The sequence below is a fragment of the Magnolia sinica genome, chromosome 5 (genome assembly GCF_029962835.1).
Source record: "Magnolia sinica isolate HGM2019 chromosome 5, MsV1, whole genome shotgun sequence".
Taxonomy (NCBI): Eukaryota; Viridiplantae; Streptophyta; class Magnoliopsida; order Magnoliales; family Magnoliaceae; genus Magnolia; species Magnolia sinica.
In genome coordinates this window covers 87,887,175-87,959,263 of record NC_080577.1, presented here as the reverse complement: position 1 = coordinate 87,959,263, position 72,089 = coordinate 87,887,175, and the positions used below count along the sequence as shown (strand labels likewise).

General features: G+C 39.5%; 1 protein-coding gene and 1 non-coding gene across 3 annotated transcripts; both read right to left on the bottom strand.

Annotated features, from left to right (window-relative positions):
• Positions 1 to 22,980: 22,980 nt before the first annotated feature.
• LOC131247656 (small nucleolar RNA R71) lies at positions 22,981 to 23,087 on the bottom strand. The gene has a single exon (XR_009171931.1). It is a non-coding gene; the product is annotated as a small nucleolar RNA R71 (small nucleolar RNA).
• A 30,074-nt stretch (positions 23,088 to 53,161) lies between these two features.
• On the bottom strand, positions 53,162 to 71,830 carry LOC131246251 (cytochrome P450 71A1-like). Of its 2 annotated transcripts, none has more exons than XM_058246181.1 (2): positions 70,887 to 71,830; positions 53,162 to 53,947 (listed from the first exon to the last, which is right to left on the bottom strand). In XM_058246181.1, exons 1-2 carry the CDS (start codon positions 71,766 to 71,768, stop codon positions 53,315 to 53,317), a joined length of 1,515 nt encoding a protein of 504 aa, XP_058102164.1. In that variant the 5' UTR covers positions 71,769 to 71,830; the 3' UTR covers positions 53,162 to 53,314. The 2 variants fall into 2 exon arrangements, with proteins under 2 accessions (XP_058102164.1, XP_058102163.1); XM_058246180.1 differs by lacking the exon at positions 53,162 to 53,947 and adding an exon at positions 67,712 to 68,495 and having other exon boundaries at positions 70,887 to 71,817.
• Between the last annotated feature and the right edge of the window lie 259 nt (positions 71,831 to 72,089).

Below are 72,089 nucleotides of genomic sequence, written 5' to 3'. Positions count from 1 at the left end.
GAATGGCCGACCTAATATGATCGGAATTTGAGCGCCCATATTTGAAGCTGAGTGTGTCGAAGACGATGAAATCTACTGGGTAGTAGAATCTATTGACCTGGACCAACACATCTTCTATCTTACCTCTCGATATTCTGGTTGTGTGATTGGCTAGTTGTAATGTTGTTTTGGTAGGTTTCAACTCACCGAGGCCTAATAGTTCATATACTGAGTATGGTATCAGATTAATACTTGCCCCAAGGTTTAAAAGTGCATTATCGACCTTGAAGTTTCCGATCACACATAAGATCGTAGGATTCCAGGATCCTTATATTTTGGGGGAGTGTTTCGATTGATTGTGACGCTCACCTGCTCAGTTAAAAACGCTTCTTTGTGTACGTTTAGCTTCCGCTTTACCACGTACAGATCTTTCAGGAATTTGGTGTAAGATGGAAACTGCTTAATTTTATCCAATAAGGGGGTGTTGACCTTGACTTGTTAAAAAACCTCTAAAATATTTTGATTCTCACTTAGACTTTTTTATGTGAGGAGATGTTGGGGAAATGGGGCCACGAGTTTGTATCCCTGCATTGGTTTTTTGTCATATGGAGCATTGCTAGATTCACCACCATCCTTTGAATTTTTGGATTCCTTGGGTTCTGCAACCTTCCTTGGAATCTCTGTCTATTTCATTTCCATTTTTCAAAGTGGTGATGGTCTTAACATGTTCCAAATGCTGAGTTGAAGAGTTGAGATCACATATCTCACATTGTCTTGTTGGGTTAGGTTGCGGTTGGGCCAAAAAGATCCTAGTCTCCCTAACATTTAGTTGTGCCTCAACTCTTGCAACCGAAGTTCTAAGCTCATTCATAGCCTGTAGTTGCTCTTGCCTAAATGCATCTAATGTATCTTCAAGGGTTCTCCTTAGTGGAAGTCCACTAAATGGCCCTTGTGGATAATTAGTTATATTTGTAGTTCATTTCCCTAATTAATGTTCCACTCATCGGGAGTGTGAGTGTCAGAATTTGGTGCATTAAGTGGTCGTTGATATACGTTTGTAGCTTTTGCTTGAACGTGAAACACCTCTTGAAAAGCTAGGATTGTAAAACAATCTTTGATTGAGTGTACCTCGCTCTCCCAAATTCCATATACGGATTCGACGACCGCTTTGAGCTGAGTTGATTCCTTCCTAGATTTCAAGTTCTCAATTTTTCGTGCGAGAATTGCCAACTGTACATTAATATCATCCTCATTCTTGAGTACATGTATTCCTCTCTCTCTTGGCATTTCCTTAGGAGTACTAGCTTGGTTTGATGTATCCCATAGTTGAGCGTTTTCAGTTAGCATGTCAAAGTAATCCCATGCATCTTCTGGTTTCTTATCTATGAACTCGCCATTACACATCATCTGTATGAATTGGTGCATGTTTGGACTGAGTTCGTCATAAAAAAGATCAATTATCCGCCAAGTTTCGTAACCACAGTGTGGACAGGCGAGCAGTAAGTCCTTGAACCATTCCCAACATTCAAAGAAAGTCTCATTATTTTTCTGGGAGAAGTTCATTCTTTCTCGTCTAAGAGCGTTGGTTTTATGAGCACGAAAGAACTTTTTAAGGAACTCCTGGCTCATCTTTACCCATGTGCCAATGGATCTAGGCATTAATGAATGAAACCATGATTCGACCTTTTCTTTTAGAGAGAATGGAAATAATTTAAGGCTAATTGTATCAAAAGGAATATCATTAAAATGTATGGTTGTAACAATTTCTTCGAATTCTTTAATGTGCGTATATGGTTTTTCTTAATCAAGTCCATGGAACTTAGGAAGTAATTGGATTATCTCAAGTTTGAAGTTCACGTTTCCTGTATTGATTGAGAGAATTACGTAAGGAGGTAAACTTGTTCTCACCGGTTGTAAATAATCTTGTATTTGTCGAACCGGGAGAACTTGATGTACTTCATTCTCATTGCGCACCGTCCTAATAGGTGGTGTGTGATGCATAAGGCCGTCATCAATTCGATGTTCTTGAGCCATGCTGCCAGATGATATTTCAAAAATATTTGAGGATTTTCTAACTTGTCAATCAATTTGAGGCGGTTTCTAGATTTTTCCAACTTACGGCGAAAATTGGAGTTCCACAATTATAAATAGGACTCCCTAAGATGCTCTAAAGCATCTTTTAAGGTTTGAAAAGGTCTTAAGGAATATACATAAGGGTGGAGCAGCCGCCAAAGAGTTTTTCTTCTGTTCACAACCCCAAGTATAGTGTAACACTTTGGTTTTTGGAACCCGAGTATATGACTCGTTCTCTAAAAAACCTGAGTGTTAGCCTATAAAATTCAGTGTAAATTTGAACTGCTTATCATTAATCAGAGATAGCAGCAACATAGTTAGTAAACCATGCATTGTATAAAAACATTCTAACCATATTAAAAATTCAAATGTAACGCCCATACATGACTTATATACTCCGGTTTTTTGGAACCCAAGTATATGACTCGTTCTCTAAAAAACCTGAGTGTTAGCCTATAAAATTCAGTGTAAATTTGAACTGCTTATCATTAATCAGAGATAGCAGCAACGTAGTTAGTAAACCATGCATTGTATAAAACATTCTAATCATATTAAAAATCCAAATGTAACGCCCATACATGATTTATACAATCCTCAAATGGCAAAGTTCATTAATTAAAAACAGAATCTATTATCTAATGGTGGAGCTCAATATGGGCCATAGGGACCCCGTCTAGCTCCTTAGCTACCCGATCTGCTCTAACAACCCAGTGAACAGCATCGGCTTGCTCTACACCTGCATCAACTGATATGGTTTGATAGCGTCAATGGCTATTGCATGAGGAGCACCCTCTAAGATTACGCACTCATCATTCATAATCCAACATAAATCGCAATATATGAGAAGACACAAATTAAACAACACAATTCAAAATCATAATTGTATATTCAGAAATAAGCTAGTAAACATAATCTCAACATTAAGGAAATGTAATAGAAATCGCAATGAAAGGGGACATCCATATAGTCAAATAATCAATCTTACAAACTCCATAAAATGTCTAGAAAGTCTAACTTTAAACCTCTACTTCACTCGGAAATTAGATCGTACGTGAACACCGCAAGATGAGTAGGAAATCGCTAAGTGAACACCCACTCCATCCGAAAATCACAATATGACTGAACACCATAAGATGAAGAGAGAACAACATACAAATATCTACTTTACCCGAAAATTATATTGTACGTGAACACCGCAAGATGGTTAGGAAATCGTTAAGTGAATACCCGCTCCACCCGAAAATCACCGCACCACTGAACACCGTAAGATGAAGAGAGAACAACATACAAACATCTACTTTACTCAAAAATCATATCGTACGTGAACACCTCAAGATGGCTAGAAAATTGCTAAGCGAATACCCGCTCCACCCGAAAATCACCGCACGACTGAACATCACAAGATGAAGAAAGAACAATATACAAATATCTACTTCACTTGGAAATCATATCATACGTGAACACCGTAAGATAGCTAGAAAACCAATATATAAAACTCTACTCCACCCAGAAATCATATCGTACGTGAATATGGCAAGATGGATAGGAAATCGCTAAGCGAACACCCACTCCACTCGTAAATCACCATATGATTGAACACCGCAAGATAAAGAGAGAATCCAGTAGCCACAAAAAGGGCACCAATGTTCCATCAAAGGCCACATAGGGCAAATATGCAGTCCAAGCCATGTAAGGCAGATGTGCTATTCAAGTTGCGTAAGTCAAATATGGACCGCAAGATGGTAACTTCATGACAGGTTTTATTCATTACATCACTCAACGCAAATGACAAACATATAGTCAATTATCAATGTACAACTAAAGATAGTATGTTATCATCAATCATTTATGCTTGCTATAATTGAAGAGATATGTTCATTATCTAACACAGGAATCAGGTGCGCAACAGATTAACATATTCATATGGTAAGATAAATAATTAAATGAGAGAAATCAAGGTATCATATTTGTCTAGATTAATGAATTTAAGTGGGAAGCTCAAAGGGTAAGTCCTCACCTTATGATTTAGTTTGCATTGTCAGATAGTGTGTGCGCTTCTTAGGATTGAATCCTACTCAATTGAAATTGCAAGGGTTCGACTCGATCTTACATTGACTATCTTGATTTTTGCCTAAAGCTCAAACATGACGAATTCAAGAGATGTGTAAGGTTCCTACATATTCAAATAAAATTTAAAATTAAATACTTTCAACTATCATGACTTTAGAACTTAGAATATGGAGGCGCTACTTACCTATTCCACTGAGTCAACCCAACTCAGATTTGAGTCCAAGCACCACTCGACTCCAACTGAGTCAACTCAAATAGGCCCTGCGTGTTAACCAACGGGTCGAGGTAGCCGCATACTCCCTCTCTTCTTCCTTTCTCCTTTCCCTCTTCTTCTCTTTTTCTTTCTTTTCTTCTTTCTTTCACTCCCAGCTAGGTCTGGACTAGGCCCACGCCTGACTCAACCTAGTCAGACTCGATTTAAACCGAGTCGACTCAGTTTTGACCGGACAGCAGCCCCAATCCTCCTTCTTTCTCTTCTCCTTCTTCTTTCTCACTCCTCTTCTTCTGCTAGAACACCCAACAACAATCGCACCTCTTTCTTCTCTTCTTCTCCCCCTTTTCTCTTTGTTTTTATTTATTTATTTATTTTTCTTCTCTTCACGGTCCAACAAACCTGGACTAGCTTGACTTGAGCACGACTCAACCGAGTCAAGTGATGCACCGTCCAGCAATCTTGGACTAGACCAAGAGCGGACCTGACCCAGGCTTGTCCCGAGCTCAAGCTGGTGCGACAATGGCAACGACAGCAGCAGCAGTGGCCACTTTCTATTTCTCTTTTCTTTCCTTTCTTCTCCTTCTCCTCACTTTCTTTTCTTCCTCTCTTCTTCTCTGATTTCTCCTCCTCTTCCTCTGCTGCTTCTAGCAGCGCCCGGGCTCCATGTGAGACTCGACCCGAGTCGAGCTAGTGCGGCATGGAAAGAGAAACTGACGCCTCCTCTCTCACTTTTCTTTTCTTTCTATTTGGGTGGGCTGCCCTAACCGAATGAGAGCTTAAATAGAGTTCTTTTAATCAATTTCCTAATTCTCCTGGCCCCACTAATCCTAGTTAGTTACTCGATTGGCTCTAATCCGAGTAACCCGATCATATGAATGGGTTAATGCCCCTTGTCTGCATGGCCCTTGACCCTATGAGATCCTGGTCCACCTAATGGATGGTTCAGATCCACGAACATGGTCCATTGAAAGCTGGTGGGTATATCAGCCAACGGAGAAGATGACCTGGCCATTAATGACAGGTCATCATCGGAGGGCTGATCCGACGATCAGCGCCGAATGGATGGTATGGATGGATTCCATGATCACTGTGGGACCCACCAGATGGAAGGTTTTCATCATTTATGTAATAGGCATTGGTATCAAGTTGTGGCAGTGGTGGAAGTAAGGTTCTCAAGCTACAGCTAGGGAACGCCCTATTTCGGAGGGTTGGGATGGGTTTTCAATGAATGGCTGAGATCCCAGGAGAGGGTTTCACGCGGATTGCCATCGTGGAAAGGCGAAGGAACAGATTTCTTTCCATTTTTGGAAATGTGGTTGTGCACAGCTCTCTTGCACCTGCATTTGTGGGCGCACGTGTGTGATCCAACGAGTGGGTTGAGCATGGACCTGGTAGGTTTTAAATCCCCTACAAGATGGACGAATCAAATCGTCGAGGTGTTCTTTGATGGTGGGCCACCAACGGTGAGAACGGATGGTGCTACTCCGGCTTCTGGCAGGTTTTGAGGATCAAATATTGCATATTGGACCCCACTTATTGCTTGGTTTTATGAACATGATAATGCTTAATGTTCCATTTTAATCATGTTTGTGTTGCAGGGCGAATTCAAGAGCTTGGATTGCAAAAGATGCTAAAAGCATGGATTTAACACTCAAGAATCGCCAACGCCAGGGGACAGATCAACCATCAAATTTGGGCCACTAGATCTCTCGATATGCTTCAAATTTTGGACTCAACCACTTAAATTAGATGGGAAAGCGGATGGATGGAGTAGATCTCTCAAAACATCAAGGTGGGATCCACTTCACGTTGCCGGTGTACACAGCAGGTGTACGCCCGCTATGCATCGGACTAGGCAAGACGGTCAACGGGCGCTGACTCGCAGAATCCCGCGAGGATTCAAAATCCTCCATTCTCGCTACTGCAGATGCCTGAACAAACCCACTCGGCTCAGACGTCCGATCTGGACCCTCCAGTAGATTCCAATGGTCCGACTGATCTAGACCTAGATGACAGAATTCTAGAAGACAACGGAGATTGGTTTTCAATCATTCAAATGTAGGACGGATGTCAGCAAGAAAAGTCCCGTGGGCCACACCGAATCCGATCCAAAACTGTCCATCTTCGACTGGTTTTTCGAGAAGAATTCAATGGACGGAGTGGATTTCCCTGCTAGCACTGATCAGGGGCCCACCGATCATCACAGTGCAGGTTCTTGCGCAGGGCGTGCGTCCGAGAAAGCTGGACGTTCCGGCACCAAGAACGCTCAAACACGGGATCAAGATGATGATCCAGACCGTCTAAAAGCTGGAGATGTGGATTTTGACTGTCCATATTAGTCGGTTGCTTGACTGGACACACCCTCCTTCCAAATTTGGATCAAACGCAACCCATCTCTGTAATATCATATAGTCTTCTATTTTAACAAGGGACAAGTCTATGATGGCCTACTACGCTTTCACTGAGCACTCTGATTGTCTAAGCGATATGCAAAAAATCTAGGGGCGTAACATTTCTACATGAGGGTTTGGATTTAAAATATGTTAAACTTACCTAAAATTTCAAAGCTAGTCTCGACAAGCCTAGTCTAGGGTTGAAATTTCACCTAAAATTCTAAATTTTCACTATTAATTATTTCTAGTTATTGGAACATACGAGAGATGTTGTTTCTGATTAAAGAGATGTATTAGGGGATTCAAATTACAAAATCCTAGTTTGATTCCTTAAGTTTATAGAGTAATGCACAACATGGTGGGTACTTGTTTCCCTACGATACCTGATTTTAGTTCCCAATTTCAAACAACTATAATTTACAAGGGAACCTAAGTTTTTGTTTCTAAGTTCCAATGGCAAAGCCTAAAAATTTCAAGGAATCTTAAAGTTTATGTTTCAAGATTCACAAAACACCCTAATGCTAAGGGAATCAAACTTAGCTTCAAGTCTCTAATTTCATCAATGGAACATTGGAGTATTTGAAGTTATACAAGTCCTGTTTTCCCCAAGGCCCGATTTATTTAGACTCGCTCTGATACCACTTTGTAATGCCTCGGTTTTTGGAACTCGAGTTTATGACTCGTTCTCCAAAAAACCCAAGTGTTAGCCTGTAAAATTCAATGTAAATTTGAACCGCTTATCATTAATCAGAGATAACAGCAACGTAGCTAGAGTAAACCATGCATTGTATAAAAATATTCCAACCATATTAAAAATCCAAATGTAGCGCCCATACAGGACTTATACAATCATCAAAACAAAGTTCATTAATTAAAAAGAGAGATCTATCATCTAATGGTGGAGCTTAATATGGGCCGCAGGGACCCCGTCTAGCTCCTCAGCTACCCAATTTGCTCTAGCAACCCAGTGAACAGCATCAGCTCGCTCTACACTTGCATCAACTGATATGGTTTGATAGCGTCAATGGCTATCACAGTGAGGAGCACCTTCTAAGATTACGCACTCATCATTCATAATCCAACATAAATTGCAATATATGAGAAGATACATATTAAATAATGTAATTCAAAATCATAATCGTATATCCAGAAATAAGCTAGTCAACATAAAGAAAATGTAATAGAAATCGTAATAAAATGGGACGTATCCAGATAGTCAAATAATCAATCTTACAAACTTCATAAAATGTATTGAAAATCTAACTTTAAACCTTTACTTCACCTGAAAATTAGATCGTACGTGAATATCGCAAGATGACTAGGAAATCACGAAGCGAACACTTACTCCACCTGGAAATCACAATACGACTGAACACCGCAAGATGAAGAGAGAACAACATACAAACATCTATTTCACTCGGAAATCATATCGTATGTGAACACTGTAAGATGGCTAGGAAATCGCTCGATCACTTGCTCCACCTGAACATCACCGCACGACTAAACACCGCAAGATGAAGAGAGAATAACATACAAACATCTACTTCACACGGAAATCATATCGTACGTGAACACTACAAGATGGCTAAAAAATCAACATACAAAACTCTACTCCACCCGAAAATCATATCGTACGTGAACACCACAAGATGACTAGGAAATTGCTAAGCAAACACCCGCTCCACCTAGAAATCACCATAGGATTGAATACTGTAAGATGAAGAGAGAATCAACTAGCCACAAAAAGGGCACCAATGTTCCATCAAGGTACCAATTTTCCATCAAGGCTACAAAGGGCAAATAAATAATCCAAGCCACGTAGGGCAAATATGCAGTCCAAGTCATGTAAGGCAAAGTGTGATCCAAGCCATGTAAGGCAGATGTGCGATCCAAGTCGCATAAGTCAAATATGGACCGCAAGATGGTGACTTCATGACAGGTTTTTTAACACATGCACCTGCCACACACCCACGCATGCCATAATAGGATTTCACCACTTATGGGTTTCGAACTCTAAGACCTCGTGTTGAAACTCCTCAAAGTCTACCACTCATCACTCAATTGCAAACGACAAACATATAGTTAATCATTAATGTACAACTAAAGATAGCATGTTATCATCAATCATCTATGCTTGCTATAATTAAAGAGATATGTTCATTATCTAACATAGGAATCAGGTGTGCAACAGATTAACATATTCATATAGTAAGATAAATAATTCAATGAGAGAAATCAAGGCATCATATTTGTCTAGATTAATGAATTTAAGTGGGAAGCTCAAAGGGTGAGTCCTCACCTTATGATTTAGTTTGCGTTGTCAGATAGTGTGTGCGCTTCTTAGGATTGAATCGTACTCAATTGAAATTGCAAGGGGTCGGCTCGATCTTACATTGACTGTCTTGATTTTTGCCTAGAGCTCAAACATGACGAATTTAAGAGACGTGTAAGGTTCCTACATATTCAAATAAAATTTAAAATTACATACTTTCAACTATCATGACTTTAGAACTTAGAATATGGAGGCGCTACTTACCTATTCCATTGAGTCAACCCAACTTAGATTTGGGTCCAAGCACCACTCGAGTCCAACTGAGTCAACTCAAATAGGCCCTGCGTGTTAGCCAACAGGTCGAGGTAGCCGCATACTCCCTCTCTTCTTCCTTTCTCCTTTCCCTCTTCTTCTCTTTTTCTTTATTTTCTTCTTTCTTTCACTCCCAGCTAGGTCTGGACCAGGCCTACGCCTGACTTAACCCAGTCAGACTCGATTTAAACCGAGTAGACTCGGTTTTGACCGAACAACAGCCCCAATCCTCCCTTCTCTCTCTTCCTTCTTCTTTCTCTTCTCCTTCTTCTTCTTTCTCACTCCTCTTCTTCTGCTAGAACACCCAGCAACAACCGCACCTCTTTCTTCTCTTCTTCTCCCCCCTTTTCTCTCCGTTTTTATTTTTTATTTTTATATTTTTTTTCTTCTCTTCATGGTCCAGCAAACGTGGACCAACTCGACTTGATCAGGACTCAACCGAGTCAAGTGGTGCACCGTCCGGCAATCTTGGACTAACCAGGAGCAGACCTGACCCGGCCTCTATTGGCTGGTCCCAAGCTCGAGCTGGTGCGACAATGGCAGCGGCAGCAGTAGCGGCGATCAGCGGCGAATGGACAGTATGGATGGATCCCATGATCATTGTGGGACTCACTAGATGGAGGTTTTTCTTCATTTATGTAATGGGCCTGGGTTTCAAGTTGTGGTAGCGGCGGAAGTAAGGTTCTCAAGCTACAGCTAGGGAACGCCCTATCTCGGAGGGTTGGGATGGATTTTCAATGAACGACTGAGATCCCGGGAGAGGGTTTCACGCAGATTCCCATCGTAGAAAGGCAAAGGAACGAATTTCTTTTCGTTTTTAGAAATGTGGTTGTGCACAACTCTCTCACACCTGCATTTGTGGGTGCACGTGTGTGATCTAACAAGTGGGTTGAGCATGGACCTGGTAGGTTTTAAATCCCCTATAAGATGGACGGATTAGATCATCGAGGTGTTCTTTAATGGTGGGCCACTAACGGTGAGAATGGATGGTGCTGATCCGACTTCTGCCAGGCGGAAAGGAAGGAGAAGTTCTCCTTTTTCGGATGAGCACGGGTTAGCGCTTGTCTGAGGCCTAGTGCCCTGTGGGTGTACGCGCCTTCAGTGCGCGTCCATACTCGTGTGGGGTCCACGATGATGCATCCAAGAAATCTAACTCGTTCATTAGCTTCAACAACTTAGGATATGCCACCCATCTGACTTTGAGGTAGATCTATAGTTCGGTGGTCCATACCCTTAAAACTTGATACATAATTGAGATTTTCTTCTTCTTCTTCTTCTTTCGCTAATTTGAGGGTAAAAATCTTTCCAAATTTGATCTTCCACATATCTAATGGTTCACAATCCTATTTAGGGTAGATTTGATGATCACTTCTACAATTAGTTTCCCCTACATCTCAATTGGACGAGTGATCATGTGTTTGAACGGTCGGATTACTTTGAGACGATCATCGACGGTCTAAAGATTCCCTAGATGAATCTAATGATTAGTTTTGACGTCAAGATCCATCATTGAAGGAGGTGAGGCATAAGTCCAATGATCTATCTCGAACTTCATGGTTGATACATAATCCCAACGGTCGGATCTTATGATCCAGAAGCACAAGTATTTCAGATTCACTCCTCACTACTTCCAAGTTTCCTAAAGTAAGTGTAAGTGGGGATCTAACCATTGATTCTATGCTTAGAGGGTCAGATGGCTTAGGTGTGGATTACCATTTGAGCTAGTAAGGATGCACTAAACAGAGGGTGGTGTAACTTGTATCCTAAAAGATGTGATGACTTCTCTCAATAACTAACAAATAGATGGGTTGGTCTATCCCAACCATTAGATCAAGCCAAGACGAGGGCGAACGTTCAGATACATCATATTGTGCTTATATTGAATTTGGTCTTCCTGGTAACACCCGAGTACTGAAAAGTACGGGGTGTTACAATCTACCCCCCTTAAAGAGAATTTCATCCCCGAAATTCAATATTTCTACCTTAAATGGGAGCAACAATGTCTCTATGCATTTACTAGTTTTCTAGTAAGTGTATTTATATGCGTAAGCATTCATGATCAACTGTTAGGACTGGGGTTGTTACATGTAAGGTCGCGATGTAGTGATAATCTTGGTAAGACCGAGGTCGAATCCATATGGACTAAAACTCGTACGTTTCTGAAAGTAACTAGAACTAGAACTAGAAGATCTAAAACTAAATATGAAATTATTTGAAAGAGTAATAGTGAATTTATAATTGAAACTTGTGAATTTAAAGGTGAGAACTAGGGTTTCAAGGATCTGCTTGTAGTAATCAGGATGTTACCTTGCTTGATTCAGGAAATCCAATTGGAAAAGGAGAAAGATGATTGAATCTCTGAACTTCTCATGGATCTAATCATCAATAAAGGAGAATTATGGGAGGAATTTATCACCCTACCATACCCAAGGGACGATGGTGAACAATAAAATTAACCAATCCCACAATCTCAAAGAGGAAAAGAAGATATTCAAAGCTATCATAAATCTATTGTAATTTATCACAACAAATCATTAAAAACTAAAAATATTCCTTATAATCATACTAGAATCCAAGAGAGTTCAACAAAACATGAATCAAAGCAAAACAAACATCCTAATCACGCTACAAGCTTAACCTCTTAGCCCTAGCTAAGAGGTTTAACCAACCATCGACATGATTAAACTAAAAACTCTTAAGAAAAGCATAAAAACAACTAAGGAAGAAGAAAAAAAACTCCCAGATGGCGGCTCCACTCCTTAGACCTTAGAAGATGCCTAGGAACATCCTAGGGACTCCTATTTATAGTTTTATAACTCCAACTTTCGCACCGAGTTGGAAAAATCTGGAAACCGCCTTAAATTTACGCAGTCCGTGTGCTATCCACGTAACCTTAGACTGGTCGAGAACAAGCTTCAATTGGTTGAGGGTCAACTTCGACTGCTTGAGGGTCTGCTTCGACTGGTTGAGGATGACAGGAATTTAAAGGATTTTTTTGTTGGAGTTCGAGTCGAGGAATCTTCGACTAGTCAAGTAGGAGCCTTCGATTGGTTGAAGGAGGGCTTAGACTAGTCGAAGGAGGTAGATTTTTATGGTTCATTTTCTTCACTTCAAGTTTTCAATGCTCTTCATTCCTCACTTGGTTTTCTTGGATCTTTGGCATGTGGATTCTTCATTTTTGGTCTCATAAGATCCATCATTGGCTTTGGTGATTCTTGAGCGTTAAATCCATGCTTTTAGCATCCTTTTCAATCCAAGCCCTTAAATTCACCTTGTAACACAAACATGATTAAAATAGAACATTAAGCATTATCATGTTCATAAAACCAAGTAATAAATGAGGGATGATATGCAATATTTGAGTCTCAACATCTTCTTCCCTACTTTATTTTTCATGCTTTGTTTAAGAGATTTCATTTCAATCAAGTCTATGGTTGGGTAAATCTCTTAGCTAGGGATTAGAGGTGAAGCTTGTAGCATGTTTGGATGTTTATTTTGCTTTGATTCTTGTTCTTATTGAACTTCATTGATTTCTAGTTTGATATTAAGGGAAAATTTTTAGTTTTCTATAATTTATTGTTACTCAAATTACAATAGATGCTGTGATAGCTTGGGTTATCTTCTTTTCCTGTTTTGAGATAGTGAGATTGGTAAATCCCATTGTTCATCATCGTTTCCTGGGCATGGTAGGGTGATGAAATCCCTTCCAATCATTAGGTCAATGAAAAATTCACATTTGATTTAAATTAATTTATCTTCCAATTGGATAGGATAGGACTCTAATTCCAATTGTGTTCCTTGAATTACGCAAGGTAGCATCTTGATAGCTACAAGTGGATCCTTGGCACTCTAGTTCCCACCTTTATATTCATAAGTTTTAATTAACATTATTCACCAATACTCTGAATTATTCAGATTTCAATTTAGATCTTTTTTTAGATCTAGTTCCAGTTCTAGTTATTTGCAGAATATGTACAAGTTTAGTCCATGTGGATTTGACCTCGGTCTTATTGAGTTATTATTGCATCGTGACCCTACACTTGGGGTTGTGAACACATACCGTTCAAGTTCGAATGCTCTTCCGCTTCTGTTGGATTGGTCGATGGTTGGGGTTGACATTCAACCTGTGGACCATGACTTTCGGACTGATGCCAGACATATCTTGGTGAGACCATGCAAATACATCGGCATATCGGTGGGGCAGGCCCATGATTTTGTCTCGTAATGGTGGCATCAGGGACGACCTGATCTGCACTGTTTGGGTCGAATTTGAGTCATCGAGCGGAAGGGGTACGAGGTCCTCCAGAGGACATCCTCTCTTGGTTAAGTCTTCTTGGGGATCAAGGGAGGTGATCGTCATCGTTTGTTGCTGGGTCCGTAATGCCATAATATAGCATTGTTGAGCTTCGTGTTGGTCTCCCTTGACCAGTCCGGCACTGTGCTCGGTGGGAAATTTCATCGTAAGATGGTACGTTGACACAATGGCCTGCAGAGCGTTGAGCGAAGGTCGTCCAATAATGGCATTGTAAATGGACAGACAATCTACCATTAGGAAATCGATCATGTTCGTTATCTGGTTCTGTCCATCCCCAGCTGTGACTGAGAGCTGGATCGATCCTTCCGGTGTGACCTTTTCTCTTGCAAACCTGAGCAGAGGAGTTTTGACGGTTCGTAGTCGAGGTTATCCTACTCCTATCTTGTCGAATGCTTAGGTAAAGAGGATATCGGCCACGTTCTCAGTATCCACCAAAATTCGAAACACTTTTCGATTAACTATAGTCATAGTGACCATAAGTGCATCGTTGTGGGGATGATGGACTCCTTGTGCGTTCTCTTCAGTGAAGGTTAGATCGCAAGGTGTTACCTTCTGCTCTTTCAGGGGGTCTGCTGGTGACGAGGACTTGATGCTTTGGGCTGGAGTGGCTGATACTTCTAGTGTGGGCTCTTCGAGCTCGGTTCGAGTCACCTCCCATGGCCATCCTACCGAAGATGGTGTGGATTTCTCCGGTCGGCTCGTTGTTGATGGGTTGCTTGTTGTTCGAATAAGCTCTTTCTTCTCTCCTGTTGACATATTTTCAAAGGTGCCCCTTGCAAATGAGTGCCTCGATCTCTTTCTTAGGGCCTGTTTGGGCGGTGGGATTAGAAGGGATTAGATGGGATGGGATTCAAAAAACATAATTATTACCCATGGCAAGGATTGTCCCCAGTTGCCATGGGATAAGATTAATGCCATTCTTTGTTGATAATACGGTGGTACATTGAATGGATATACCCACCACCATTTGAAATTACTGAGAATAACACACATGTTATATCTAAACCGTTCATTTGTTTTGTAACCTCATTTTATGGCATGGGCCTAAAAATGAGGTAGATCCAAAACTTATGTGGCCCCAAAGAAGTTTTCAACGGTAAGTATTCAATCCCCGTTGCTTTCTATGGTGGGGTCCACTTGAGCTTTAGATTTACCTGATTTTTTGGCCCATGCTCTAAAATAATCTCGATAAATGGGTGGATGGTGTGGATATAGCCCACACATCATGGTGGGACTTACACAACTTGCTAACATTGAGTGAAATTGGCACGGGACCCAATGTAATTCCATTTAACATAATTCCAAGCTTTTCCATTCTTCCCAAACATGGAGTGGAATTGGCACAGAACTAGATGAATCCCATCCCACCTAATCCCTTCTAATCCCACCGCCCAAACAGGCCCTTATGGTCAAAACAGTTGCTGGTCGAGTGGTCGTGGTCTTGGTGGAAATGGCAGTATTTTTGTTTGTCTCGCCTGTCACCGTCGGATTTCATCTTGCTTGGCCACTTGAGGATCTATTTATTTCGGATCTCCATGAGGACTTACTCGGGCGTCCCATTGAGAGGAGTGTACAAGCTGAATCTGCTGTCAAGCCGCCTACCCGGGCGCTGACTCCTTTGTAGCACGTCTTCTTTTCTCCTCTAGTTTTCATTGGGCGAACTGGGTTCCTCCTTGGGCCATTTTCCTTGGCCGAGCTCCCCTTACGCCGCGCCTCTCTCCGTAGGCCAGTGACTTCCTCCATGTTGGAGTATTTTTGGGCTCTGTTGAGGAGGTCTATCATCGTCGAGCAAAAAGAGAAATCTCCCTTCTCTCAGTCCTCCCATCATGGCGATCGGTACAATATCCTCCGAATGCGCTTGCACTTGCCGCGTTTCCAAGCTGAATTGTTTGATATAGTCTTTGAGCAGCTCACCTTCTTTCTGGATGATGTGGAGGAGATGGGAACCCGGTTTGAAGCTTTCTTATAGGACTATGCTAAATAAAAAATAAAGTGCATAAATAATAAATAAATCAGATATCTCAATTGCACTAGTATTGAAATGTTGATTCTAACTGATTCATAGGACAACCTTCACCTAAACAAGTTTAGGCAAGACAACCTTATTTCGCGAAACTTGTAAGAATCAAAATCCCAAACCAAGCAAGAGTCAATAAAAGCTAAACTTATTACAAGCATTCACTACTTTAACTTAAAAAGATTACAACTATTCACCACATAAACATAAACATAAAAAAGCATTCACCACAACACCAAGAATTATAGTGGTTGGGTGTGTCAACAACTATTCTCAAATAGTCACACCTACTTCACTCTCAATAATCACTATCCATGTGATATTAACTTTCACTATAAATAAGGTTTTCATAGGAACACCTTAAACCTGATACAGTTGTGATTTTAAAGGGCTATCACAAAAAAAAAAAAAACCCTTATTGAGATTTTCTGGCTATCTCAGGAAAACTAACAAATGAGATTTTCTAGCCATCTCAATAAAACCAAAATACAAAGCAAAATATACTTGTCTTCACCTTTGAAGATGTATCTGTCGATGTAGCCGTAGAACCAATTCTCTTGAATGTAGATCGTTCAATGTTCAGTCATATAGACAAGGGTTCAAGCTTCTAGATTGATTTTAAATGGATTCAAACCAAAGGCTACTTGTTTGAATTCCTTTAAAATCTTAAAAAGAAAAGTTTTTACTCTCTTTATAAAATAAGATTGATAGCATAAGAGATCAAGGGATTAAACAAAAAGCTATTAAAAATATTTAATAAATATCATGCAATAGCTTGAGTATAACAGAGACTTCTCTCTGTCTTGAAGAAAGATTTAATAGACTTGAATTGTATTTTTGGATTGAGAGAAGGCCTCAATTTATAGGCAAATAAGTTGTTGCTTCGACTCGTGTAAGGACTGGATTCCGTTTTAACAAATTTTTAAATTTTGAGCGCGATAAGATAAAACAGATTTTCGACTGGTCGAATACCCTACTCGACTGGTCAAGGGCCCTCTTCAACTAGTCGAGCAAGGTCTTCAACTGGTCGAGGGTGCAGGAAATCCGAACTGATTCAGTTGCTAGACTTCGAGTCGAGCAACCCTCGACTGGTCGAATGCCCACCTTCGACTAGTCGAGTAGTTTCCTCGACTGGTCAAAGGTGTAACAGAAATTTTGTTTTACTTCGATTGGAAATTAGACTAGTCAAAAATTTCTTAGACTAGTTAAGCCATAACTTAGACTAGTCGAACCTTAGCCCACTATAAGCATAAAAATCCACTTAAATTATATTTTGAAAGTACCTAATCTTAAGGTCTTTCTAAGGTCTATTATACCTGAAATGACTGGACTTTTGAAGTAGATTGGATGCTTGAACTTCATGAAACTTGTTCTTCTACTTGACTTAAACTTTAGTTGAGTCTTAAACTTTCCATCTTGATCTTCTACTTGATTTGAACTTTAGTAAAGTGTCGAGCTTTCCATCTTGATCTTCTACTTGATTTGAACTTTAGTAGAGTCTTGAACTTTCCATCTTAATCCACAGTAGAAGACCACTTCATAAGCTATTTTGCTTAAACGAAATTTAACAAACAAGGTGTGCTTTATTTACTTTAACACTTACAATCTCCCCTTTGTCAATTTCGTGACAAAACACTTCTTACGACAATTAGAATATAATCTTGTATTCTTGATCCCATGTTGTTGTAGAAGGTTTGTTGCAGGTTTAATGACCTAACGAAAAATTTACTACTCCCCCTCAATTTGAGCTTCCTCTGTATTATGACATACAATCTACCATTCCAAGCATTCCTATATAATAATGTATCATTCATATAAAGCATATATGTATGCATTCATGCATTATTCTTCATTCTACAAGTAACGTTCTCCCCCTTTTTGTCACAATTTGATATGGGAAAGCATAGATTATGATCAGAGAAATAAGACATTCAAATAACCATCTAGAAGAAGACATAAAGATGTTAATTGTTTATGAAGTGAGCATATCTAATTGTCTAGTTTAGGGAAATAAGCATTCAAAAGTGAGTAGTAGAGTATACGAGAAAGTCATCAAGCAAACACACAAAATATTAAGTTTTACAGACCAATTTTAAAAACTTAAATAAAACTGGTCTGATCTAGAGGAAGAGGGAGGAGGTATAAAAGGATCAATTTGGTGCAATCCTTTGGCGATGCGATGAAAGTACTTTCACATGTATTTCATTGAAGATTTTTGATTTTCTGCCAGATTGACTTGAGAAACCTTCAACTCAACAACCTTTTCCTCTAAGGATTTCAGCCGTTCATCAACCTGAGAAGGTTGAAAATATGGATCAGCTGAATCACAGTCTCATCTAGCTCGGAAAATATATCATCCATCGACATGTCCTCTGGTGCAGGCGCTTCTTCCTTATCATCATTTCGCTAGCCCGGAAGAAATTCCAGATTCGTTTTATTCAAATTTGCATTATTAAAAGGTAATTGTGATATGATGACCTTACGATGAAGAGCAAGGCAAGTCATGAGATAGGCGAAGGGAATCGAATCATGGACAGGATGAATTCGGAATTGAATGATCAAATAGCACATTAAGGAAGGAAGACATCGGAACACCAGTAACAACAAAGTGAAGAACATGCGTCATGAAGGGAGTAAGTTCAGACTTATTCCTGAATCTTGGATACACATTGGACGTGAAAATTCGATGGAGGACGCGATATTTGGGAATCATCAGGTTAGCACGAAGAGCATTACCAGATTTCCATTCAACGCAAAGCGACATAGTCTACAAGTGATCTCCCGTTGCTCAGTATGAGTCAATTTATCGGTGAGATTGACAATGAGAATGTCATCATCATTAACGGCTATTTCAGTCAAAGCTGAAATCAAATGGCAATCAATCGTGACTGTCCCTTCTCTAAAATTAATTGTAAAAGTAAGATTTTCAAGGGACATGTCGCTGATGGACGCATACATGGCTTGCGCAATAGAATGGTAAGTCGTTCCGCCCCGTCCACAAATATTTTCCCAACCGATATTTTGAAGGATAAGCACAAGCTGAAACGGTGCAATGTGATCAATATTAATAGTCCTTTCTATTATAATCTCTCTAGTGCGGAAATCCCTAACATGCTCTGAATCTTCTTTGGGGCTTCTTAGGGTTCTCACGCTAATGGGAGTCGACCTAGAGGAAGAGCCACCATGGCCCTTGCGAGTTGCCTTTCACTTAGTACAATGCTCCATTTAGATATTGCATAAGAAAAGATTAAGATAAGTAGATGGGTGAATCTAGATGAGATTTTTGCTCAAAACCCACTACAAAAAGGTCGAAAATCACAAATACAAGATAGACTAGCAAGGATCAGCTCAAATCTAAAAGGAAAATGGAAAATGACCACTTACAACGGAGATTGAGAGATGGATTTGTCGAAAGAAGTCACGACTAGTCGAAGAAGAAGGGAAATGAAATAAAAAAGTGATTTTTCCCCCTTTATTGTCCAAACCCACGATCCTCGACTAGTCAAGCATGTCCTTGACTCGTCAAAGGTCGACTGGTCAAGGATGTAATCGATTGGTCGAGCAGGCCATAATTTTGAAAATTTTTATTTAAAATTTTAAAATTATTTACAAGTTATGCGTTCAAACATTATAAATATATAACAATAAAAATATATGCATAAACAAAATAATTAATTAATTAAAAGTACACAAACCAATATCGTGCTTTAATTTGGAAAATCTATTCCTGTCGAGCGGTTTTGTCATTATGTCTGCAAGCTACTTCTTAGTCTGAATATATTCTAACGTAATACTCTTATTTTCAACTAATTCTCAAATATGATGGTATCGAATATTGATATTTTTTGTACAAGAATATTGAATAGGATTTTTTGAAATACTAATTGCGCTTGAGTTATCACAGTATAATGTCATTGTGTCCTACGCAATACCATAATCGGCTAACATTCTTTTCATCCATTTTAGTTGGGTGTAAGTATTACCAGCTGCGATATATTCAGCTTCACTTGTTGAGAGAGGTACAGAGTTTTATTTCTTGCTAAGCCAGGAAACTAAACAGTTTCCTTTTGCAGAAACATCTACCATTGGTAGATTTTCTATTGTCAATATTTTCTGCCCAGTTGTTGAGGGTCAAATATTGCATATTACACCCCAGTTATTGTTTGGATTTACGAACATGATACTATTTAACAACTCAATTTAATCGTGTTTGTGATGCATGGTGTATTTAGGAGCTTGTATTAGAAAGCATAGAATTGATGCTCAGATTTCACCAAGGCAAGGAATGGACCCCAGGGGACCAAGATCGACGGAATTACATAACAGAGATCCGAGAAAATTGAGAAATTGAAGCTCAAGTGGCCCGAAAATCAACCAGAATGCAAGATCACAGGGTTTCCACTATTTGTTTGGCTCAAAACTTCATACATGACTTGTGGACCATAAATGAACCATACAAATCAAATTTAAACCATTGGATCCTTGTGGAAGTGGCCCAACCGACAGATCAGTCTATATATTAGTGATTTGGGGCCCACCTGGTCTCTGGATATGCTTCATTTTTAGTCTCAACCCATTAATTTACATGAGAAAAGGAATGGACGGAGCGGATTCTTCGTATACATCAAGATGGGACCCAACTTACATGGTGTATGTGCACAGCACACGCATAGGCGCTGGGCACCGAACAAAGCAAAGTCTGTCAGCATTGCACTGACCAACGATTTCTCTCAAACAAACCAAAGACACAGCAGCGTCTTCGCTGCCGACGCCGGGTCTTGAGTGTGGGCCCCACTCGTCGTTCTTTTCAAAGATCAGAGCCGTCCATTGCATCTAGAATGACAGTTTAACCCACGCCTAGATTACCTTTTGGCATCATACAAGTTGCTTCACGTTCCCAATCGTTAAACGCAAGATGGACGACGGAGTAGATAATCTCATGGGCCAGACCGATTTCCAAAAACACTCCTTCCCGAATGATTTTTCGTTATGAATCTAATGAGCGGTGTGGATCTTCCACCTGACAGCAATCAAAGGGCCATCACACTTCATAGAGTCGATGTGCGTCGACTCTGTTTCGCAACAGAGGTCGCGGTTGATCTCTGTGGGCCACCATCATGGTCCATATGATGAATCTGGACCGTCCATCAGGCTTTAAAAGGACCTATAAACATGGCCTAGGTGACCAAATCTTAGAAGACAGTGGAGATCAGTCTCCATTCGTCCAAATAGAAGACCGACAGTGCAACGAAAAAGATGGGTGGAACACCAAATTCGATCTAAAAATTGTCCATTTTACTGAATTTTCAAGGGCGATCCAATGAATGGATTGGATTTTGCAGCAATTCCCGATAATGGCCCCCACCTTCAGCATATCGCAAGATCGTTACGCAGGGAGTGCGTAAAACTTCCACACCTGCTGTGCATAAAGAAAACGCTCGTTGCAAGTTTCCACCGACAGCTCCCACCCACTGACTCTCGGCTGCTTATAAGAAAGAAAGAGAGAACGTGAATCGACATTCAATTTTCCAGGGGAAGCTGGGACGTCTGCACAAGAGTTAGAGTTTGTTTGGAGATTTATTTATTTATTTTTATTTTTATTTTTTTATAAGTTTCTTATTTATTTTTTTATGATATTTTGAGAGCTAGTCCAATCATGTTGGGCTAAACCTCTTAGTTAGGGCTAAGAGGTGAAGCTTGTAGCATGATGAGAGAACTTTTGCTTGTACCTTTTGTTTATATTGAATTGATGTTGATTTTAGTTTAATTAAGTGAATATTTTTAGTTTTTAATAGTCTGTTATGATTAAAATTACAATGGGTCTGCGATAGCTTTGAGCATGTTCCTTCCCTTTTTATGTTTATGATGTTAACAAGCCCTGTTGTTCACCATCGTCTCCTGGGCATGGTCAAATGATGGTACCCTTCCTAACCTTCATACATTGTTGATTGGTTGGTAATTAGTTTAATTCTGTTGTTTACTTTGTCTCCTGAGCATGGTTTGGTGATGGAATCCATTCTAATTCATATACCTTTCATCTCTTGAAAACTATATCAAAGGAAGTTCAGTCTTGATTTCCATGGTTACACTCTTCAACTGGATGAAGATGGGACTCTAAGTCTAGTTGAGTTCTTCAAGCAGGAATAAGATCTCCCTGATCTCTATAAGTAGATCCTCTGAATCCCTAGTTTCTTACCTCTAATTTCTCTAAGTTTTAGATAATTATTTCACCATTATTTCCTAAATTTCATTCGATATAGATTTCATCTTAGTCTAGTTCTAGATCTACCTAATTTCAGATAACCTACAGGTTCCAGTCCCTTGGGATTCGACCTCGGTCTTACCGAGTTTATTACTACATCACAACCCTATACTTGGAGAGTGAACAAGTTTTTCGCGACGTTGCTGGGGATTGACGGCTACGATTCTTTGCAATTAATTGGTTTTAGAATTAGTTTAATATTAGGATTTTACTAACTTTAGTTTTAGATTTTTCTTTCTATTTAATTTTTAGAACTAACTTTCCCGTTTTGTAGGGTTGTTGATAGATCTTCTAAATTGATAACTTCGTCCTAATTTCTTTACTTTCTCTATTCTTTAGATTAGGTCTTATTTCCTAGAAACTAACTTGGTTTATTTTGTTTTACAGGTTCTTAACTTAGGACTTCAAATTGGTAATTTCTTTCCATCTTTCCTCTTTATTTCTAAACTGCCCTTTCTATTCTTCCTCTTAGGTCTAGGTTTAGAATCTGAAGAAAGGGCTGTGAGTGTTGCATACCCAAGTGGGTACGTGATAACACTCGACGTCTCTTGACTGAAGGAGGATTAGTTGAGGGGCTGACTGTTCATCGCAGGACTAGACACTGCTCGAATTCCCCTGAGTTAATTGAGGTTATGGTTGCAAATCAACCTCAAACACTACCCCAACCTAGGGTTGAGGAAGTCCATGATGAGAATGAGGTTCATCAAGCACCCCCACCTCGTACTTTACGAGATTATTTACAACCGGCGGGGGTGAGTACGCCCTCATGCATAATTTTTCCTGAAAATACAGGACATATGGACATCAAGCTAGGAGTTATCCAACTCCTTCTTAAATTTCATGGGCTTGAATCAGAAAGTTCATACTTATATCTAAAAGAGTTCGATGAGATCATAACTACTTTATACTTTCCTAATGTATTTGAGGATACAGTCAGGCTGAAACTCTATCCCTTTTCCTTGAAGGAGAAAGCTAAGACGTGGTTACATTCACTGTGTCCTAGATCCATTGGCATATGGAATGATATGCAGAGGGAATTCATAAAGAAATTTTTTCCACATCATAAAACGATTACCCTTAGAAAAACAATCATGAACTTCGTCCAAAAGGAGGATGAAACATTCTTCCAATGTTGGGAAAGGTTCAAAGATCTTATTAGTTCATGCCCACAACACGGCTTTGAAACATAGCGCATAACAAATTTTTTCTATGATGGACTAATATCTTCCATGCGCCAAATGGTCGAGACAATGTGTAATGGAGAATTCATCAATAAAGATGTCGATGAGGTATGGGATTCCTCGATAGCCTTGTTGAAAAAACACAATCATGAGACCATTACCCAAATTCGAACATCACGTCTAGGCCGACTCAATCTAAGGAGAAAGGTGGATTGTATCGCTTGAAAGAAGAGGATGATCTCAATTATAAAGTGATTAATCTCATAAGAAAGTTCGAGGCCATGGAAGGAAAGAAAAGGTTAATGAAATTGTTTGCGGCATCTGTGATTACAACATTTACACAACTGAAAATTTTCCTACAATACCTGCCTTTCGAGGAGTGTTGAATGAACAAGCTAATGTCGTAAATAACTATCAAAGACCTTTTAATGGACCTACGTCTAATACATACAATCCTGGTTGGAAAAATCATCCAAAATTTAGTTGGAGGAATGGATAAACTGCTACCCCTCAAGGTTTCTTTAATCAAACTTCACAACAACAACAACAAGAGAAACCTCAAGAGGACATGATTTTAAAACATTTTGAAAAGCAAGATCTTTTCAATCAGGGTATGATACAAACCTCGCAAGACCTTAACAAAAACATTACAAGGACTTAAGACTGAAAACACGATTGGAAATAAGGGGAGCCTCCCAGCTCAACCTCTTCCCAATCCAAAGCTGCAATATAAAGTTAGCGACCCAAGCACTTCAAATCAGATGGAGCATGCTAAATCCATCACGACTCTTAGGAGTGGGAAGATTATTGATAAAACCCTTCCGGTTAGGCCCGAAAAGCCTCAAGAATCAGAGGGGGACAACAAGGATGGATCTAGTGATGCCCCACAAAAATTAGAACCATAACTTCTAGAGAAGCCAGTTGCTCCATTCTCCCAATGGTTGGTTGCACCAAAACTTCTCTCTAACTCTCAGGATATTTTAGAGGTGTTGAAACAAGTGAATGTCAACATATCTCTACTTGATGCCGTAAAACAAATACCTTTATATGCCAAATTCCTGAAAGACCTATGCACGACCAAACGATGACAGAGTATTCAAAAGAAGATCTTCTTGACTGAGAAAGTGAGTGTCATCCTGAAGCAAGACGTGCCGCAGAAATTCAAAGATCCCGGTAGCCTAACCATATCATGTGTAATCAGGGACTATCGAATTGATCACACACTTCTTGACTTAGGAGCGAACGTCAATTTGATTCTTTACTCGGTATACAAACAGTTAGGTTTGGATGAATTAAAACCCACCCTAACCACACTACAACTGGCTAATCGCTCTGTTCGTGTACCAAGAGAGATAATTGAGGATGTGTTGGTCCACGTCGATAGATTTTATTACCCTGTAGATTTTATCATCCTGGACACCGAACCCATCAATAACATGAGCACTCAGATTCCTGTCATTCTTGGTCGCCCATTCCTTGCCACTTCAAACGCAATTATCAATTGCAGGAATGGTGTCATGACTATGTCTTTTGGGAATATGACATTGGAGTCAAACATAATTTTCAATAACGGCAGAAACTTAGAGGATGATGACAATTTCGACGACATTAACATGATTGACTCTTTTGTGGAAGATACGACACCTCTGACCTTATCCTCTGACCCTCTAGAGACGTGCCTGGCCCACTCTCATGATTTTGATAATGACATGATTAGAGAGATATGTGCCTTGCTTGATACTGCAATGGTACTTGAAGTTAACCGATGGAGGCCACAATTTGAAGAATTGCCCCAAACCGATGTAGTGCCTCTACCGTCTAATCTCAAGCCACCGAAGCTTGACCTAAAACCTTTGCCCTCTAATTTGAAATATGTTTATTTAGGTCAAGATGAGACATACCCGGTGGTGATCTCTGCCCATCTGGAGAAAGAACAGGAGTATGCTCATATCTACTCCATTTGAGCATAAGGGAACCCTTGGATGGACGATAACGGACCTTAAGGGAATCGACCCCTCGATTTGTACTCACCACATATATCTTGAGGATAATGCGAAGACCGCTCGACAATCACAACGTATACTAAATCAAAACATGAAGGAAGTGGTTAAGGCCGAGGTTCTTAAACTATTAGATATAGGTATCATATACCTCATATCCGATAGTCAATGGGTGAATCCAACTCAGGTGGTTCCTAAGAAGTCCGGGATCACCATCGTAGCCAATGCCAATAATGAACTCGTGCCAACAAGAGTTACTACTGGTTGGAGAATGTGCATTGACTACAGGAAGCTGAATACTGTCATGAGGAAGGACCACTTTCCTTTGCCCTTCATTGATCAAATCTTGGAAAGGCTAGCTGGTCATTCCTATTATTGTTTCCTGGACGGGTATTCGGGCTACAATCAGATTGAAATTGCCCCTGAGGACCAGGAAAAGACCACATTTACATGTCCCTACGATACATTTGCTTACAGAAAGATGCCATTGGGGTTATGTAATGCCCCTGCCACCTTTCAGCGATGTATGATGAGTATATTTTCTGACATGGTAGGGAATTATCTAGAGGTCTTCATGGACGATTTCTCTATTTTCGGTTCATCTTTCAGCATGTGCTTAGATAGTCTTAAATGTGTGCTGAAAAGATGTGAAGAAAATTGTTCGGTACTTAATTGAGAGAAGTGCTATTTCATGGTTCAGAAGGGAATTGTCCTTGGGTATATCATCTCGTCCAAGGGAATCGAGGTAGATAAGGTAAAAATCGATCTTATCTCTAACCTACCTCTACCTAAGAACATTAGAGACGTGCGATCCTCTGTAGGACACGCATGGTTTTACAGACGATTCATAAAGAACTTTAGTCTCATCTCTTGTCCTTTATGTAATCTTCTTCAAAAGGATGCACCATACGAGTGGACTAAGCAATGCCAGGAAGCCTTCACCAAGCTTAAGGGCATGTTAACCATTGCACCTATCATGCAGCCACCCGACTGGAGCCTTCCTTTTGAGCTTATATGCAACGCTTTTGATTATGCTCTTGCAGCGGTTCTAGGTCAGAGAAAAGATAAGAGGCCTTACGTCATTCATTATGCGAGTAGGATTTTAAATCCCGCTTAAGTGAACTACTCGACTACAGAAAAGGAACTCTCAGCTGTTGTAACACCCCGTGTTTTCAGGACCCGAGTATATGACCCGTTTCCCAAGAACCCGAGTGTTAACTTTAAAAAAAAGTCAAATTTTATATATAATCCTTTTCTTTTATCAGAGTTAGCAGATAAGCGTAGAATGGACAAGTCAGCATAAAGGAATATTTTCATTTTCATTTAGAGTATACAAGAGTTTGCCCATAATGACTTATACAAACCAATGCCTCCACATTAACATTACAAGATTTACATACATGAGGAATATATAAAAATAAATAAACGAAAGCCGTAAGATCGCGCAGCTTTCTTGGTAGGTACAACTACGCATCCTTGACTATTATACAGCTCCTCATCAGTCTGAACCTGCATATCACTTAAGCCACCTGTGCTACCTGTATGGTTATATATTTGATGGATGAGTGGCCAACTCAGTGTGAATTCCCCTCAAGATTACACACCGCCGCCTTAACTAAGCATAGTTAAAAAAAAACAAACATTCAAAATAGTACATGATGCAGTCTTTTTATATGCATGGATGCGTGAATGCACATCGACCTGGGGATGCTCATCCAGCAGGAATAAGATCTCCCTGATCTCTATAAGTGGATCCTCTGAATCCCTAGTTTCTTACCTCTAATTTCTCTAAGTTTTAGATAATTATTTCACCATTATTTTTTAAATTTCATTCGATTTAGATTTCATCGTAGTCTAGTTCTAGATCTACCTAATTTCAGATAACCTACAGGTTCCAGTCCCTTGGGATTTGACTTCGGTCTCACTGAGTTTATTACTACATCACAACCCTATAGTTGGGGAGTGAACAAGTTTTTCGCGACGTTGCCGGGGATTGACGGCTACGATTCTTTGCAATTAATTGGTTTTAGAATTAGTTTAAGATTAGAATTTTACTAACTTTAGTTTTAGATTTTTCTTTCTATTTAATTTTTAGAACTAACTTTCCCGTTTTGTAGGGTTGTTGATAGATCTTCTAAATTGATAACTTCGTCCTAATTTCTTTACTTTCTCTATTATTTAGATTAGGTCTTATTTCCTACAAACTAACTTGGTTTATTTTGTTTTGCAGGTTCTTAACTTAGGACTTTAAATTGGTAACTTCTTTCCATCTTTCCTCATTATTTCTAAACTGCCCTTTCTATTCTTCCTCTTAGGTCTAGGTTTAGAATTTGAAGCGAGGGCTGTGAGTGTTGCGTGCCCAAGTGGGTATGTGATAACACTCGACGTCTCTTGACTGAAGGAGGATTAGTTGATGGGCTGACTGTCCATCACAGGACTAGACACTGCTCGAATTCCCCTGAGTTAATTGAGGTTATGGTTGCAAATCAACCTCAAGCACTACCCCAACCTAGGGTTGAGGAAGTCCATGATGAGAATGAGGTGTATTAAGCACCCCCACCTCGTACTTTACGAGATTATTTACAACCGGCGGGGGTGAGTACGCCCTCATGCATAATTTTTCCTGAAAATACGGGACATATGGACATTAAGCCAGGAGTTATCCAGCTCCTTCCTAAATTTCATGGGCTTGAATCAGAAAGTCCATACTTACATCTAAAAGAGTTTGATGAGATCATAACCACTTTATACTTTCCTAATGTATTTGAGAATACAGTTAGGCTGAAACTCTATCCATTTTCCTTGAAGGAGAAAGCTAAGACGTGGTTACATTCATTGTGTCCTAGATCCATTGGCATATGGAATGATATGCAGAGGGAATTCATAAAGAAAATTTTTCCACATCATAAAACGATTACCCTTAGAAAAACAATCATGAACTGCGTCCAAAAGGAGGATGAAATATTCTTCCAATGTTGGGAAAGGTTCAAAGATCTTATCAGTTCATGCCTACAACACGGCTTTGAAACATGGCGCATAACAAATTTTTTCTATGATGGACTATCATATTCCATGCGCCAAATGGTCGAGACAATGTGTAATGGAGAATTCATTAATAAAGATGTCGATGAGGTATGGGATTACCTCGATAGCCTTGTTGAAAAAACACAATCATGGGACCATTACCCAAATTCGAACATCACGTCTAGGCCGACTCAATCTAAGGAGAAAGGTGGATTGTAGCACTTGAAAGAAGAGGATCTCAATTATAAAGTGACTAATCTCATAAGAAAATTCGAGGCCATGGAAGGAAAGAAAGATAAGGTTAATGAAATTGTTTGCGGCATCTGTGATTACAACATTTACACAACTGAAAATTATCCTACAATACTTGCCTTTCGAGGAGTGTTGAATGAACAAGCCAATGCCGTAAATAACTATCAAAGACCTTTCAATGGACCTACCTCTAATACATACAATCCTGGTTGGAAAAATCATCCAAATTTTAGTTGGAGGAATGGATAAACTGCTACCCCTCAAGGTTTCTTTAATCAAACTTCACAACAACAACAAGAGAAACCTTAAGAGGATATGATTTTAAAACATTTTGAAAAGCAAGATCTTTTCAATCAGGGTATGATACAAACCTCGCAAGACCTTAACAAAAACATTACAAGGACTTAAGGCTGAAAACACGATTAGAAATAAGGGGAGCCTCCCAGCTCAACCTCTTCCCAATCCAAAGCTGCAATATAAAGTTGGCGACCCAAGCTCTTCAAATCAGATGAAGCATGCTAAATCCATCACGACTCTTAGGAGTGGGAAGATTATTGATAAAACCCTTCCGGTTAGGCCCGAAAAGCCTCAAGAATTAGAGGAGGATAACAATGATGGATCTAGTGATGCCCCAAAAAAATTAGAACCATAACATCTAAAGAAGCCAGTTGCTCCATTCCCCCAACGATTGGTTGCACCAAAACCTCTCTCTAACTCTTAGGATATTCTAGAGGTGTTGAAACAAGTGAAAGTCAACATTTCTCTACTTGATGCCGTAAAACAAATACCTTTATATGCCAAATTCCTGAAAGACCTATGCACGACTAAACGATGGCAGAGTATTCAAAAGAAGATCTTCTTGACTGAGAAAGTGAGTGTCATCTTGAAGCAAGACGTGCCGCAGAAATTCAAAGATCCCGGTAGCCCAACCATATCATGTGTAATCGGGGACTATCGAATTGATCATGCACTTCTTGACTTAGGAGCGAGCGTCAATCTGATTCCCTACTCGGGTATACAAACAGTTAGATTTGGATGAATTAAAACCAACCCTAACCACACTACAACTTGCTAATCACTCTGTTTGTGTACCAAGAGAGATAATTGAGGATGTGTTGGTCCATGTCGATAGATTTTATTACCCTGTAGATTTTATCATTCTGGACACCGAACTCATCAATAACATGAGCACTCAGATTCCCGTCATTCTTGGTCGCCCATTCCTTGCCATTTCAAACACAATTATCAATTGCAGGAATGGTGTCATGACTATGTCTTTTGGGAATATGACATTGGAGTCAAACATCATTTTCAATAATGGCAAAAACTTAGAGGATGATGACGATTTCGACGACATTAACATGATTGACTCTTTCGTGGAAGATACGACACCTCTGACCTTATCCTCTGACCCTCTAGAGATGTGCCTGGCCCACTACCATGATTTTGATGATGACATGATTAGAGAGATGCGTGCCTTGCTTGATACTGCACTGGTACTTGAAGTTAACCGATGGAGGCCACAATTTGAAGAATTGCCCCAAACCGATGTAGTGCCTCTACCGTCTAACCTCAAGCCACCGAAGCTTGACTTAAAACCTGTCTCTAATTTGAAATATGTTTATTTAGGTCAAGATGAGACATACCCGGTGGTGATCTCTGCCCATCTGGAGAAAGAATAGGAGTATGCTCATATCTACTCCATTTGAGCATAAGGGAACCCTTGGATGGACGATAGCGGACCTCAAGGGAATCGACCCCTCGATTTGTACTCACCACATATTTTGAGAATAATGCGAAGATCGCTCGGTAATCACAACGTAGACTAAATCCAAACATGAAGGAAGTGGTTAAGGCCGAGGTTCTTAAACTATTAGATATAGGTATCATATACCCCATATCCGATAGTCAATGGGCGAGTCCAACTCAGGTGGTTCCTAAGAAGTCCGGGATCACCATCGTAGCCAATGCCAATAATGAACTCGTACCAACAAGAGTTACTACTGGTTGGAGAATGTGCATTGACTACAGGAAGCTGAATACTGTCATGAGGAAGGACTACTTTCCTTTGCCCTTCATTGATCAAATCTTGAAAAGGCTAGCTGGTCATTCCTATTATTGTTTCCTGGACGGGTATTCGGGCTACAATCAGATTGAAATTGCCCCTGAGGATCAGGAAAAGACCACATTTACATGTCCCGACGACACATTTGCTTACAGAAGGATGTCATTCGGGTTATGTAATGCCCCTGCCACCTTTCAGCGATGTATGATGAGTATCTTTTCTGACATGGTAGGAAAATATCTAGAGGTCTTCATGGACGATTTCTCTATTTTCAGTTCATCTTTCAGCAAGTGCTTAGAGAGTCTTAAATGTTGCTGAAAAGATGTGAAGAAAATTGTTTGGTACTTAATTGGGAGAAGTGTCATTTCATGGTTCAGAAGGGAATTGTCCTTGGGCATATCATCTCGTCCAAGGGAATCGAGGTAGATAAGGCAAAAATCGATCTTATCTCTAACCTACCTCCACCCAAGAACATTAGAGACGTGCGATCCTCCTTAGGACACGCAAGGTTTTATAGACGATTAATAAAGAACTTTAGTCTCCTCTCTCGTCCTTTATGTAATCTTCTTCAAAAGGATGCACCATACGAGTGGACTAAGCAATGCCAGAAAGCCTTCACCAAGCTTAAGGGCATGTTAACCACTGCACCTATCATGCAGCCACCCGACTGGAGCCTTCCTTTTGAGCTTATGTGCAACACTTCTGATTATGCTCTTGGAGCGGTTCTAGGTCAAAGAAAAGATAAGAGGCCTTACGTCATTCATTACGTGAGTAGGACTTTAAATCCTGCTCAAGTGAACTACTCGACTACGAAAAAGGAACTCTCAGCTGTAGTATTCGCCTTGGACAAATTTAGGTCCTACCTGATCGGATCCAAGATTATTATCTACACAGATCATGCGGCACTCAAGTATCTTCTTTCTAAGAATGATTCTAAGCTTTGCTTGATAAGATGAATCCTTCTACTCCAAGAATTTGATTTGAAAATTAAAGATAAAAGGGAGTAGAGAACGTAGTGGTCGATCACTTTTCTCGCCTTAATACCTCTGATTCCCTTGAGGTGACCCATATCAATGACATGTTCCCTGATGAACAACTGTTCAGAGTCTCTCATTCACCTCGATTCGCTGATATTGCTAATTATCTTACAACAGGTTCCATACCAACGCATTGGACTGCACAAGATAAGAAGAAATTCTTTACCGAGATGCGCAACTTTTTCTGAGATGATCCATGTTTATTTAAATATTGCCCAGACCAAATCCTAAGGAGATGTGTACCAGATGATGAGCATCATAGTGTCATCTTCTTCTGTCACTCACAGGCCTGTGGTGGTCACTTTTTTGCTAAAAAGACTACGGCCAAGATTCTGCAGTGTGGCTTTTATTGGCCTACTATATTCAGGGACATTCATGAGTTTTGCAAGGCTTGTGAGCGTTGTCAGAAATTTAGAGCATTGTCCCATCGAAATATGATGCCTTTGAATCCCATCCTTATCATAGAAGCATTTGATTGCTGGGGCATTGATTTTATGGGACCATTCCCTCAATCCTTTGGAAATTTGTATATTTTGCTTGCGGTAGACTGTCACTAAATGGGTCGAAGCGATTCCATGCCGAAACAATGACCATCGCACAATCATTAAATTCTTAAAAGAGAATATCCTTTTTCGGTTCGGAACGCCTCGATCCATCATTAGTGATAGGGGCTCACACTTTTGTAATAGACCATTCAAGAGCCTAATGAAGAAATACGGTATCTCTCATACGGTGAGCACCCCATACCATCCACAGATAAGTGGACAAGCTGAGATTTCCAATAGGGAGATCAAACATATCCTGGAGAAAACGGTTAACCCTGATCGTAAGGATTGGTCAACCCAATTAACCGATGCCTTATGGGCGTACCGTACTGCTTTAAAAACTCCTATTGGGACGTCTCCGTTTAGATTTGTCTAGGAGAAGGCTTGTCACTTGCCTGTGGAGTTGGAGCATAAAGCGTACTGGGCGATCAAAAATCTGAATTTCAATCTGGACAACACTGGCTCGCTACGCAAACTTCAGTTGAATGAACTTGAAGAAATCCGGAATGACGCATACGAGAACTCGAGAATTTACAAGGACAGGATGAAGGCGTTTCATGATCAACATATTCTGCGAAAATCATTCACACCAGGTTAGAAAGTCCTTTTGTATGACACTCGACTACATCTCTTTCTGGGTAAGCTTTGATCTCGTTGGACCTGCCCTTACATTGTTGTTACTGCTTATCCTCATGGGTTCATCGAGATAAGAGATCCTGACAATGGCAAGGAGTTTAAAGTAAATGGACATCGATTAAAACCATTTGTTGAGAAATTTGATTCAGAGGACATGTCCATGCCTCTGACTGATCCTGTTTACCAAGATTGATCTCCTAGTCTGATGGAGGTATAGGTAGGTTTATCGCTTTCATAGGACTAGGATAGTTTGCTTTATGCTGTTCTAGGATAGACGGTTTTATGTCGTTAGCTTAGTTTGCTTGATACGTTGCCATTAGGTTAGTTTGCTTTTGTGCTTAATCTCTCGTGCTGACTTGTTCTCACACTGCGATCTCTTGAAAAATCTTTATCGATTCCTTCATTCAGGTACTATCTTCCCATCATGTTTTATTTACTTTCGTTGTCCCATGTGCATTGCATGCTCATATCCTTTACATTGAGGACAATGTAGATTTTAGGTTGGAGGTGGGAGATTAGGTTACCTAATCACCAGTCTGCATCAGAATATCTAGCAATTTGTACAGTTGTATCATGCGGATACCATAGACCTAAGTTAGCAGTACTTGTGGCATATCTGATTATCTGTTTAACAACGATTAGATGTGATTCCTTAGGATCAGATTGATATTTAACATATATTCCAACACTAAAAATAATATCAAGTCTACTAGCAGTTAAGTATAGAAGACTACCAATCATACTCCGATATAGACAGGAGTCTATACTTTTACCTGATTCATCCTTAGAGAGTTCGAGAGTTGTATTCATACGAGTATTAAACTTTTTTCTATTCTCAAACCCAAATCTCTTTACAAGATTCAAGGCATACTTGGTTTGTGATATGAATATACCATCTTCATGTTGTTTTACTTGTAATCCAAGAAAATAATTTAGTTCTCCAATCATACATATTTCGAACTTAGATTTCATTAGATCTGCAAACTCAATAGACAAGTTAGTACATGTAGATCCATAAATAATATCGTCAACATAGATCTGAATAATCAATATATGATCATTATATTTCTTGATGAATAAGAATTATCCACGCTTCTCATGATAAAGTTGTGACTAAGTAAGAATTTAGTCAGTTTTTCATACCATGCCTTGGGAGCTTGTTTTAAACCATGAAGTGTCTTTTTAAGATGGTATACATGATTTGAAAGTTTGGGGTCCTCAAAACCCTTACGTTGTTCAACATACATTTCTTCATGTAGATCACCATTTAAAAATGCACTTTCGACATCCATTTGATATATTTTAAATTTCATATGGCATGCAATTAAAATAAATAATCTTATGGATTCAAGGTGCGCAACTAGTGTAAAGGTTTTATCATAGTTAATACCTTCTATCTGAGTGTATCCTTGTACAACAAGTCGTGCCTCGTTTATAATGATATTTCCTATTTCATCAAATTTGTTCTTAAAGATCCACTCGGTTCCAATTACATGTTTATCAGAAGGTCTAGGAACCAAGTACCAAACATTATTTCTGATAAATTGATTTAACTCTTCTTGCATTGCAAATATCTAACTTTCACTGGCAAGTGCTTCATTTACATTTGCCGGTTCAATTTGAGAAGTGAAGCAAATGTAATTACAGATGCTTTCTAACTATCTTCTTGTTTGAACACCAGTATGAGGGTTACCCAATATCTGATTACTCAGATGATTTTTAACTAATCTTAATTCAGTATAAACTGATTTAGATGAAGAGTCAGGTTTATTTATAATGTTGACTTCATCATCATCGTATTTTGGAGTGGGTGTGATCAGGTGATTGTCAATCACTACATTAATAGATTCCTGAATCACCCCAATTCTTTTGTTAAGAACACGGTATGCTCAATTATTTAGAGCATAACCCAAGAATATTCCCTCATCACTCTTACTTTCAAACTTTTCTAAATTTTCTCGGTCGCGTAAAATGAAACATTTACTTCCAAAAGTCCGAAAATATTCGACGGTTGGTTTCTTATTAAACCATAACTCATAGGCTGTTTTATCTTTAACTTTTCTAACATACACATGATTTATGATGTAGCAAGTAGTGTTAACAGCTTCATCGCATAAGTTTTTCGATAAGTTCATGCTATTTAGCATTACATTGGCCATTTCTTGTAAGACTCTGTTCTTTCTTTCAACAACTTCATTTCGTTGAGGTGTTTTAGGTGCAGAAAACTCATGTAATATAACATGGTCATTATAGTACTTCTCAAAATTGCTATTTTAAAACTCAGTATCATAATCACTTCTAATTTTGATCACAGGTACCTTTTTTTCAGTCTGAATTCTTTTTAGAATTTTCCTGACTTCATCAAGAGTATCTGATTTCTTTCTTAAGAAGGCTACGCAAGTAAATCTAGTGAAATCATCAATAATGACAAAAAAATACTTCTTTTCACCTCTACTCTCTGTTCTCGTTGGACCCACCAAGTCCATATGGAGTAGTTCTAGAAGTTTGGTTGTGGCTAAGGAGTTCACTTTCTTGTGGCTACTCCTTATTTGCTTGCCAATCTGACATGCGCCACAAATTTACCTTTTTTCAATTTGGGTAAGCCACGAATGTGATCTTTCTTGCTCAATCTATAAAGATTTCTAAAGTTAACATATTTAAAACGTTAATGCCATAATTCAGTCTTGTTTGTTTGAACCATATAACATGAATAGTTAGATGAGCACGAGTCATCAATAATATAGTAATTTTAAGAAGTCGTACAACCGTTTAATATCACACAACCCTTCTTATTTGTAATCTCACATCTGTGATTTGAAAATTTTACACTTTGTTTGTTATTGTAGATTTAAGATATGCTTAAGAGGTTATGTTTTAAACCTTCAACATAAAATACATTTTCAAAGAGAGGGAGGTTAGGAAGTTGAACCATATCTTGACCTATGATTTTGCAGTTACTTTCATCTCCAAAAGTAACTGAACCGTTGTTTACTTCTTCAAAGTTAGTGAATATCACTTTGTCACCTGTCATATGTCTTAAACATCCACTATCCAGGTACCATTTTTAGTGACTTATGGCTTTGAAAGCTGTGTGGGAAACAAGACATGTAACTTTTACAATCCATTTCATTATGGTTCTAAATTTAGGAGTACCATTGGATATTCTCTATTTTTGGGAGTTGGAATTTCTCCACTTTTTATTAAGTCCAATTCCATCTGAGTTGGATTTTAGAAGCTCTTTGAGTAAGTCCACGATTTTTTCAACTAAAGGTAATTTATCATATCTTTGATTTTTATAGCTGATGGCATTACTATTAATTTTAGGAACTTGAAAATGTTTTGAGTTTTTGAAATCATTTCGATTATACTTTCTTACATTCTTACCTTCAAAGTTCGAGGATTCTCCTTTTATAAATGTAGGAGGTGTATTCTTGATTTTTAAGGAATCATTTTTTATATAACCCAGACCTGACTTGCACTACATTTTATGGATGAGGTTAACAATTTTTCCAATTTTGGGTCTCCATGGGCATATCTCCAAGTATCCTTAGAACTCAAAAGGGAAGAAACTTCGAGTTTTAGTTTCTCATTTTCAGATCGGAGTTTTTGTAACTTGGATGATTTGAAATTTAAATCTAATTTTGTTTTTTCTAAACAGTCTAAAAGATAAGATTTTTCTAAAACATTGTTTTTAAGTTCTTTTAATTTAGCATATTTATCTTTTTGAATTTTTAGCTTGACAACAATTTTGCATCTTTCCCTGTATAGGGCATTGTAGGCGTCTTAAAGATCATCTTCATTTTTATTTTTAGGGTCACTCCTGAGATTATCATAGTTAGATATATTATAGTTATATGAGGAGGTGACTTTGGCTATGGTCATAAGGGTTTTCACATCATGTATTTTCTTGTTTTGATTCATCAGACTTAGAGGAACTTTCAGAGCTTGATGATTCATCCCAGGTAGCTATCATGCCCTTTCTTTTTAACTTACCTCTTTTAGGACATTTACTCACCAAGTGCCTGTATTCATGACAGTTGAAGCATTGACCGTCATTTATTTTAGATTTTCCTTTTCTTTTATCAGATGGTTTTTGAAAATCTGATTTTTTTTCTTTTCTTATTTTTGAATATTCTATAGAATTTCTTAGCTAGCATTGCCACATCGTTTTCAGTTTCTTCAATATCGAAATTAGTACTATTTTCTTTTAAAACAAATTGAGAAGATTTAAGAGCAATAGACTTACCTTTAGGAGCTTTAAAATTTAACTCGTATGTTTGGAGAGAGCTAATTAACTCTTCAACCTTCATATTATCAGTATCTCTTAATTCCTGAATGGCAGTAACCTTAGAGTTGAATCTATCAGGAAGAGACCGCAGTATTTTTGCACAGACCTTGCTTTCTAGGATTCCATCTCCTAGACCCCACGTGAAATTTACTATATCATTTAGTTTCATATAGAAGTCCATGAAAGTTTCATTTTCTTCCATACAAATTTCCTCAAATCTAGTAGTGAGGAATTGAACTTTTGATTTCTTAATTATAGTAGTTCCTTCATGTGTTATTTCAAGAATATCCCAAGCTTGCTTAGCTGTATCGCATAAAATAATTCTTTTAAATTCATCAGGCGATAGAGTACAAGTTATGACATTTAAGGCTTTAATATTAACACTTCTTTCACTTTTCTGAGTTTCAGTCCATAAGTAGAATGTAATTTCTCTCATAGACTTGGTTCGATTTTCGGCTACTACCTTAGTTATAGGAGGTTTCCACTTGGTTACAGTGGCTTGCCACACACTTTCATCTAGGGATTTTTGAAAAATCCTCATTCTGGCTTTCCAGTATGCATAGTTATAGCCATCAAAAGGTTGTGGCCTGGTAATAGATAAACTATCTAAATTTGACATGATAAAGCTTTAGATCTTTAAACTCAAGGAGCTTAATCCAATAATATTAAAAAAAAACCAACTTAGGTCTGATAACACTTGAAAAAGGAGAGCTTAACCAGTCCTATAGGGGGGGGGGGACTATGCCAAATAAAAAATAAAGTGCAGAAATAATAAATAAATCAAAGATCTCAATTGCACTAGTATTGAAACGTTGATTTTAATTGGTTCGTATGACAACCTTCACCAAAACAAGTTTAGACAGGACAACCTTATTTCACGAAACTTGAAAGAATCAAAATCCCAAACCAATCAAGAATTAATAAAAGCTAAACTTATTACAAGTATTAACCACTTTAACTTAAAAAGATTACAACCATTCACCACATAAATATAAATATAAAAGTCATTCACCACAACACCAAGAATTATAGTGGATCGGTATGTCAACAACTGTTCTCAAATAGTCACACCTACTCTACTCCCAATAATCACTATCCATGTGATATTGGCTTTCACTATAAATAAGGTTTTCACAGGAACACCTTAAACTTTATATGGTTGTGATTTTAAAGGGCTATCAAAAGAAAAAAAAAAAAACCCTATTGAGATTTTCTGGCTATCTTAGGAAAACCAACAAATGAGATTTTCTGGCTATCTCAATAAAACCAAAATACAAAAGTAAAATATACTTATCTTCACCTTTAAAGACATATCTGTCAATATAGTCATAGAACCACTTCTCTTGAATGTAGATCGTTCAATGTTTAGTCATATAGACAAGGGTTCAAGGTTCTATATTGATTTTAAATAGATTTAAATCAAATGCTATTTATTTGAATTCCTTTAAGGTCTCAAAAAGAAGAGTTTTTACTCTCTTTATAAAATAAGATTGACAACATAAGAGATCAAAGAATTAAAAAAAAAAACTATTAAAAATATTTAATAAATACCGTGCAATAGCTTTAGCATAACAGGGACTTCTCTCTCTCTCTCTTGAAGAAGGATTTGATAGACTTGAATTGTATTTTCGGATTGAAAGAATGCCTCAATTTATAAGTAAAGAAGTTGTTGCTTCGGCTCGTCTAAGACAATCTTCGACTTGTTTAAGGATCGAATTCTGTTCCAACAAAAATTCAAATTTTGAGCGCGATAAGATAAAACAGATTTTCGATTGGTCGAAGGCCCTACTCCAAAGAATTTAAAAAAAAAACTATTAAAAATATTTAATAAATACCGTGCAATGGCTTTAGCATAACAGGGACTTCTCTCTCTCTCTCTTGAAGAAGGATTTGATAGACTTGAATTGTATTTTCGGATTGAAAGAATGCCTCAATTTATAAGTAAAGAAGTTGTTGCTTCGGATCGTCTAAGACAATCTTCGACTTGTTTAAGGATCGAATTCTGTTCCAACAAAATTTTAAATTTTGAGCGTGATAAGATAAAACAGATTTTCGATTGGTCGAAGGCCCTACTCGACTGGTCGAGCAAGGTCTTCGACTAGGGTGCAAGAAATCCGAATTGATTCAGTTGCTGGACTTCGAGTCGAGCAATCCTCGACTGGTCGAAGGCCCACCTTCGACTGGTCGAGCAGCTTCCTTGATTGGTCGAAGGTGTAACAGAAATTTTGTTTTACTTCGATTGGAACTTGGACTAGTCGAAAATTTCGTAGACTAATCGAGTCATAACTTAGCCTAGTCGAACCTTAGCCAACTATAAGCATAAAAACCCACTTAAATTATATTTTGAAAGTACCTAATCCTATGATCTTTCTAGGGTTTATTATACCTGAAATGACTAAACTTTTAAAGTAGATTGGATGATTGAACTTCATGGAACTTGTTCTTTTACTTGACTTAAACTTTAGTTGAGTCTTGAACTTTCCATCTTGATATTCTACTTGATTTGAACTTTATTAAAGTCTTGAACTTTCCATCTTGATCTTCTACTTAATTTGAACTTTATTAGAGTCTTGAACTTTCTATCTTGATCTTCTACTTGATTTGAACTTTAGTGGAGTCTTGAACTTTCCATCTTGATCCACATTAGAAAATCACTTCATAAGCTGTTTTGTCTAAACGAAATTTGACAAACAAGGTGTGCTTTATTCACTATAGCACTTACAATTGTGGCTTCAGTTGTTAGAACCACTTCCGAGTTGCTCTTGTCAGGGTTAGTGTCACACCCCAAACCCAGAAATCGGATTCACAGGAATCCCGATCACCGAATCCGGTGCCGACAGCCTCCGTAGTACCCCATTCTCGGGTCCTAGCGTCCATACGCCAGATTCCGATCCTGGGATCCTACAAGGAGGATTTTTTTTTTTGTACATTTAACTTATATTAAGCATAACCACAAGATTACCCAATTGACAAAGGCAACAACATCATCACATATCCACTAATATAATCATTTGAGTACAATGCTAAAAGGGAAAATACATATATCGAAATCAAAGCTCCAGAATACAACTGCACGCTCCAAGCTCAACGCTGCTGCAACCTAATAACACCTGCACGCATCTATCGTGCATAAGCTTATAGAAAGCTTAGGGGGGTTGTGTAAGTGTGTGCACAAGGTAAGTGCCAAGTATTCAATACAATGCCATTATCATACAAACTGGAAGTATTGGTAATCCATAAATCGTACAATATCGGAATAAGCAAAGATACTAACAAGATCATAGATTATCTGAGTAAGCAGAAATACTGACAAGAGCAGAAATTATCAGAGTAAACAGAAATACCCACAAGATCATAGATCATACGATAACAGAGTAAGCGGAAATACGAGCAAGTCCATGAGCCAAATCAATATATACACAATATATAACAGCTACGCAAACGAGGAGTCATAAAGAGTCAAATGTCAAATGTAGAGGATGCAATACAATATACATTTCTGATGAGTAACACAAATAGCATCAGTCGTACCTAGACCATATAACCATATAAATGCAATTGGGTATATAATTCCTTATGTGTTCACAAATACGTCAGTCATATCTAGATCACATAAATGCAGAAGCACAGTAACCCAAGATGTCGTATGCCGCGGATGTAATGCAATATGCGGTGCGAATGGAATGACCATACTGGAGTGTGAAGTCGGGTTGATAGTACGCAATATCGCAGCTATGGGGTCCATCACAAGGGACTTCTATCCAAACCAGTCCCATACCTAAATTTGGATAGTCAGACTCAATGTGGTAAACTCCTGATCTCAGGTTAGTCGCGCGCCCCAACCGAAATCCTGGCCATTGCGAAGGCACACGTAACAATTAGTTGCATACCACCAACCCGAGTAGATAGTGAATGAATGAATGCATGAATGAGTATGCAACTCCTGCTCACTAAATCCACATGTCAGTACGGTTCATCTCTGGGATCATCACCGGGGTTTAGTACACTCCAAATGGCACCGCCGCTCTCCACCCGCAGTCCAAGTGAGCATAAGAAACCTCACTATCCGCCTTGCCAATAGTCGCCAATACCTATCCGCACGTCGATAGCGGACCCATTCACGAGCGGGTCAAACTCGGCCTAGTATTGCCCCTACCCTCGGGCGGGTAAGGCCACACCCTCCCAACCGACCACGACACGGTGGGAGACGCGGCCTCCCGGTATTCGGCACTCGGGCGCTCATGTATCCACTCGGTCTCGACGTTGGGGCGTCTCCCGGCCACGGAGGTTTAGGGATTTTCACTCGGGGACATCTATGGCGCCCGTATGCTAGAACCAAACATTTCGGTGTCCTATTTGGCCATCCACGATATGCCGTGGAGGCTACGGCCCCGATGTCGCTAGGGCATACAAGAATCATAATGCGAGATGCATGAGTCATACAATCCATCATGCATCAATCCCGCACATACCGCGTGCTCATGTGAGATAACCTCCACCTATCGGGAGTCTCATGACAACATGCTCAATGACATATGCAATGATCAACCACCTCTCATAACAAACATGCAGATGATGCGTATGGGCATGTATCATGATCTATGTTGTCACATACTCATAATCGGCCTAAACAACCAGCATCGATAATCGACCTCGACCATGTGGACATTTAACCAACATTGCCCCCAAGGAATGGCCTACATAGAGTCAAACATATAATGGGCCCACGGCCTCACACAAGGGCCTAATATACAACACAATGGGTCTTACTCAAGGCCACATATACACAACAGGTGGACCCTGCTCATGGGCCTAATACATATCACAATGGGCTTCAACTACGGGTCACATATACATCATATAGGTCTCGACAATCGGCCATGGCAATCGAATTCGATACTCAGAATCGGCCTCGACAAATCGACACCGATAATCGATAATTGGCACCGACAATCAGCATCGATAATCAATACCGACGACCGGTCACATAGACACGACTGGGTTCACAGATGAACATCTGATCAACCATAATATAAAGATCAGCCCTCGACCGTGATTATATCAAATCTGGTAGCATTGAGCCATCCGTCCATGGTAAATGGGGCCCACTTATTTGGGTTAACCCACTAAGAGAATGATGAGAATGGGCCTAATAAGGCCTAAGGAAGGGTCACAATGTGGACATCTAACCATCACTGCCCAGCAATGTGGACATTTAACCAACATTGCTCCCAAGGAGTGGTCCATATAGATTCAACCATAAGGTGGGCCCAAATACCCAACAAGTGGGCCTCAAACAGTCGTCACAGGTGGGCCTTACACATACAGCATGTGGGCCTACACATCACGGTGGGTCGCATCATTGGGCCGCACCAATGGGCCTCATGCAATTCAAGTCGGGCCTCAATAAATGGGTCGGAAACATATCACAATAGGCCACGACATACGGGCCAGAAATACATCGCAATGGGCCGCACTAATACATCAAGGTGGGCCTCTTTATATGGGCCACACCAAAAATCATTTCTATAGTTGTAGGTATAACATGTGTATCACTACACCCATGGCCCACGTATGATGATCAGCACTGGTACAAACATATCCATGTAAATTGGCACCAACCAAACATTGTCCAGCACTATCCCAACATTATGGACGGGGTGGATACCAAATACGAACATCTAGGCGGGCCGCACAAGTGGACGGTGTGGGTGAAGTACACATAGCATGGTGGACCTGTACAGTGAAGGCAAGCCTAGCACATGCAGCAAGCCGCCCTGCGCCATTAAGACGGGTAGATGGTGCAGATATACAATGCATTTATCATGGCGGAATCACACATTGAAAAGGGCCTTATATACATCATATTGGGCCTCGACCCATGAGCCCCAAATACATCTAATGGGCCGCATCACGGGGACCTCATATATAACAAGGTGGGCCTTAAATATGGTAAGTGGGCCACACCACATGGCCACGTGTATATCAAATGAGCCACACTCAAATATAGATGGTGATAATGATTTCCACTACTAAAATTTTCAAGGCCCGCCATAACATTTTTTTCTCATCCAATCTAATCATAAGATCTCAAAGATTTCAAAGATAGCCGTTCAATCCTCACCGTGCACTATGGTCTACTTGATAAATACATCTGTCTTATTTTCGTCCCAAACCAAAAAAATCATTTTCCAAAAATGGTTGGACGATTGGATGAAACACGTGCATTATGGTGGGTCCCATAGGGATGGAAGGTATAGATAGGTCACATATTCTGTGATGGAGGTCCACAATTGTGGACACAACACATACATAAATGGGTCTTAGGTAAGACCCACCAAAATGTTTACTTTCCACCAACCTAGGGCCCAACATACTGTCCATCCAAACTAGGGCCAACATGATGTTTATTTTTTTTTTATTTTATTTTATCCAAACTGGTCATAGGGTCACATGGGCCTAGGGCCCACTGCAATATTTATTTGCATCCAACCTGTTGATAAGGTCATATATACATGGGGCCCACCATAATGTTTATTTCCATTCAAACCTGTTGATAAGGTCATACAGACATGGGGCCCACTACAACATGTATTTTTCTCCCAACCTGATGATAGGGTCACACGATCATGGGACCCACTGAAATGTTTACTTGCATCCAATCTATTGATAAAGTCGTATGGGCCAGGGGCCCACTGCAATGTTTACTTACCATATAACCAGTTTATAAGGTCACGTGGGCCTTTGGCCCACTGTAATATTTATTTGTCCACCAAACTTTTGGTATGGTCATGTGGTCTTGGGGTCCACCGTGATGTAGTTTACAAATCCAACCCATTCATTGTGTGTGTCCCACCAATTTAAGGGTCCAAACCGAGTTTCAGGTGGATCCAAGCTGCATGTGGACCCCAGCAGTTGATTCCATGTGGATTGGCACACCACTGCATGAAAGGTGATGGTGTGGGCCATCCTAAAACTTTTTATTACTGATTTTTGGAATCAACGCATCAAAAAAGGGGACCTATTAAATGAACGGCATAGATGTAGATTATACATCATAGTATTGTCCACAATTGAGGCCAAGGGGGGCCCTCCCAATTTCACGTTGGACGTCCAGACTCCTCTGGACGTCAATGCATATACATGCATACTTATTGTCATTATTTTTTTTTTTCTTTTATCCTAAGTGGGACCCTCATTAATAAGATCTACTCCGTCCATTATATGTGTCCCATAAAATTAGGGGTCCAAACCAAGTTTTAATCACATCCAACTCTCAGGTAGACCCCACCAAATGATTTTATATGTTTAGGCATGTTTCCACACGATTTTAGATGGTGTGGCCCGCATGAGTCCCATATGTGGCTGATTTTTGGGGTGGACAGCTATTCCATGGGGACCCATCAAATGCATGGGGTAGATTTTTGAAACACATCACGGTGGGGCCCACAGCTGGGGCCGTGAGCCCCAGCCCGCCCGTCCGTCCGTCGTTGGGTGCAGACAGCGCCTGTGGCGCTCTGACAGGGATTTGTTTTGTTGTTTTTTTTTTTTTGAAAACCAAATTCCCGTGGTTTTTCACAGGTGGAGCCCACATTAGGTGGATCCACTCCACCCATTAGATTTCATAGCTCAACACAAGTCAAAAGAGTCCAATATCCAATATATTTATGCATGTAGAAAAAATTAAAGTGAATTTAAACGGTAAAAATTACTGTTTCCACTGGTATGGCCCGTCTGATAAGCAGATTATCTTCATTTTTCGGCTTAACGCCTAAAATGAGATAGGGAAAGGAATGGATGGCTTGGATTAAAATCATACACCAAGGTGGGGCCTGTAAGAGTGGCACATCCCAAACCTTAATATATATATATATATATATATATATATATATATATATATATATATATATATATATTTAAAAAAATAAAAAATAAAAAATACCACTAGCACGCCACTGTCTTCACGGTGAAACAACGTCCAGCGTCCCTGGACGCTGGACGGACGGCCTGGGTATATGTATCATCAAGGTGGGTCCCACGAGTGGGGACCATGGCTGGTGGGTCCCATGCGGACGTGGTCCACTTGATTTGAATCAATCTGATAAATACGTTTTCCCATCATCCAGGGGGTAGGGCCCACATGGCTTGGATGGTTTGAATAAAACATTCATCAAGATGGGGTTCATTCGAGTGGGCCACACAGCCACATCATCACACCAAAATATTGAAAGAGAAAGGGGGAGAGAGAAGGAAGCACCCACTATGATCCAAAGGTCAAGATCTACACAAAAGAAAATCACCCACCTCGAGATTTCTTCTTCCTTCTTCCATCAACGCGTTCTATAGCTCCAAAGAACGTTATCCATCGGTTGAGATGAGGCTTTGATGGTAGAGATGAGAGGTATGAAGGTGGGCCACACATGACATTCTCTCATGGGGGTGGACGTGAGTTGCTTGGGAGGAAAATGAGAGAGAGAGAATGGAAGAGAGAGAGAGAGAGAGAGTGATGGGATGAGTGATGGGGGTGTGTAAGAGATGAGATGGAAAAGTTGACTTTGGGGATGGTGTTGTGTACTTGGGGATGGGATAGGGTACTTGATTTGATGAGTTGTGTACTTTGATTGATTGATGGGATTGATTTGACATTTGGTAGAGATTCTCTCGAAGTTCGCAACGCGCGGTGTTTTCTCGAATTGAACACAGGCCGACATCTTTTAGCCTGGGTATCGGGTCAGTGCATGAGTCGCGGCGTTGGAACCGTGGCGACGGCGCGGTCGCACTGGTACAAGTCTCGGGTCGAGCCGACTCTGGAATACAAAATACAAATCGGGGTCGCGCGCAACTGCCGATAAAAGATCGCGGGTCGCCGTTATTCTACCGGAAAGACCGCGAAAGCCTACGGAACGGTACGAGCTAGGACACGGGTCTTACAGTTAGTGAAAATGCACAGCACATGACCGCAGTTAATGCACCGTGTAATTCCATCCAAGCCTTGAAGGATTCCAAATGCTCGGCTGGTCGGTGGCTCTGGAATATTAGGCGATCTGCGGCATACGGAATCTTGGTGACAACTGCGCATGCATAATGTCGGTGGTAAACGAAGGCTCGGTCTCTTCCAGTATTGCCTCTATTGAGATCAAAGCGTTCACATGATAGGCATGCCGTATGTCATTAATCTGTCCCCGCAAGTTGTTCAGCTTGGCCTCCCAAGGGTCGTCGCTTTCATCCATTGCCTCAACGGCTACCTCGGGAGCCTTGTCACGCTTCTTCCTATCCAACTCATGATGGAGGTCGGAGGTGGTCAGTGTTGCGATGCCAGAGACGTGAGAAGATGCCAGCCTTGATATTTCGAGTTGTCGGCTTCTGAGGGAGGCAGCGGGTGCGTTAAAAGGCTCAAGGGGCTCCTGGACCATTGGTCCCACTGCCTACTCGACCCATCGTGCTAGTCGGGGTTGAAGTTGTTCCAACAACTGCTTCATGGAATTCATGTTATTGTTCAACGCTTTGACTTGTTGTTCAAGGGAGAACAACTGTCCTCCCCGATTACAAGATCTTTCACCTCTACTCTCTGTTCTTGTTGGATCCATCAAGTCCATATGGAGTAGTTCTAGAAGTTTGGTTATGGCTAAGGAGTTCACTTTCTTGTGGCTACTCTTTATTTGCTTGCCAATCTGACATGCGCCACAAATCTACCTTTTTTCAATTTGGGTAAGCCACGAATGTGATCTTTCTTGCTCAATTTATAAAGATTTCTAAAGTTAACATATCTAAGACGTTTATGCCATAATTCAGTCTTGTCTGTTTGAACCATGTAACATGAATAGTTAGATGAGCATGAGTCATCAATAATATAGTAATTTTAAGAAGTCGTACAACCGTTTAATATCACACAACCTTTCTTATTTGTAATATCACATCTGTGATTTGAAAATTTTACACTTTGTTTGTTTTTGCAGATTTAAGATATGCTTAAGAGGTTATGTTTTAAACCTTTAACATAAAATACATTTTCAAAGAGAGGGAGGTTAGGAAGTTGAACCATATCTTGACCTATGATTTTGCAGTTACTTTCATCTCCAAAAGTAACTGAACCGCTGTTTACTTCTTCAAAGTTAGTGAATATCACTTTGTCACCTGTCATATGTCTTAAACATCTACTATCCAGGTACCATTTTTAGTGACTTATGGCTTTGAAAGCTGTGTGGGAAACAAGACATGTAACTTTTACAACCCATTTCATTATGGTTCTAAATTTAGGAGTACCATTGGATTTTCTCTATTTTTGGGAGTCGGAATTTCTCCACTTTTTATTAAGTCCAATTCCATCTGAGTTGGATTTTAGAAGCTCTTTGAGTAAGTCCATGATTTTTTCAACTAAAGGTGATTTATCATATCTTTGATTTTTATACCTGATAGCATTACTATTAATTTTAGGAACTTGAAAAGGTTTTGAGTTTTTGAAATCATTTCGATTATACTTTCTTACATTCTTACCTTTAAAGTTTGAGGATTCTCTTTTTATAAATGTAGGAGGTGTATTCTTGATTTTTAAGGAATCATTTTTTATAGAACCCAGACCTAACTTGCACTACATTTTATGGATGAGGTTAACAATTTTTCCAGTTTTGGGTCTCCATGGGCATATCTCCAAGTATCCTTAGAACTCAAAAGGGAAGAAATTTCGAGTTTTAGTTTCTCATTTTCAGATCGGAGTTTTTGTAACTTGGATGATTTGAAATTTAAATCTAATTTTGTTTTTTCTAAACAGTCTGAAAGATAAGATTTTTCTAAAACATTGTTTTTAAGTTCTTTTAATTTAGCATATTTATCTTTTTGAATTTTCAGCTTGACAACAATTTTGCAACTTTCCCTGTATAGGGCATTGTAGGCGTCTTAAAGATCATCTTCATTTTCATTTTTAGGGTCACTCCTGAGATTTTCATAGTTAGATATATTATAGCTATATGAGGAGGTGACTTTGGCTATGGTCATAAGGGTTTTCACATCATGTATTTTCTTGTTTTGATTCATCAGACTTAGAGGAACTTTCAGAGCTTGATGATTCATCCCAAGTAACTATCATGCCCTTTCTTTTTAACTTACCTCTTTTAGGACATTTATTCACCAAGTGCCCGTATTCATGACAGTTGAAGCATTGACTGTCATTTATTTTAGATTTTCCTTTTCTTTTATCAGATGGTTTTTGAAAATCTGATTTTTTTTTCTTATTTTTGAAAATTCTATAGAATTTCTTAGCTAGCATTGCCACATCGTCTTCAGTTTCTTCAATATCGAAATTAGTACTATTTTCTTTTAAAACAAATTGAGAAGATTTAAGAGCAATAGACTTACCTTTAAGAGCTTTAAAATTTAACTCGTATGTTTGGAGAGAGCTAATTAACTCCTCAACCTTCATATTATCAGTATCTCTTAATTCCTGAATGGCAGTAACCTTAGAGTTGAATCTATCAGGAAGAGACCACAGTATTTTTGCACAGACCTTGCTTTCTAGGATTCCATCTCCTAGACCCCACGTGAAATTTACTATATCATTTAGTTTCGTATAGAAGTCCATGAAAGTTTCATTTTCTTCCATACAAATCTCCTCAAATCTAGTAGTGAGGAATTGAACTTTTGATTTCTTAACTATAGTAGTTCCTTCATGTGTTATTTCAAGAATATCCCAAACTTGCTTAGCTGTATCGCATAAAATAATTCTTTTAAATTCATCAGGCGATAGAGCACAAGTTATGACATTTAAGGCTTTACCATTAATACTTCTTTCACTTTTCTGAGTTTCAGCCCATAAGTAGAATGTAATTTTTCTCATAGACTTGGTTCGATTTTCGGCTACTACCTTAGTTATAGGAGGTTTCTACTTGGTTACAGTGGCTTGACACACACTTTCATCTAGGGATTTTTGAAAAATCCTCATTCTGGCTTTCCAGTATGCATAGTTATAGCCATCAAAAGGTTGTGGCCTGGTAATAGATAAACTATCTAAATTTGACATGATAAAGCTCTAGATCTTTAAACTCAAGGAGCTTAATCCAATAATTAAAAAAAAAAAACCAACTTAGGTCTGATAACACTTAAAAAAGGAGAGCTTAACTAGGGGGGGGGGGACTATGCCTAATAAAAAATAAAGTACAGAAATAATAAATAAATCAAAGATCTCAATTGCACTAGTATTGAAACGTTGATTCTAACTGGTTCGTAGGACAACCTTCACCAAAACAAGTTTAGGCAGGACAACCTTATTTCACGAAACTTGAAAAAATCAAAATCCCAAACCAATCAAGAATTAATAAAAGCTAAACTTATTACAAGTATTCACCACTTTAACTTAAAAAGATTACAACCATTCACCACAACACCAAGAATTATAGTGGATCGGTATGTCAACAACTGTTCTCAAATAGTCACACCTACTCTACTCCCAATAATCACTATCTATGTGATATTGGCTTTCACTATAAATAAGGTTTTCATAGGAACACCTTAAACTTTATATGGTTGTGATTTTAAAGGGCTATCAAAAAAAAAAAAAAAAAAAAAAAAAACTCTACTGAGATTTTCTGGCTATCTTAGGAAAACCAATAAATGAGATTTTCTGGCTATCTCAATAAAACCAAAATACAAAAGTAAAATATACTTATCTTTACCTTTAAAGACATATCTGTCGATGTAGTTATAGAACCGGTTCTCTTGAATGTAGATTGTTCAATGTTTAGTCATATAGACAAGGATTCAAGGTTCTATATTGATTTTATATAGATTCAAACCAAATGCTATTTATTTGAATTCCTTTAAGATCTCAAAAAGAAGAGTTTTTACTCTCTTTATAAAATAAGATTGACAACATAAGAGATCAAAGAATTAAAAAAAAACTATTAAAAATATTTAATAAATACCGTGCAATAGCTTTAGCATAACAGAGACTTCTCTCTCTCTTAAAGAAGGATTTGATAGACTTGAATTGTATTTTCGGATTGAAAGAATGCCTCAATTTATAAGTAAAGAAGTTGTTGCTTCGGCTCGTCTAAGACAATCTTCGACTTGTTTAAGGATCGAATTCTGTTCCAACAAAATTTCAAATTTTGAGCGCGATAAGATAAAACAGATTTCCGATTGGTCGAAGGCCCTACTCGACTGGTCGAGCAAGGTCTTTGACTAGGGTGCAAGAAATCCGAATTGATTCAGTTGTTGGACTTCGAGTCGAGCAATCCTCGACTGGTCGAAGGCCCACCTTCGACTGGTCGAGCAGCTTCCTTGATTGGTCGAAGGTGTAACAGAAATTTTGTTTTACTTCGATTGGAACTTGGACTAGTCAAAAATTTCTTATACTAGTCGAGCCATAACTTAGCCTAGTCGAACCTTAGCCAACTATAAGCATAAAAACCCACTTAAATTATATTTTGAAAGTACCTAATCCTATGATCTTTCTAGGGTTTATTATACCTGAAATGACTAAACTTTTAAAGTAGATTGGATGATTGAACTTCATGGAACTTGTTCTTTTACTTGACTTAAACTTTAGTTGAGTCTTGAACTTTCCATCTTGATCTTCTACTTGATTTGAACTTTATTAGAGTCTTGAACTTTCCATCTTGATCTTCTACTTAATTTGAACTTTATTAGAGTCTTGAACTTTCTATCTTGATCTTCTACTTGATTTGAACTTTAGTGGAGTCTTGAACTTTCCATCTTGATCCACATTAGAAAATCACTTCATAAGCTGTTTTGTCTAAAAGAAATTTGACAAACAAGGTGTGCTTTATTCACTATAGCACTTACAATTGCGGCTTCAGTTGTCAGAACCACTTCCGAGCTGCTCTTGTCAGGGTTAGTGAAAATGCACAACACATGACCGCAGTCGATGCACCGTGTAATTCCATCCAAGCCTTGAAGGATTCCAAATGCTCGGCTAGTCGGTGGCTCTGGAATATTAGGTGATCTGCGGCATACGGAATCTTGGTGACAACTGCGCATGCATAATGTCGGTGGTAAACGAAGGCTCGGTCTCTTCCAGTATTGCCTCTATTGAGATCAAAGCGTTCACATGATAGGCATGCCGTATGTCGTTAATCTGTCCCCGCAAGTTGTTCAGCTCGGCCTCCCAAGGGTCGCCGCTTTCGGCCATTGCCTCAACGGCTACCTCGGGAGCCTTGTCACGCTTCTTCCTATCCAACTCATGATGGAGGTCGGAGGTGGTCAGTGTTGCGATGCCAGAGACGTGAGAAGATGCCAGCCTTGATATTTCGAGTTGTCGGCTTCTGAGGGAGGCAGCGGGTGCGTTAGAAGGCTCAAGGGGCTCCTGGACCATTGGTCCCACTGCCTGCTCGACCCATTGTGCTAGTCGGGGTTAAAGTTGTTCCAACAACTGCTTCATGGAATTCTTGTTATTGTTCAACGCTTTGACTTGTTGTTCAAGGGAGAACAACTGTCCTCCCCGATTACAAGATCGTTGCACAAGCCTTACAAGCGCGGAATCAGCCTACAGCTGGTAAGTAGAGTCTCAGTAGCTAGCAAACTGATCCGGTGGTGCAAGGTAGGGCGTAAAAGAGGAGGCCTGGGCCTTCTTCTTCCCTTTCACCATTGTTGAACTTATGGTGACATGAGAGCGGCTTTCAATGCCGTTTCTCACAGACGGCGTCAAACTGTTGATGTAAAAATTTGGTCAGCCTTTCCTAGACCCTCAGGTACCTGCACAAGAGACGAACAAAGGAGACCCTGGCTAGTATAGGGGACCCTCTAATGCCTAAGTCACGTAGGAATTCGGGTCTAGTCGAGTAAGGGGTTTTCAATCTGGAGAATGTGTGTACCTTTCACCATTGGAGTCCTCTCAATTTATAGTTTAGGAGAGGCGGTAGCATGGAATGGATTTCTCTTTTTGGTGGGCGATATTGTAGGCAGAATCGGATCTCGGATCAGTAGGAGGATACTCCGAGATCCTCAGCAAAGATCCTAGGATTCTAACCATCTCGAAGATATCCTTCGAGATCTTGGGAGAAGGCCTCGGATGGATCCCTCTTAAATGGGAATAGAAGGCCGAAGTAATCTTGGCTGACCTGAGCATCCCTACTTGGATAATGCCGATCTGCATCGTGTTGAGTTGGGTGGTACCGACCTGGGTCGTGTCGACCTAAGCTATACTAACATGGTGCCAACCTGGATTATGTCAGCCTGGGTTATACCGAGCTGCCTTCCTAGTCAATTAGGAGAACAGAGGCTTCTGACGAACTCTGGCAATCTTCAAATCGACAGAGGTGGTGCTCTTGCGGGCATGTTGCTTTGTTACAGACTGAGAATAGGGAGCGAGCCCTTGCAGGATCTGAGCTTCATGTCGATCTTTCGCAATGCCGAGCTTACAAAGTTCTGACCTGACCTTTCATTATAGGTCGGTCCATTTTCCCCATAACAGTCAAACCTCAATTAATTGGGATAAGGATTAGATGATGAGGACAATGAAGCTACGTGCTCTGTAAAGCTCTTTGTCGAAGTACCTGCTTTTCACAACTGCAACTCCTTTCCCTACTCTTATGTCTTACAAACCACTTCTTTCCCTCTCTGCATGCAATTCTTATGCCATATCTAAAAGTTCTCATGACATACCCATTGTTAACAAATGTCTTAAATATGAGGAAATTCGACTAGCCCGAGAAAGTTCGGGTGAAAATCCAATAACAATTTGTTTAGGAACTTCCGAGAAATTCGACCAGTCGAAGGACAAGTTCGACCAGTCGAAGTGTCCTTTGACTAGCCCGTGATTTGGTTAGACTACTCGGAAGTTACGTAGATTGTGTGCAGACTACGTAAATTTGAGGCGGTTTCCGGATTATTCCAAGTCGGTGCAAAAGTCGAAGTTCCCCAACTATGAGTTCGTAGGGTGCTCCTAGAGTCATTCGAAGATATTCTAAGGTTTCCCAAACTATTCCAGATGGTTTCTAAATAGTTATAGGGTTTCAAATGGTGTAGCAAAGGGTGAGATTCGAAGTTGTTCGAATCGGGTAAGTCCTTTTTCTTTGTAATTTATGCTTTCAAAGTGGATTTCTGTCACTTTGTGCCATGGTTTTTTCCCGAAAGGGTTTTCCACGTTAATTAATGTGTTCTCTTTGTGCTTGCTTGGTGCTTTTGGATTGCAATCCTAGATTCATTTCTGTGTGATTCCGCTGTTTATCCCAACAATACCTAGTAGTATATTTAATATTAGGGTTACCATAATCTCACTTGCAACACTTGTATTACATTTATGCGTTTTAAAAGAACTATAGAGGCAAAAAAAAAAAAAAGATTTACACATATCCAAAATCAAACAAACCAGTCCACACATTATTGTAGGCTATACATGACTAAATATTAGAGGTGGAAATCCTCTATTAATCCTTTTTCCCATTTGTTAAATTGATGTAATCGATAGGCACAAGGAAGAGAGGAGATTTCTTATGCGTGGTGATACAAGGTAATTCACTCATGTCGATGTCCTCCTTGTTCATGCCGGAAGGCAGTTCCCAATTAAAAGAATAGAGAAGATTTGCGAGAGAAATCTCCACAGTCACAACTCCAAAATGCATTCCTAGGCAAATCCTCCATCCACCCTCGAATGGTATGAATTGGAAGCCATTTCCTTCATAATCAATGGGGCTATCTGTGAATCTCCTTGGCCAAAACTCTCCTGGATTTTCCCATGTTTCAGGTTCCTGCCCAATAGCTAATGCATTGATAAATACCAATGTTTTTGGGGCAACGTCATATCCATCAAGCCTACATTGACGGGTAGTTTCTCGTGGAACAAGCATAGGGGCAGCAGGGTGCATTCTAAAAATCTCCTTCACAACTAACTGGAAATAGTTAAGTTGGTGTAGGTCATCTTCTTCTACCTTACCTCTGTTTCCAATAATCCTTCTAATTTTGTGTTGTACTTTCTTCATCACACTTGGTTTCCTTATAAGCTCCGTCATGGCCCACACCACCGTTGCAACACCGGTGTCGGTTCCGGCTATAAAAATATCCTGCAATAAAAATAGGGGCCAACATTAGCCAAAAGTGTATTTTATCAGTCTAATATTTACCCCAGAAGTTACCTACTATGAAAGTGGACATGCTTGACATTTTACAATTTACAATTTGGTAGCAAATGCTCAGCTGCATGCTAGTTTGCACAAAACTCATGTGAACTTTCTAAGAACTCATCATATGTGATGTGACTCCAAAATCTAAACGGTCCACGTGAAGCAGCACCTCATAAAACCCCAGGGTTAATTTTTACCTTGATCCGAAACTTTGGTGGGCCATGAAAAATGAAAATAGTTTCCTCCCTAATTTGCATTTCTCTTTGCTATGGCCCACTAGAATTTTAGATCAAGGTAAAAATTTGTACCTTGAGGTTTCATGGGATTCTGCATCACATGGACTATTCAGATTAGTTACCTATGACACGTGTGCAAAGGTGCGCACGTGAGATGACTCTCTCTCTCTCTCTCTCTCTCTCTCTCTCTCTCTCTCTCTCTCTCTATATATATATATATATATATATATATATATATAGGGAAAAGGTACTACACGCTCGACCGTATGTTATGTTCCATACGGTCGAGAGCTGGCAACACACAAGCGGTCAGATGTTGAAAATTCTAACCCAATGGTAAGATTTTAGAGGATAAGTGGAGAAACAAAACCGATGAAACCAGTTCTTAAAATATGACTTGGAGTATTTCCTGTAAAAGCCTTTAGCATGAAGTAGTGCACTAGAATCCTGGGTGGGGCATACCGTGAGATTTTTTGAGAAATCCACCCCGTCCATCCGTTTTTCCATATCATTTAAGGGGTTAAGCCTAAAATTGAACCAAATCCAAGTCTCAAGTTGATCGTATCACAGGAAACAGTGGGAATAATGATTTCAACCATTGAAATCATGTTAGGCCCCACATTGATGTTTATTTGTCATCCAATCTATTTATAAGATCATATAGACATGGATGAAGAGAAAAAACAAATATAAGCTTGATCCAAAACTTCCATGGGCCCCAAGAATATTTTTAACGGTAGATGTTCAATTCTACTGTTTTATGTGGTGTGGTCCATTTGAACATTTTATATGATTAATTTTTGGGCTCAAGCCCTAAAATCATATGGTAAAATGGATGGATGGAGTGGTTCAGATACATAAATCATGGTGGACTTCACTGTGTCTACTCAGTACGCTAAGGGTAGTGAGTTACTCCGCAATCTGCTTCCGTCGAATAGGGGCGCGGATTAGATAATGACACGCGAGCAGCAAGACTCACTGCTGAAGTTACGTCACCAAGTTCCGTGGGCCCCATTATAATGTGTGTTTTGTATCCACTCCATCCACTTGGAGAGATCATTTTAGGGCAATATCCAAAGAACAAGTTAAATCCAAAGCTCTAGTGGACCCCAACACAGAAAACAGTGGGACAGTGACGCCCACCATTAAAAACTTCTAAATGCCATGAAAGTTTTAGATCAAGCTAATATTTGTGTTTTCCCTTCTTTCACGTCTTTTTTAACTTTTGAACAGGTTGGATTTCAAATAAACATTATGGTGGGCCTTGGGATAGTTTCAATTTTGGGAATCACTCTCCCCACTGTTTTCTGTGGTGGGGTCCACTACAGATTTTTATCTACCTCATTCTTTGGCTCATGCCCTAAAATGATATCTCAAAATGGATGGACGGTGTGGATACAACACATACATCATAGTGGGGCCTACAAAACTTAGTGACGTCACTTTAGTCGCGGAACCGCTACTCAACCTTTCAGTATCTAACCCACGTACGACAAACAGGCCCCTTCCGAAAACGGATTGGCTACTCCCTGCCACCGGAAGCGTATTGCGTAGTGAGTGCGGGTTGCGCAGTAACTCACTACGCTTAGCGTACTGAGTAAACTTTGTGGGGTCCACTGTGATTTATTTATTATATCCACTCTATCCATTCATTTTACCAAATAATTTCAGGGGTATAACCTAAAAATGAAATATATAAAATGTTTAAATGGACCACATAACAGGAAATAGTTGAATTGAACGTCTACAGTTGAAATTTCTTGGGGGACCACAGAAGTTTTGGATCAAGCTTATATTTGTTTTTCCCATTCATCTACGTCTGTATAATCTTATGAACAGGTTGGATGAAAATTAAACATCACTGTGGGGCCTAGCAAGGTTTCAACGGTGGAAATCATTGTCTCCACTGCTTCCTGTGATATGGTCCACTTGATCTTTGGATATGCTTCAATTTTGGTCTCAACCCTTTAAATTAGATGGAAAAATGAATGGACGGTGTGGATAAATCACATACATTCAAGGTGGGCCCAAGTGACTCAGTACGCAATCCGATTTCCCTGCCACCCGCCAATGGCGGGTGGTCAATGCTCCATGGGCCCCACAATGATGTATGTGTTTCATTCATGACGTCCATCTATTTTTCTAGATCATTTTCGGGTATGAGACCAAAAATAAGGTATATCCCAATCTCAAGTGGACCGCATTACAGGAAACAGTGTTGATTGAACGTCGACCATTAAAAACTTTTTGGGATCCAAAATAGTTTTGGATCAAGATGATCTATATATATATATATATATATATATATATATATATATATATATATATATATATATATATATATATATATATATATTTCATTTCATCTATGTCTGTATGACCTAATCAATAGATTGGATGTCAAATAAACAATACAGTGAGCCTTAGGAGGATTTTAATGGTGGACATACAATCACTATTGTTTTCCTATGGTGTGGTCCACCTGAGATTTATATCCCTTTCATTTTTGGGATAAAGCTATAAGATGGTATGTAAAAATGAATAAATGACATGGATGAAGCACATACATCATCGTGGGGCCCATAAAGTACCAACCATCACCACCCGGCTAGTGGCAGGGGAATAGCCAATTCGTTTCCGCCCATTCCGCACTCAGGCAAAAGAAAGAGGACAGGGATTGCGTCCTTCCCGGTAATTTGTTTGGCAGGGCTTTGTAGGGCCCAACGTGATGTAATTGTTTTATCCATGTCGTTCAATGCTTTTCTTATATTCTTATATTATTTTAAGTTATGATCCTAAAAATGAAGCAGGTCCACAGCTCTAATGGACCACACCAAATGAAGCTGCAGTGATAATGACACCCACCGTTGAAACCTTTTTAAGGGCTACCGTGATGTTATTTTTTATACCATCCAACCTATTCAAAAGGTCATGTAGACATGGATGAAGGGAAAACACAAATATCAGATTGATCTGAAAATTCTTCATATCCTAAGAAGTTTTTAATAGTGGATGTTCAATCCCCAACTTGTGGTCCACTTGATCCCTGGAACTGACTCATTTTTTGGATCATAACTTAAAATGATATGAGAAAAATGGATGGACGGGGTGGATTTCTCAAAAAACCCCACGTAAGCCCTATCTAGGTTTCTAAGGCAGGACCTTCATGCGGAGGCTTTTCGTGGGAAACTTACGTGAGAGAGAGAGAGCCGGTTTCACCGGTTTTGTTTCTCCACTCACCTATAAAATCTCACCTTTCTCCCTATAAAATCTCACCGTTCCTTTGAAACTTTTGCCATCCGACTGCTAGCATAGTGCCAGCTCTCGACCGTATGGAAGGTAACATACGGTCGAGCGTATAGTACCTTTTCCTATATATATATATGGGAAAAGGTACTACGCGCTCCACCGCATGGTACCTTTCGATAAGGTCGAGAGTTGGCAACACACTAGCGGTCGGATGTTGACCAACTGTGAGATTTTATAGGATGAGTAGAGAAACAAAACCGATGAAACCAGTTATTAAAATAGGACTTCATGTATTTCTTGCAAAAGCCTTTATCATGAAATACTGCTCTGGAAACCTAAGTGGGGCCTACCGTGAGATTTTTTGAAAAATCCACCTCGTCCATTGATTTTTTCATATCATTGAGGGGTTGAGCCTAAAATTGAACCAAATCCAAGTGTCAAGTTGATCATATCACAGGAAATAGTAAGAATAATGATTTCAGCCATTGAAATCTTGTAGGCCCCACAGTGATGTTTATTTGTCATCCAATTTGTTCATAAGATCATACAGACATGGATGAAGAGAAAAAACAAATATAAGCTTGATCCAAAACTTCCGTGGTCCCCAAGAATTTTTCAACAGTAGACGTTCAATTCAACAGTTTCATGTGGTGTGGTTCATTTGAACATTATATATGATTAATTTTTGGACTCAGGCCCTAAAATTATATGGTAAAATGGATGGACGGAGTGGATAAGATACATAAATCATGAAGGACCTTAAAGAGTTTACTCAGTACTCTGAGCATAGTGAGTTACTCACTGCGCATTTTGCTTCCGTTAAACAGGGGTGCGGATTGGATACTGACTGGTTGAGTAGCGAGACTCGCTACTCAAGTGACATGGAACTTACTATGATGTATGTTTTGTATCCACGCCTTCCATCCACTTGGAGATATCATTCTAGGGCAATATCCAAAAAACGAGTTAAATCCAAATCCCCAGCGGACCCCAGCAAAGAAAACAATGGGACAGTGACACCAACCATTAAAAACTTCTAAATGCCACAAAAGTTTTAGATCAAGCTGATATATATATATATATATATATATATATATATATATATATATATATATATATATATTTATATATTGATGAGAGAGAGAGAGAGAGAGAGAGAGAGAGAGAGAGAGAGAGAGAGGGAAATGGTACTATAAGGTCGAGCACACAGAACCTTATGTTTTAACGTGAGCCGTTGGATGATAAACATTCAAAATGCGCGATGCTGACTAGAAGATGCGACAACCTCTTGGGGAAGCTTAATGTGATAGGAAGCTAGTTAGGGCCCACCATCATGTTGTGAGAAATCCACACCGTCCATCTATTTTTTTCATGTCACGTTAAGATATGAGACAAAAAGTGGGGTAGATCAGAAAATAACGTGGGTTCACAACAAGAAATAGTGAGGAATGGATGTCTGCGAGTGAACATTGGTGGGGTTACAGAAGTTTTGGATTGGGCTAATATTTTTGTATTTTCAGTTCATCCTAGTAAGAATGACCCTGTGAACAGTATGGATGGCATATAAGAATAATGGTAGACCTTAGGAAGGTTTCAACAGTAGGCATTTAACTACTTACATTTTCTTGTTGTGTGGCCTAGTTAAATTATAGATATACCTTATTATTTTTCCCACGTCCTAACATGACTAGAAAAAATGAATGAACGTGGTAGATTTCTCATAAACATTATAATGAGCCCACCTATCTATGTAGATAAAAATTCCTTCCCACACAATCCAGATGATAGGTTGTCTGCGTGGGAAGTGAATTACGTGCGGCTCAGGCCTGACCCAAGAGGGTGTGGCCCTTATTGTAGGCCCACATTGATGTATGAATTTTATATTCACTCCACCCATCTATCTTTATAGATCATTCTAAGATATGATTCAGAACCTTAAGCAGATCCAATTATCTGGTGGACCAAACCATAGTAAAAGGTTGTGATTGACAATTAATGGGCCACTTATATTTTGGATGAAGCTGATATATTCTTTTATTTTACTTCATCCAGGTTTATGTAACGCATCAATAGGTTAGATGGAAAATAAGCACAATGTAAACATTACAGTGGGCCATGGGAAGTTTTTAATGGTAGAGTATACAATCACTATTGTTTCCAATAGTATGGTTCACCTTAAAATTGGATCTTCTTTATTTTTGGAATCAGGACCTAAAATTGTCTTCCAAATCAGATGAATCGTGTGGGTACACAATATGTAGATCAAGTTGGGCCCTACGATGAGGGACGCACTATCGTAGTTTAGGCGGAGGCCGCACCTAATCTGCTCCCTTCGCGTGGGAAGCGACAAGGCTAGTGTGCCACATGCCACTGACCTTGGTGATGTGTTGCCGTCGCTAAGTCCGTGGGCCCTACCATGATATAAGTATTATATCCACACCGTCCATCCATTTGGAAAAATCATTTGAAGGCATTAGCACAAAAATTAAGCAAATCCAAAGCTCAAGTGGACCATAACATAGAAAGTAGTAGGATTGAACGCCTACCATTGAAAACTTCTTGGGGCCACAAAAGTTTTGGATCAAGATGATATTTGTTTGGTCCCTTCATCCATTTTTGTGTGACGATACAGACAGGTTGGATGTAAAATAAACATCATGATGGGCCATAGAAAGGTTTCAACAGTGGGCATCATTGTCCCCACTGCTTTATGTGTCGTGGTCCACTTGAGGTTTGGATCTGCCTCAGTTTTACGGTCAAGCCCTAAAATGATATCTCAAAATAGATAGACGGTATGGATATAACACATATAATGGAGGACCACATAATTGGTGACAACAACACAACCCACGATTGTGTAACGCCTATTTATCCGTTTTTGCCCTTTTTTTGGGATGGCATTTCCGCTGTATATTTTGAAAATTTATCATCCAATGGTTCAGACTAAGACACAACTCGACCTTATATTATGGTTCTATGCGCTCGACCTTATACTACCATTTCCCTATATGGTAAATAGTACTATGAGGTCGACCTCATGGGAACTTCCCATCAATCTATATAAACCACATCATCACACACTGTATTTAATGGAAATGGATTGGCTACTCCCCTTGCCACAAGCCCGGTGGCTGGTGGTAGGTGCTCTGTGGGCCCCACCATGATGTATGTATTTCATCCATTTCGTTCATCCATTTTTACAGGTAATTTTATGGATTGATCCCAAAAATGAGAGGGATATAAATCTCAGGTGACCACACCACAGGAAAACAATAGTAATTGGATATCCACCATTAAAATCCTCATAAGGCCCACTATACTTTTTATTTGACATCCAATCTGTTGATTAGGTCATACAGGCCCAAATGAAGGGAAAAAACAAAAATAAGCTTGATCAAAAACTTTCATGGCCCCCAAAAGGTTTTTAATGGCCGACACTCATTCAACACTGTTTCCTATGATGTGGTCCACTTGAGATTGGGATATACCTAAATTTTAGTCTCATGTCATAAAACGATCTGAAAAAATAGATGGACAGCATGGATGAAACATATTCATCATGGTTTGGTCCACAGAGCACCGACCACCAGCCATTGGCTGGTGGTAGAGGAGTAGCCAATCCGTTCTGGTATTTAATACAACAGTGCTGACATTAATGACATGGACCAATCACAATGCAAAAAAGTAGAATTTTTTGGCTTGTGGCTAGCCGGGATTCATATAATAGACTATCACATAGCACCTATGGAAGTTTGTGATCTTATTATTATTCCCAAGCTAGGATAAATGAGATAGGTTATGTTAGGTAGGCAGCCCATGTGTAAGTTTAGCTATAGCTTTCATCATGAATGTTTACTATCCGCCCTTATAAAGATATGATCGTTAGTAGAGTGAAATGGGACAAGGAGATTCACGTAGATGACCCCACTAAGTTGTAATAAGAAATCCTTACTCAAGCTAGGATAAATGAGATAGGTTATGTTAGGTAGGCAGCCCATGTGTAAGTTTAGCAATAGCTTTCATCATGAATGTTTACTATCTGACCTTATAAAGATATGATCGTTAGTAGAGTGAAATGGGACAAGGAGATTCACGTAGATGACCCCAGTAAGCTGTAATAAGAAATCCTTACTCATGACTTAATGGTAGACTCGCAAGAGTTTCAACGTAAGGCCATCTGTTCAAGTACGCATTGCGGTGTATGGTTTGAAGGTGTGCATTAAAAAAAATGTATGTACTAAGTGGAAGCGGTTTGGCTGGTGTACCCGATGGCTGGTGTGTGTACGTGTCCTGTAAAAATGAGGCATGGATTAGCTACTGACAGGTTGAGCAGTGAGACTGGCTACTGAAGTTACGTCACCAAGTTCTGTGGCCCCACCATGATGTATGTTTTGTATTCACGCATTCCATCCATTTGGAGAGATCATTTTAGGGCAAGATCCAAAGAATTGAGTTAATCCAAAGCTCCAGTGGACCCCAGCACATAAAACAGTGGGGACAATGACGCCGACTATTAAAAACTTCTAAAGGCCACAAAAGTTTTAGATCAAGCTGATATTTATGTTTTCCCTTCTTTCATGACTTTTTTTAAACTTTTGAACATGTTGGATTTCAAATGAACGTTATGATGGGCCTTAGGATAGTTTCAATGGTAGGAATCACTCTCCACACTGTTTTCTGTGGTGGGGTCCACTACAGATTTTTATCTGCCTCATTCTTTGGCTCGTGCCCTAAAATGATTATCTCAAAATGGATGGACAGTGTGGATACAACAAATAGATCATAATAGAGGCCACACAACTTGGTGACGTCACTTTAGTAGCGGACTCGCTACTCAACCTGTCAGTATTCAATCCACATCCGTGAAAACGAGCGCTGAGGTTCCGAGCAGCACGAATGGTACAAATGAGATCAAAGTTTTATGGCCCCAACAATGCTTTTTTACTATGTCCACACTGTTAATCCATTTGGCTGGATCACTCTAAAAAATGAGTCATATCCGAGGCTTAAGTGAACCACACCACAAATAGCATGGGACAATGATTCTCACTGTTAAAATATTCTTAGAATCTAAGATGATATTTATTTTTCATCGAATCTATTCATAACGTCACACAGGCATGGATAAAGAGAAAATTACTATTGTAGAACCCACCTTTTATCTAGCGTTTTTTTCCAACATTCAAAACTTACCTTCCCAACTTAGACCTTGCACGTGCGGACAGAACATTTGAGGACGAAAATACCTCTGCTTTTCGAGTAATTAATCTTTTTTGTAGACATATGGCTACGGATTATAACCGTAGCCATAGTAGCAGGAGTATTTTCGTCCTCAAATGCTCTGTCCGTACGTGCAAGGTCTAAGTTGAAAAGGCAACTTTTGGATCCTTCATAAGGACGTTGGAAAAAAGGTAGAGCCTACAGTGATAATTTTCTCAAGAGGAAACACAATATTATAAAATTTCTGTTAGACAAAAGCGTTTCAACGGTGGATGTTCCCCAGGCTTTTTGCAGTGTAGCGCTCGGAAGAGGATTGGCTGGTGTACCTTACACCAGCTATATAGCTGGTGTAGGTACGGGTCGTGCTTGCGCCGACCCTACTCGAGCTCAGAGTTGTACGAACGGTTCAAAGCAGATCAAAGTTACATGGGCCCCACAGTGATGTATTTATTATATCCATACCGTTCATCCATTTTTAGAGATCATTTTATAGTATTAGACAAAAAAATGAATCATATCCAAAGCTCAACTGGACCACACCAAAAATAGCAGCGAGGGTAATGATTTTCACCGTTAAAAAATTCGTAGGGACCACCATAACATTTATTTTCCATCCAATTTGTTAATAAGGTCACAAATACATGGATGAAGAGGAAACCAAAATTCATATTGATTTGAAACTTTTGTGAACCCAATTGGATTTCAATGGTAGACATTCAATCCCCCACTGCCTTTTTGCGGTGTGGTCCATTTGATCTTTATATTTGTCTTATTTTTCGGCTCAAGTCTTAAGAAGATCTTGCCAAATGAATGAACGGTTTAGATATAACACATATCTCATGATGGGACCCATAGGACTTACTTATATCAATACACACAGCTGTTGTGCGGTACACCAGCCAATCCGCGCAGCCGGTGCCTTTACTCGTGCTAAGCTGCGCGTAAGCGCCAGATAGCAGTCTTAAATACGCCAAGCGCGGCCAAGGCGCTTCCCAACTAAACACGTGCATGTAATAGTACGCGCGCGTCATGCTCGCGCATCCGCGGACATGCCTGCGCGCGTGTATTACATTAGACGCGCAACTCAACCAAAAATATCCAACAATTTGAGTCATATAACACATGCCTCGTGATGGACCACAGGACTTGCTTACGTCAATAGATATAGCTGGCTGTTGGCTGGTACACCAGCTAATCCGCTTCCACAGTCATGATTTTGTATTGTCGTATTTCTCAGCTCAAGCCTTACAACGAGCTTGCCAAATGGGCGGACAGTTTTGGATATAACATATACCTTGTGCTGGAGTCTACTGTGTCGTCGATACACTAGTCAGGTGGGTGGTGGTGTTGTGTGGTACAACAGCCTCCGTCATGGGACGCGGATTGGATACTAAATAAGTTGAATAGCGAGTCTACTATTGCAGTGAGGTCACCGTGTTCTATGGGCCCCACCATGATGTATGTATGTACTGTATCCATACCATCCATACATTTAGACAGATCATTCTAAGGAATGGTCCAAAGAACGAGGCAGATCCAAGGCTGGGTGACCCCACCACAGAAAACAGTGGTGAGAGTGACGCCTACCATTGAAACCTTCCAAAGGCCCACCATGATGTTTATTTCAGATCCAACCTATTCATGTGTTAACGCATATATGAAAGAAGGGAAAACACAAATATTAGCTTGACTGAAGACTCTTGTGACTCTTAGAAATTTTTAAAGGTGAGTGTCACTCTCCCCACTATTTTCTATCGTGGGGATCTCCTGGAGAGCTTTGGATCCGACTCATTTTGTGGATCATGCACTAATATAATATCTGCAAATGGATGGGCCGTGTAGATACAAAACATACAGCATGGTGTGGCCACCAAACTTGGTGACATCACTTCAAGAGTCAGTCTCGCTACTCAAACCGTCGCTAGCTAATCCGCGTCCTCTCTGTCATGATGGTAAATATAAAATAATTATTACTCAGTGGAAATAATGCCAGCCGTCCCCCACGATGTTGACAGCCATGGGGTTTGAAAAGTTATAGCCTAATCCAAGGAGAAACACAAAATCTCAATTCATAGAGTAAACTTTTTAGGGGGTAACATGATGTACGTGTCTTATCCCCTCCATCCATCCATTTTTCATGTCCAAAAATCTCAAGTGAACCACACCACAAGTAACACGGAGAATTGAACGTTTGTTGAAAAAAAGTTTTGGATCAATTTTATATTTGAAAATTTCCCTTCTTTCATGTCTGTGTGACCTTATGAAATAGTTGGATGACTGATACACATCACTGTGAGCTTTAAGAAGATTTAGTTTTCAATAGTGGACATCATTATCCTCCTTTGTTTCTGGTTGTCTGGTCCACTTAATATTAGAATCTATTTCATTTTTAGGCTCTCGTAGAACAAATAAATGACATAGATAAAACACATACATCATAGTGAGACCCATAGATAATCGTCATCAGTATGCCATCATAGTTTTCAAAGGATATTTTTTCGGTTGTTCTCCTGTTTTTCTCTCTTCAAAACACATGTTACAACTCATCATTATTATGTTTTACCATCAATTAGGGATAATATCTCAAATACATGATTACTATTAACCAAAATGAGATTAGCTAATTTTTAGGGGTTGACAAGATTGGGCATATTGGCATCAGATAATTAGTTACGATAAGTCTTAGATGATGATGATGATGATGATTCTATTCCAATCTTATGATGCAGGATTCTATGGTATGTCTTCAAAAAACAATAGAAAGAAGATAAAATAATCATCTGTGAAACTTCTCTGATAGACCAAGTAAAGGCAAAGAGAAGAAAGAGTAGATAACCATGAGCAGCGCCTTGATGTGGTCTATGGTGAAATGGTGATCTTTTTGGACTCGTATTAAAACATCCCCAAGATCTTTTTGGTCTCTGGTGTAGATTTCAGAAAGTCGACTTCAAGTTACTCATTTGTACTAGTGGGTGGAGCGATCTATTGGATGTCGAAGCTTCAGTCTATGATAGCTCTTTTTGCGACTAGAGCAGATTATATGGTAATACGGAAGCATTCAGAGAAGATATTTTGTTGAAAGGCATGATAAATCAATTAGGGCTTCAGCAGGAGGCCATGCTAGTTAATTATGACAGCAAGAGCGTTATCAATTTAGCTAAAAACTCAATTTATCATTCTCGTATTAAACACATTGATATTCATCACTATTTTATCTGACATATGCTTGAAGAATGATGTGTAACTCTGGAGAAGATTCATAGTAACATGAATCCTGCGGACATACTCACCAAGGTAGTTCAGATAGAGAAGTTCAAGTTCTATGCGACTTCTCTGAGCTTGATGAAGGCATAAAAAGAGGACAAAGTGTGCACAAGAAGCAATAGTAGAGCTATGATGCAAGGCAGAGGTGAGAGAAGAGGACAATAAGCTACATTTTGATGATTGAAGACACGTGGAGATTGTTCTTTTTTGAAGTCTTAAATCATTCAGAAATAGGGTATGTCGATTGTATCGACAGACCATTTGATGTCATCGAGATCTGTTCAATGCCATTGAATAGTGCTCAATCCCATTGAGAATTTTTGAATTTTATCTAGTTAGTTGCTGGACTAACCGAGTGTTCTTTCGATGCGGTCAGTGATGGTTTCGATGACATCGAAGATTAGTTCAATGACATCGAGGATGGCTCGATGCAATCGAAGAAAATTAGATTTTCATGTCTTGTCTCTAGACTGTTTAGGTGTTAGTTCAATGCCATCAATATGGCTTCGATGCCATTGAAGGATAGAGTTCGATGACATCGAAGTGTGTTCGATGACATTGAATGGATCCGTGTAGATTTACGCGAAGTTGTGATTTTACAGGATTTGCTTCCTATTTCAGTTGTGATTCTTCCAAAGGCTATATATTGGAGCGTAATCGGAATTGAGAGGTATTCTAGGTTTTCTACTTCGTCCAAAGGGTTTCAAGGGTGTAGCAAGGGTTTAATTCGAGGTTGTTCGAATCAGGTAAGCTCTCTTCCTTTGTAATTTTCTACTTTCATAGTGATCATTTGTCGTTTTATGCCGTGGTTTTTTCCCGTGATGGTTTTTCCACGTTAAAATTGTTATGTTCTCTTTGTGCTTGTGGGGTGCAATTGGATTACTTCTTTAGATTCATCTTTGTGTGCTTCTGCAATCCCCTAATAGGGAGTTCCCCTCTACTTCCATAGCAACGAGTAGGAGCCCCACTGCTCCCTAGCCTAGCCAGGCCATCCACCGCTCTCAAGCCTGTAACAATGGTTGACTATTAATTTGATGGTTAAAATCAATCAATTGGAATGATTCTTGTATGGCAATCTATGAAATGTGTACTGGATTTGATGGACAATCCACGTCGGTCCAATTCCATATATCTAGTGCAACTAGGATCACTATAAGTTACAATGCTCTTAGAGAACAATAGATCATTATTAGGGGCAAAATTTTATAGCATTTGGTTTTAAAATTGCTAAAACCATGGATTATTAAAGGACATGGAAAGGTTTTAAACACATGTAAAGGACATTTATGTAGTTTAAGAGGTCAAGCTCCACGCTAATCAAACTTGTTAATTGTAGTCTTGTTGATTGTAATCAACCTATGTAATAGTGTTGCACTACGCCTATATGAGTTTTGTACTTTCATTGCTGGTCCCCAGCCTGGATAAAAGAGGGTTACATTAGGTTGGTAGTCAACGTCAAACTTATGCCATAACTTCCAAAATGAATTTAATGGAACAGAATTCATATAGCCAAACCCCAATTAATTGGGATAAGGCTTAGATGACGAGGACAACTAAGCTATGTGCTTTGTAAAGCTCTCTATCAAAGTGCCTGCTTTTCACAACTGCAACTCCTTTCCCTACTCTTATGTCCTACAAACCACTTCCTTCCCTCTCTGCATGCATTTCTTATGCCATATCTAAAAGTTCTCATGACATACCTAGTAATACATTTAATATTAGGGTTGCCATAATCTCACTTGCAACACTTGTATTACATTTATGCGTTTTAAAATAACTATAGAGGGAAAAAAAAAAAAGATTTACACTTATCCAAAATCAAACAAACCATTCCACACATTGTTGTAGGCTATAGATGACTAAATATTAGAGGTAGAAATCTTCTATTTATCTGTTTTCCCATTTGTTGAATTGATGTAATCGATCGGCACAAGTAAGAGAGGAGATTTCTTATGCACAGTGATACCAGGTAATCCACTCATGTCGATATCCTCCTTGTTCATGCCAGAAGGCAGTTCCCAATTAAAAGAATAGAGAAGATTTGCAAGAGCAATCTCCACAGTCACAACTCCAAAATGCATTCCCGGGCAAATCCTCCTTCCTGCCCCGAATGGTATGAATTGGAAGTCATTTCCTTTATAATCAATGGGGCTATCTGTGAATCTCTCTGGCCAAAACTCTCCTGGATTTTTCCATGATTCAGGTTCATGCCCAATAGCTAATGCATTGATAAATACCAATGTTTTTGGGGCAATGTCATATCCATCAAGCCTACATTGACGGGTAGTTTCTCGTGGAACAAGCATAGGGGCAGCAGGGTGCATTCTAAGAGTCTCCTTCACAACTAACTTGAAGTAGTCAAGTTGGCATAGGTCATCTTCTTCTACCTTACCTCTGTTTCCAATAATCCTTCTAATTTCGTGTTGTACTTTGTTCATCACACTTGGTTTCCTTATAAGTTCCGTCATGGCCCACACCACCGTTGCAGCACCGGTGTCGGTTCCAGCTATAAAAATACCCTGCAATAAAAATAGGGGCCACCATTAGCAAAGAGTGTATTTTATTATAGTCTAATATCTACCCCAGAAGTTGCCTGCTATGAAAGTGGACATGCTTGACATTTTACAATTTATAATTTGGTAACATCCAATGGATTCTATTCATATATATATATATATATATATATATATATATATATATATATATATATGACATGGACCAATCACATGCAGAAAAGTAGGATTTTCTGGCGTGTGGCAAGCAGAAGACCCGGATTCATATAATAGACTATCACACAACACCAGTGGAAGTATGGGCTCTTATTATTATTCCCAAGCAGGTATAAAGGAGGTAGGTTATGTTAGGCAGCCCATGTGTAAGTTTAGCTACTTTCATCAACAATGTTGACAATGTGACCTTATAAAGATATGATCGTTAGTAGAGTGAAATAGGACTAAGGAGATACACGTAGGTGACCCAGTAAGTTGTAATAAGGATTATGCCCTTTTGAGTCTTTACTCATGACTTAATGGTAGATTCACAGTAGTTTCAACATAAGGCCAAAAAAAAAACATGTATGTATTCAGTAGAAGCGGATTGGCTGGCGTACCACGCACCACCGATCTGGCTTGTGCGAGCACATGTCCTGTGAAAACGAGTGCTGAGGTTCCCGGCGGTCAGAATGGTCCGAATGAGATCAAAGCTATATGACCCCAACAATGCTTTTATATTATATCAACACCGTTAATCCATTTGGCAAGATCATTTTAGATCAGGCTTTCAAAAATAGTCATATCCAAGTCTCAATTGGACCACACCACAAATAGCATGGGGACAATGATTCTCACCGTTAAAACATTCTTAGAGCCTGCAATGATATTTATTTTTCATCAAATCTATTCATAAGCTCACACAAACGTGGATGGATAAAGAGGAAAAACAAATATTATATTGATCCAAAACTTCTGTGTTTCAACGCTAGATGTTCCTCCAATGCTTGTTGTAGTGTAGTCGTCTTGATGTTTGTGTTGTCCTATTTTTCAGCCAAAGTGTTACAATGAGCTTGCCATATGGACCGACAGTCAGGACAGTTTGGATATAAACACATACCTCATGATAAAGTCTACATAACTTGGTGACGTCAACACACTACCCAGATCAGTAGGGTGTGGTACACCAGCCTCTCTCATGAGTAGTCCCCATGTTGACAGCCATGGGGTTTGATAAGTTATTACCTAATCCCAACACAAGATCTCAATTAATAGAGTATACTTTGTCGGGGGCCTAACACGATGTATGTGTCTTATCCACTCCATCCATCCATTTTACTAGCTCGTTTTAGGAAATAAACCCAAAAATCAGGCTGATCCGAAGCTAAAGTGGACCACACCACAAGTAATAAGTGGAATTGAATGTCTACCGTTGGCAAAAGTTTTGGATCAAGTTGATATTTGAGATTTTCCCTGCTTCCATATATCTGTGACCTTATGAACAGGTTGGATGGCCCATATACATCACTGTGACCTTTAAGAAGATTTCAATTTTTGGTAGTGGACATCATTATCCTCCTTTGTTCATGTTGTTTGGTCCACTTGAAATTTGAATATATCTCATTTTTGGGCTATGGTGAAACAAATTGATGTGACATACAAAAGACACATACATCATAGTGAGACCCATAGATAATCCTCATCAGTATGCCATCACAGTTTTCCAAGGATTATAATTTGGTTTTTTTTTTTTTTTTTTTTTTTTTTTAAGGTGGACCCTTGCCACAATTCCATTATTCACATATGAAAATGTACAACCTTTCGGGAGCTGCCCCAATAAAAGGGGAGCCACACCTATCATATAAGAGAGAAACCTATGCGGACCACAAAAAAAAAAAAAAAACAGGACGCAGCGACGCCAGGACCTCATCCCCACTCTGGCCTTGGCGAACCCCTGGCTAGAGGCCCCCCAGATTCCCTCCCTAGGCCAAGGAAGGAGGAGGGTGCATGACAGAAACTGCAGAAGAGAAAGGTCTAACCGAGCCTAGACCCACTCTGTCCAGGAAACACATGTTACAACTCGGTTGTTCTCCTGTTCTTCTCTCTTCGAAACACATGTTACAACTCATCGTTATTATGTTTTACCATCAATTAGGGATAAGATCTCAGATACATGATTACTATTAACCAAAATGAGATTAGCTAATTTTTAGGGGTTGACAAGATTGGGCATGTCGGTATGCATCAGATAATTAGTTAGGATAAGGCTTAGATGATGATGATGATGATGATGATTCTATTCCTATCTTATGATGCAGGATTCTATGGTATGTCTTCGAAAAACAATAGAAAGAAGAAAAATAATCCGTGAAACTTCTCTGATAGACCAAGTAAAGGCAAGAAGAAGAAAGAGTAGATTACCATGAGCAGCGCCTTGATGTGGTCTCTGGTGAGATGGTGATCCTTTTGGACTCGTATCAATACATCCACAAGATCCTCCTGCTCTTGTTTTACCCTCTCTGGGTCAAGGTGTTCATCGATTACTTGATTGTAGAACATATCCATATCTTGGAAACTCTTCTCCAACCTAGCCCTCTGTCCAGAGACCACATCGATCCAACCCAACCATGGGATGTAGTCAGCGTAGAAGAAAGCTGCGAACAAGGCCTGAGCCTCTTCAAAAACACCATGAAAGTTGGTCTTCGCTCCTCCTCGGTAACTCTTACCGAAAGCAGCCCTGCTAATGATGGTGCTCGTGAGAGAAAGCATGAGCTCAGTTAGATTTACTGGTGTCGAAGATGAAGCAGAACGGGAAATCAATTCGATCATCTGGGCGACCTCATCCGCCCTAATGAAACCGAACGACTGGACTTTCTTGATGCTAAGGAGTTCATTGTTGAAGATTTTCCGCATGTCCCTGTAGTACTCACCGTAGGGCGTGAAAATCAGTTCTAAGAAATTGTAAGAGAGTTTCTTGTAGGAAACAAAGAGAGGTCTATTGCAGAAGTCGAGATCTTGGGTTTTCATCACATCGCGGGCGAGTTTGGAGGAGGAAATAACTAGGGTGGGTAGGCTACCTAGTCTAAGATACATGAGTGGCCCGTATTTTTTGGAGAGTTGCCAGAAAGTGTGATAAGAGAAGTCGCCGAGCTGGTGGAGGTTGCCAATGATGGGAAGCTGTGGAGGACTTGGGGGAAACCTTGTGGGTTTTTTCTTTGGGAAGACATGTAATAGAAGAAGAAGAGGGAGAATCATTAGAAGAATAGGAAGCCATGAGGTGAAGGTGAAGATGAAGAGAGACATTTTTAGATGAGGTTGGCGTTAGTTTCAGCTTTATTGGGCAGCTTTAAATGGACGTGGATTTTTGGATCCGAGCGATGTAAAAATCCTTTTGGGCCATGTTTTTGGATTCTTTTGGATGATGTTTTGAAAATTATTACTTGAATGGATGAAAGGAATCTGCTTTTTGATGAATTTCTATTTTACCTCAATTTATTTATGTGACTGGATTTTTAAGCTCCACCGGGATTTTATTTGAGATCCAACCATGCTCATAAGTTAACATAGACATTACAGAAGGGAAAACACAAATATCAACTTGTTTGAAAACTTTTATAACCCTTA

Coding starts and splice junctions, on each gene's coding strand:
- LOC131246251 (XM_058246180.1), bottom strand. CDS start 71,768: ATGTCTCTCTTCATCTTCACCTTCACCTCATGGCTTCCTATTCTTCTA. Junction 68,496..70,886: donor ACATCAAGGCGCTGCTCATG/GTAATCTACTCT, acceptor TTTTTATTGCAG/GGTATTTTTATAGCTGGAAC.